The 72089-nt window shown below is 43.1% G+C and overlaps 2 protein-coding genes across 2 annotated transcripts; both read left to right on the top strand.

Annotated features, from left to right (window-relative positions):
- The first annotated feature begins 2136 nt into the window (after nucleotides 1–2136).
- On the top strand, nucleotides 2137–22138 carry Bub3 (mitotic checkpoint protein Bub3). The gene is made up of 8 exons (XM_080280075.1): nucleotides 2137–2201; nucleotides 4109–4310; nucleotides 12371–12474; nucleotides 14137–14254; nucleotides 15656–15814; nucleotides 19682–19827; nucleotides 20639–20778; nucleotides 21812–22138. The coding sequence occupies exons 2-8, from the start codon at nucleotides 4113–4115 to the stop codon at nucleotides 21925–21927; spliced, it is 981 nt and encodes a 326-aa protein (XP_080136201.1). The 5' UTR covers nucleotides 2137–2201; nucleotides 4109–4112; the 3' UTR covers nucleotides 21928–22138.
- An 8713-nt stretch (nucleotides 22139–30851) lies between these two features.
- Nucleotides 30852–56259, top strand: Fntb (Farnesyl transferase beta subunit). The gene is made up of 9 exons (XM_080280119.1): nucleotides 30852–30945; nucleotides 39222–39365; nucleotides 43517–43755; nucleotides 44903–45073; nucleotides 46020–46149; nucleotides 47567–47699; nucleotides 49318–49429; nucleotides 52926–53040; nucleotides 55987–56259. The coding sequence occupies exons 1-9, from the start codon at nucleotides 30853–30855 to the stop codon at nucleotides 56257–56259; spliced, it is 1410 nt and encodes a 469-aa protein (XP_080136245.1). The 5' UTR covers nucleotide 30852.
- The last annotated feature ends 15830 nt before the right edge of the window (nucleotides 56260–72089 follow it).

Here is a 72089-nt window from a genome sequence, read left to right as displayed (position 1 = left end):
AAATGCATATCAGGAAAGGAGAAAATAGACATAAATGATTACTTAACATATGGAGAAGCATCAGCAAGAGGACACTGCAAAAAATTGCAGAAGAAGAGAGGTGATAAAGACGTAAGGAAATTCAGTTTCCCAAACAGAGCAATTGATCAATGGAGTGCACTACCGAATGAAATAGTGTGTGCCAAAACAATTCACAAATTTAAGGATATGTACGATAAATATGGTTTAAAGACACGGGACAGTACGAGCTTGACTCATTCCTGTAAAGATACAATTAGGTAAGTACACACACACACACACACATTTACTTGTACTTAGCCCCAAGGGGAGAAGGGACAGACCCTCACAACTGCGCATTGCAATCTGTGACATCCGCAGCAGGGCCCGACAAACCCATCCCCTTACCTGCACCTGACCTGATCACTAGACCAAATACGGGAAAATATCCCGTCGGGGCCGCGTCACCATTTATTCATTCACTCCTATCACAGCTACTCTTCCATGTTCAATAGACATCCCTCTCGCATCCAGCGCTTTCATCACACTGTCCATCCATCCTGTTCGTGGTCTTCCTCTCAGCCTTACACCTCTCACATCAGATCCATTCTTTTTCACCAGTCGTTCTTCATCCATTCTCTCCATAAGCCCAAACTATCCCAACACCCTCTGTTCAACTCGTTCAGCCATCTCTCGTATAACACCAGATCTTCGCACTTCATTTTCTCACTTGATCCATACGCGCCACTCCACACATACTCCTCAGACACCTCATCTCCATTACAGTCAAACTTTTCCTCTCTGCTACACCCATATTCCATGTTTCAGCCCCATATAATGCAGTGGGTATCACTACACCCTCATACAGCCGTTTCTTTACGTCCATTCTGAGTGAACGACATCTAAACACTTTTCATTCCTCCCAGCACCTTTCCTACTTCATTCTTTCTAAACTGCACCTCTGCATCTATTCTTCCATCCACAGCAACATGTTACCCTAAATACTTAACACTCTACCTCCTCAACTAACTCACCATTCAGAACTACATTCATCCTCCTACCATCTACCAACCTCGCACACTTCAACACTTTACTCTTATTCTCATTTACTCTCCATTTCTTCCTTTCACACACCATTCCAAACTCCTCTACCAACTGTCTCCCGTCACTTCTCCGGATCAGCCACCAGTGCAGTAACAAGAAAACAATGGAATATTATAAAAGCAGTCACGCATGACATCTATATCGATATTAAACGAGGTTGAGGTCCCATATACTAAATAAACCGTTAAGAGGTGGTATGAGGCTCTTACCTTTTAGGCTACACCTTATTTTACTGATGAAGATAAAAGCAGAGGACGTACCACGAATCCCTATGTCAGTTTCAATAGTCTGGTCCTTTGCTGTTTATATTATCAATCAATCAATCATTTCCTGTGGCACCCCACGGGATGCATAGGGCCTCGATGAACTCTCTCCACCAATATTTGTCTCTTGCCTTCTCCTTCAGGTCCCACCAACACTCCTCTCCTGCTTCTTTTTTCATTGTCCTCAACCAGGTTTCCTTCGGCCTACCTCTACCTCTTCTTCCTCTAGCAGTCCACTCCGGCACATCCTGTATTAAACTGCCTTCTTTTCTGTATATGTGCCCCAACCACTTCCAGCGAGACAGTCTCACATATTCATTAACTGGTTCCACTCTCGTAATATCCCTTACTCTTTCATTTGTAACTCTGTCTTGCCACTTTACCCCAAGAATCATTCTCAGTATTTTATTCTCAAATTATCTTAATACTTCTGGTATCAGTATAATCTATATCGGTATCATGTACTAGCCCCAGGTTAACTTCAAACGTAAGCCCCAGTTTCTGCCGGCTGAAGCTGCTTTTGTCTGTCAATCCACCATCCACCTGTCGGGGGATAGGAAGGGTCCGGGGATTATGTTGAAAGCTCAGAACAGTAGAACCGCCTACTTATATCAGTGCCACCGCATGAAGGGGTCTTTCTCCAGCACTGCATCAGTAACACGCAAGAGGATATATAATTAGGCTGGATATTCTGTTAACTAATCTAGCGCATTTTTAACACGAATGTAGCAATATTTGTGAATACATTGCAACCCTGACATCAACAGCACCACACAAACACAGCTGACCGCCAAACCGCACGGCCTAGTTTTATCACATTTCCACATTTATTGTACCGTAAGTAGATAAATGAGAGCCAGCCCATGTATTATAATTAGCCGCCTAGATTCCCTGCCTTCATGGGAATATCAAAACTATCACCTAGCCTCGATACGTACTTCATGGCGGGATCAAAATTTTATCGAACTGTTGTTGGATGCTGGCCAAAATCAAAGTGGTCAGTTTAAATGTTTATATACAGTTTATTATATCCCACAAAGGACAGGAAGCCATTAATTTCTCTTTGTAGCATCACCCATATTTCAGGTTTTTACAGAAATTATGCAGATTGTTAGTGGCGAGGCAGTAGACCATTTATTTAGGTTCTATTTAGTTTATTTTCTATGTAGCTTGTACGTAGGAGACGCAAGAGTAGTAAAAAATAAATATTGGTTAGCATTACCCTTAAATATAGTCCAAAGTTGAGTATTTTGAGTGCAGAAATAAAAAAAATACAACCCTTGGCCTTTTGATATCAGGTTATGTGTTACAGCAGCAGTTCTGTATGTGCATTATCTTTTAGTAACCGTTCTGTTGCAAAGTGGAATAATTTCTCTTGGAATATTGTTTGTTTAATTGAGAATGACGTCTTAGGGCAGTCAAATGGTGGGTGACAGAGTGACTTGGAGGCGTTTTGTCTGCGGCCACCGTTTGCGGGATTAGGGCGTCGGGCTATAGATAGAGACGTCTTAGGGTGCGGCCACACTTGCTCGAAACATGATCAACGAGATGAAATGAAACACTGGGTTAGAGGTCTTGTAGTATTTGAATCTGAATGTCTGATGGACCCCTGAGCCTCGTTTCCTCATGACAGTCACATGTTCGGGGGCAAGTGTGTCTGGCCTGTGACACGACTGCTGTACTACCCCATTGTAAAACCTGTTAGTTAGAGGAGTAATTTATAATGGGATCTATTATCATTTCAACCGCTAACAGAATTACAATTTTTTTTATCCCTTTTTATCGGTATTTTAGACAATTCTTCCAGTAAGACACTTTACTTCCATGACATTTTCATTGCAAATTATTTTTATTTTACTCCTGAAGGTTAGGTTAGGTTAAGTTAGGTTAGGTTAAGTTAGGTTGTCAGGTTAGGTTAAGTTAGGTTGTTAGGTTAGGTTAAGTTAGGTTAGGTTAAGTTAAGTTAGGTTGTTAGGTTAGGTTAAGTTAGGTTGTTAGGTTAGGTTAGGTTAAGTTAGGTTAGGTTAGGTTAGGTTGTTAGGTTAGGTTAGGTTAGGTTAAGTTAGGTTAGGTTAAGTTAAGTTAGGTTGTTAGGTTAGGTTAGGTTAGGTTGTTAGGTTAGGTTAGGTTAGGTTAAGTTAGGTTAGGTTAGGTTAGGTTGTTAGGTTAGGTTAGGTTAGGTTAAGTTAGGTTCAAGAGTAAAATAAAAATAATTTGCGACAAAGATGCCATAGAAGAAAAGCGTCTGAGGATTGTCTAAAACACCGGAAAAAGGTTCAAACTCTTGTAATTCTGTCAGGGGTTGAAATGATAATTTTGCCTTTGTAATGATTTTGACAGTGAAGCACCTCAATTGAAATGGAGGTCAGTGTTGAAAAATCTATCTATCTACAGCCAAATGCCTTAATCCTGTAAGGGGTGGCCACAAACAAATCACCTCCATGTCGCCCTGTCTCCTGCTGTTTTGGTGCTGTCCCCCTGTCTTGCACCACCCTGTTTCATATACCTCTTCACTCCATCCCTCAGTCTCATCTTTGGTCTCCCCCTCCCTCTACACACAAACACTCTCGTCTCAAAATGAATAGATCTTGAATTTGGCTCCCTGTTATCTTTTGTTTTTTTCTTGGAGGGAACAATGATGCATGCTTCTGGCCTTTGGTTCCTTCTTCCTTGCATTAAAGAGAGAGAGAGAGAAAAAAAAAGTCACCATGATGATAAAGGTTAACGTATTGCATCGTTTTCAGAAAGATGAGTGAGTCACGGATGGAATACCGGCTGAAGAACACGCCGAGTGACTGCATACAGAGTGTCAAGTTTGGGCCGTCCTCGTCACAGTTCCTGCTGGTGGCGTCGTGGGATAAGAGCGTGCGGCTGTTTGATGTTGTTAATAATAATATGAGGCTCCAGTATCAGCACACCGGCCCTGTGCTGGACTGCTGTTTTCAGGTATAGTACACTGGCTATGGTGGGGGTACAGCTAAGAGTATACTGTATATGTTTAGCAACTTTCCATCTTGTGCAGTGTCTGTGATAAGTGGGTGCGTAAGAGATGTAGTGGTATTAGAGGTAGACTGTGAGATAATGCTGATTTCATGTGTGTGGTGTGTCGGGGAGAGCAGGTGGAGATTGTCAAGTGTGAAAGGACTGAACTTGCTGGTGAATCTCTTGAGTATGTGGATGAGTTTTGTTATTTAGGAGACATGATATGTGCTGGAGGTGGGGCTGGAGCAGCTCTGTGGCTAGAGTGAGGAGTGGTTGGAAGAAGTTCAGGGAGCTGTTCCCTCTCCTGACACAAGAGCTCTCCTTTGATGCAAAGAGAGCTTTGTATGCAGCATGTGTTAGGAGTATAATGCTGTGTGGTAGTGAGACCTGGGCAGTAAAGGAAGGTGATATTCTCAGGCTCAGATATGCAGAAATGATAGTGATTAAGTGGAAGTGTAGTGCGTCCTTGAATGCGAGGCCTGGGGGGGCCAGGGTTACGGTGTAAGAGTTGAGGGGAAGGCTGGGACTGGAGTGTATTGGTGCTGTGATGAGGAGGGGTAGATTGAGATGGTTTGGGAGGAAGGATGGGACTGGAGTGTATTGGTGTTGTGATGAGGAGGGGTAGATTGAGATGGTTTGGGAGGAAGGATGGGACTGGAGTGTATTGGTGTTGTGATGAGGAGGGGTAGATTGAGATGGTTTGGGAGGAAGGATGGGACTGGAGTGTATTGGTGTTGTGATGAGGAGGGGTAGATTGAGATGGTTTGGGAGGAAGGATGGGACTGGAGTGTATTGGTGCTGTGATGAGGAGGGGTAGATTGAGATGGTTTGGGAGGAAGGATGGGACTGGAGTGTATTGGTGTTGTGATGAGGAGGGGTAGATTGAGATGGTTTGGGAGGAAGGATGGGACTGGAGTGTATTGGTGTTGTGATGAGGAGGGGTAGATTGAGATGGTTTGGGAGGAAGGATGGGACTGGAGTGTATTGGTGCTGTGATGAGGAGGGGTAGATTGAGATGGTTTGGGAGGAAGGATGGGACTGGAGTGTATTGGTGTTGTGATGAGGAGGGGTAGATTGAGATGGTTTGGGCATGAGGAGATGATGGAGGATGGCTGTTGGATATGGAAGGTGAGAAATGTGAGCATCTGGGGTAGGGTGGTCAGGGGCAGATTGAAAAAGACCTGGGACAAGGTCATAGAGTGTGACCTCAGGGATAAGGTACTGTGTGGGGAGACTGTTAGAGATGAGCAGCATGGAGAGGCGGCATTAGGTGACCAAGGCCGATGCATGCACGTTTGTTGAAGCCTTAATAAATATGATAAATGAAATGGTATACAGTAAACACAGTAGCCAGGAAAATCTATCTATCTATTACCAGATGCCTTAATCCCGTAAGGGGTGGCCACAGACAAATCGCCTCCATGTCGCCCTGTCCCCTGCCATTTCACTGCCCTGCTCCCAGCTCACACACCCCCTCTCTCATATACCTCTCTACTCCATCCCTCCATCTCATTCTTGGCCTCCCCCTTCTTCTACCCACCTCGTCCTCACTCACATACACTCCCCTCGTCAGTTTTCACTCTCCATCCTCTCCACATGTCCAGGAAAATATCTATCTATCTCTTTATTGCCAGACGCCTCAATCCTGTTTGGGGTGGCCACAAACAAATCGCCTCCAAGTCGCCCTGTCCCCCGCCATTTCACTGCCCTGCTCCCAACTCACACCCCCCTCTCATATACCTCTCCACCCCATCCCTCCATCTCACCCTCGGCCTCCCCCTCCCTCTTACCCCCTCCACCTCATTCACATACACTCTCTTTGTCAGTCTTTCACCCTCCATCCTCTCCACATGGCCAAACCACCTCAGTGTGTTCCTCATAACACTTCCTATCACATCCACATCCACACCACAATGCTCCTTTATATCCTTATTCGTCAGCCTGTCTCTCCATGTGACTCCACAGGCTCCTCTTAAATAACTCATTTCCACTGCTCTCACTCTTGACTTGTGTCCTTCCAACAACGTCCAAGCTTCACTTCCGTACGTTAGAGTTGGTATCACAATGCAGTACTGTCATGTAGTAACTTTTTCACTTCCATGCTCACTTCCCCGTTTCTTATCACTGCATTCAAGGAACCAGCAACCTTTCTTCCCTGCTGTACCCTTTCAAGCACTTCACCCTCCAAACCTCCATCCTTACTCATCACACTACCCAAGTACTTAAACGTACTCACATTTTCCAATTCCTTACCATCCAACCTCGCTGTACATTCACTGACTTCACCTCTCTCAAAGACCATCACTTTACTCTTCCCTACATTCACCTTTAGATTCCGTTTCTTACTCACTCTCCCAAACTCATCCACCAAGCCTTGCAGCTCCCCTTCGTCTTCACTCAACAACACAGTATCATCTGCAAACAGCAGTACAGGGAGTTTCCAAACACTATCCTCTCTCACCCGGGCCACTCCAACATCCACCACCCAACCTTGTACCTCTTTTATATATGTAAGTGTTCCCCAGGAGGTCAGCTTCAGCCTGCAGTCCACTGGGTTCCTCTCGAGATAAGCTTGGTACCACTATAACAGCAGCAGAGACATACCATACTGTTTTTTCTCTAAGTTGGCCCAGATTTTCATCCTTTTGCAGGTTACTTTACATAGTTATGTGGCAGAAAGAGGATATTCTGCCACTCTACATGCTTTCCCTGGCATTTCTTTGTGACTAGCAACATAATCTTGTGTCATTATATTCTTACAGCTTGGTTTAAGATGGAGAGATGGGAATTTTAGACCAAGTTAGAGTATAATTAGTGTGGGAATCCATTGGCATTTGCTGGCCAGCCTATGCCACACCCCTCGATGCACTGTAACCCTTCATCTGCTGAATTTCAGGCTGAACATATCCAATCTTACGTTGCCCCATGAGGAGTGTAGGAGCCCGGGGCTAGGCAAGTTGGTCTTGACATTTAAGGTGAGAGTGACCAGCCTCACTCATCCCTGAGTGGCATTACATGAGCAATAAACCCCAACCACACCTTGGATATAAACCCGCACAAGCTCAATCCGATTGGTTCGCCTTAATTACGCACTAAACCACCAGGTGCCAAAATTTGGTTATATGGTTACCACCCAGCATAGTAAATGGTTTCCTGGTGTACAGGAAACCATTTGGCTTGTCACTCAGTGTTGAGTCACCCACAGGCAGAAGGAAGAGGAAAGAATGAAAGAAAGAAAGACAGAAGAGGACGGAAGAAAAGAAGGATGGAGGAGAGGAAAGGGCAGACACCTGAGAGCAGCACTGCATCAAATGAGTGGATGGTGAGCGCCCCTGCCTACCACTGATAACCATTTATTATTTTTAACAATTAACTACCTCAAGTAACCATTTCTATTGTTAGTGATGCACCAGGGAGTTTTATTTGGGATAATATCAGACATTTGTGTGTGCTTTGGCCATGTGAAGAGGACGGAGAGGGAGAGACTAACGAGAAGAGTGTATGTGGGTAAAGTGGAAGGAGGGAGAGGGAGACCGAGGATGAGTTGGAGGGGATGGAAAGCAAGAGACTAATGAGAAGAGTGTATGTGAGTGATGTGGAGGGGGGGAGAGGGAAGGAGAGACCGACGATGAGATGGAGTGGAGATGTATATGAGAGAGGGGGATGAGTTGGGGGGAGGGCATCGAAATGACAGGGACAGGGTGACATGGAGGTGATTTGTTTGTGGCCTCCCCATGCAAAATTAAGACATCTGGCAATAGGTAGACAGAGTTTGAGTTTCTTTACCTAGAGTGTGACCTCAGGGACAAAAGACTGAATAAAGAGGCTGCCAGAGATCAAGCAGTCAAGGTTAGTGGTGAGTGTGTTGCTGTTGTAAGGCTTCCCATGGCCCTTGTTTGATGGTTTCCTCACTTTATATGGACAGCTTTGCCTGCATGAGAGAGAGAGAGAGGAGGAAGGTAGAAAAGATGAGAGAGAAATAGAGAAGGAAGAGAGAGAGAGAGTTTGGCTATGTTGTTGTCAAAGAGAGAGAGAGAGGGAAGGGAGGAGGGAGAAGAAAGAAAAAGTAAGAGAGAAATAGAGGAGGAAGAGAGAGAGAGTGTGGTTATGTTGTCATATGAGAGAGAGAGAGAAATAGGGGAGGGAAAGAGAGGGAAGGGAGGAGAAGATAGAAAAAGTGAATGAGAAATTGAGAGAAAAGAGAGAGAGAGAGAGATTAGTTATAGCATTGTCATTGAGAGAGAGAGAGAGAGAGAGGAGGAAGATAGAAAAAGGTGAGAGATATAGAGAAAGAGAGAGAGAGACTGGTCATATCATCATATAAGAGAGAGAGAGAGAAATAGGAGAGGGAAGGGAGGAGGAGGAAGAAAGAAAAAGTAAGAGAGAAGTAGGAAAGGAAGAGAGAGAGAGAGATTGCTTTTTTCATTGTCATATAAATCAATAAACTTTCCCAAACCAGATCCATTTTATTTTTACCCATTTTAAATGAGTTTGGAAATTTAGTAACGCCTCGGTTTTTAGTGATTTAGTTTGTGTATTGTACCTGCCATGATATCTTCTGTCTATCTATTGCCAGACTCCTTAACCCTTTAACCGCGGGTGTCATTCCAGAATGACGTTGCAAAAACTGGACCAAACCGCGGGTGTCATTCTCGAATGTTTGTGAATATTTTGAATACCCCGCGTTTTTTCCGTGCGCCAATTGTTTCAAGGGAGAGTAGCTATTAAGTTCTTTCACTCCAGCCGACCCCCACCTCCCTCTTCCCCCCCCTGGGGCCCCACCTCCCACCCCCTGGGCCCCCCACCCCACCCCTGACCAAGCGCGCATCAGTATCTGTCCAGCTGTGTGAGTGACAACACATGTTGATGTGGCAGTGAAGTGCAGGCAATTACAGTGCCTTTACCTGTCTCAGTGAACACAGAGTGGGTGTTTATCGTATGTGCAGTGTTCATATATGTTTATAGTATTATTATCAGAATGTGATTGGCATTTGGTAATGGTGTGTGAGCGAAAAATAGTGATTACAACACCGCTGATGTGGCAGTGAAGTGCAGGCAATTACAGTGCCTTTTACCTGCCTCAGTGAACACAGAGTGGGTGTTTATCGTATGTGCAGTGTTCATATATGTTTATAGTATTATTATCAGAATGAGGTTGGCATTTGGTAATGGTGTGTGAGCGAAAAATAGTGATTACAACACCGCTGATGTGGCAGTGATTTGCAGGTAATTACAGTGCCTTTTACCTGCCTCAGTGAACACAGAGTGGGTGTTTATCGTATGTGCAGTGTTCATATATGTTTATAGTATTATTATCAGAATGAGGTTGGCATTTGGTAATGGTGTATGAGCGAAGGTAATGATGTGTGAGCGAAAAATAGTGATTTTACACCCCTCACTTCTAACGGCACTGCCCGTCCTGTGAAAGTCAACAAAGTCATGAAACCTACATCAATGGAAAGCTGAAGGTTAGTACTTTCTAATGGTACCTTATTTTTTTCTCTAGCTTTATTCTGTGCAGAGTTATTAAGGTTTAAAGGTTTGTTTACATTTGGCTGAAACCCCCGCGGGAGAGGACAGTCAGACCAAAACAATACCCGCGGTTAAAGGGTTAATGCCATATGGGGTGGCCACAGACAAATTGCCTCCATGTTGCCCTGTCCCTTGCCATTTCACAGCCCTGCTCCCAGCTCACACACCCCTCTCTCATATGTACCTCTCCACTCCAACCCTCCATCTTCTTGTGTATTATCTTTTTGTATGTTATTGATGCAAATTGATGTGGATACTGAAGTGTTAGAAATAACATCATCATTGTCATCATCATCGTCATCAGTCATCTATCATCATCATCATTATTCATCATCATTCATCAGTGGATGTTGGAATGGCCCCAATGAGAGAGGATAGTGTTTGGAAACTCCCTGTACTGTTGTTTGCAGATGATACTGTGTTGTTGAATGAAGACGAAGGGGAGCTGCAAGGCTTGGTAGTTGAGTTTGGGAGAGTGTGTAAGAAACGGAATCTAAAGGTGAATGTAGGGAAGAGTAAAGTGATGGTCTTTGAGAGAGGTGAAGTCAGAGAATGTACAGCGAGGTTGGAGGATGAGGAAATGGAAAATGTGAGTACGTTTAAGTACTTGGGTAGTGTGATGAGTAAGGATGGAAGTTTGGAGGGTGAAGTGCTTGAAAGGGTACAGCAGGGAAGAAAGGTTGCTGGTTCTTTGAAAGCAGTGGTAAGAAACAGGGAAGTGAGCATGGAAGTGAAAAAGTTACTACATGACAGTATTGTGATACCAACTCTAACGTACGGAAGTGAAGCTTGGACCTTGTTGGAAGGACACAAGTCAAGAGTGAGAGCAGTGGAAATGAGTTGAGAGGAGCCTGTGGAGTCACATGGAGAGACAGGCTGACAAATGATGATGTGAAGGAGCATTGTGGTGTGAATGTGGATGTGATGGGAAACGTTAGGAGAAACACATTGCGGTGGTTTGGCCACGTAGAGAGGATGGAGAGTGAAAGACTGATGAGGAGAATGTATATGAGTGAGGTGGAGTTGCAGCACAAACAAATTGCCACTGCCATTAGGGGTGGCCACAAACAAATCACCTCCATGTCACCCTGTCCCCTGTCATTTCACTGTCCTTCCTCCAGCTCACACCCCTCCCTCTGTCACATACCTCTCCATTGCATCCCTCCACCTAATCTTCGGCCTCCTCCTCCCTCTCCCCGCTCCCTACCAGCCTATAACATTACATAATCTGTCACCAACCCTCAACAGGATGGCCTTCCACACGAAATTTGATATTTTGAAAGTTCACATGTTTTATTTATTTATTTATTTATTTTTGTTTGTGATTGTAGGGTTCTTTTTAGTTTGGTTTCAGTTTGTTATTGTATTATCTTTGTAGAGTCTTAACCTAGTTCATTTTAGGTAGTGGAGACCATCATCCACTCACTTGATATAGTGCTCCCTACTTCTTCCTTCACCTTTATCATTCTTTTTCAGTGTCTGTCCTCCTCTCTTCCTATTTCTCCCATCTCTCTTGTCACTTTTTATTACTTTTCTTTCCATTTCAGGTGGCTTTACACTGAGTGACAAGCCTAATGGTTTCCTGTAAGCTAGGAAACTATTTACAACGCTGGGTGGTAACCATATAACCAACCCATACGTGTTCCCTACGTGTCAACAAGTGGGTTGGCGGAGGGTTAGTGCCCCTCCCCGTAAAACAACTAACTCAAATGGCCACCCCTAATGGGATTATGATGTCTGGCTGTACCATACCCCACCGAACGTTGGCCAAACCTCGGTTTAATGATGGGTTTTGATTTTTTAAAGCAATTTTGATTATATTTTAGACTAAAATTGTGTGTTTAGGTTGATTTATAAACAGTTTTTAGGCTTGGATTAATGTGTTTTAGTCATAGGTGGGGTGAACATTGTTATTTTGGGGTACAGTTTACTATGCTTGATTTTTTCCAGACATATTTGACCACTTTCAGATTTCATTTGTTGGTTTTAGTGAGTTACTTACAGGTGTTAGGCATAGGTTAGCCTCTATTACAGCTGTTAGGTCATTTAGATTGGCTTTACACTTGTTTTTGGACTCATTTGGGTGGGTTTAGGACTTGGTTGGGGGGGGGGGAACTCAAGGCTCAGAAACACATCCGTATACTTTACATGTTAAATCTACCCTGATATATGATACCCTGCCTAACGATGGGTTTTTACCTAACCAATTGCATCGTTATACCGGGGTATGCCTGTATCTTGCCGCCATGTGGGGTGTTAATCATCATCATCATCATCCAGACCTCCTTTCCCACTCAAGGGCAGGGTGAGGAGTAGTAATGTCCAGTCAGCCCGAATTTGCCCAGTCCAATGGGCAACGCTTCCATTCACTCATCATTCAAGCCCCTGGAATCCTGGCAATATCGGATACTTCAAAAACTTTCACCACAATCTGTAGCTTTACATAAACACATATGGGGTGTATACATTAAAGAAAAGAATTCCCTCAACAGGATGCCGTACACGCCTACAGTGGTGGGCTAGACGGCCAGCTGAAGACCTTCGACCTCAACACCAACACAGAGACAGTGGTTGGCTCCCACGAAGCTCCCATAAGGTCAGTTTGGATCTCATAGGCTTTAGTGATAGAGTTTTAAGCTCGCTGAAAATTTCATTAGGAGAAACACGTTGAGATGGTTTGGCCATGTGGAGAGGATGGAGAGTGAGAGAATGATGAAGAGAGTGTATGTGAGTGAGGTGGAGGGGGGAGAGGGAGGGGGAGGCCAAGGATGAGATGGAGGGATGGAGTGGAGAGGTATATGTGAGAGGGGGGGTGTAAGCTGGGGGCAGGGCAGTGAAATGGTTGGGGACAGGGTGACATGGAGGCAGTTTGTTTGTGGCCACCCCTTATGTGATTATGGCGTCAGGCAATAAATATATCGATTGATGAAAATTGCTGACAAACTGTGTATTGAAGATGCATTGATACCTATAATACTGATATGCCAATTCCTCCCAGTTTTCTCTATCACATGGAAATAGGTTATATTTGCACAGTCTAAGACACAACTATCTTGCCAAAGTTTGACGAATATACAGCGGAAAAACTGAACCATTTGAAACATTCACTGGTAGAGATGGGGTTTTCATTGTACAGTATTTTGCCAGGTGTATATTTTCTTTAGAGAGAACTGGGAAGATAGCTAAGTTGTGCTTTAGATTGTACATCCTTCTGTCTATCTACTTATCTATCTATTGCCAGACGCCTTAATCCCATAACAGTTGGCCATACACAAATCCCCTCCATGTTGCCGTCCCCCGCCATTTCACTACCCTGGTTGCAGTTCACACCCGCCTCTCTCATATACCTCTCCACTCCTTCCCTTCATCTCATCCTTGGCCTCCCCCTCCTTGACATATGAAAAAGGCTTACATGTACACTAACCAAAAAGTATCCAGACACTGCAAGCACCGTACATTTTTAAATATATGGCCAAAGAATCTAAAAACAGGAAGGATGGGACTGGAGTGTACTGATGTTGGGTGAGGAGAGGCAGATTGAGATGGTACGAACATTTGGAGAGGATGGGGGATGACAGTTGGGTGCAGAAAGTGAGAAGTGTGAATGTTGGGGGTAGGGTTGTGAGAAGCAGACCAAACAAGCCCTGGGAAGAGGTCATAGAGTGTGACCTCAAGGATAAGGGACTGAATAGGGAGGCTGCCAGAGATCAAGCAGCATGGAGAACTGCCGTTAGGTGACCAAGGTGGATGTAAGCATGTTGGAACCTTTATAAACAAAATGAGTCAGTCTGTCAGTGAATGGTTACTCCAGTGTACAGCAGCACGGTGGCCTCAGGTACTGACTTCATTACATCACTACAATCAGGCATCCAAACCACTGAAATTATAAGCTACATTCTGCCCATTGACACAGCCATCCTGTCTTGGTGTTGGGACAGTTTGTGGTGAGTGTACACTGCTTAATTTTTTAGTCCTGTATTATACACTGGGCTGGGATGTGTATTATTGTTATTAGAGTTGCAGCACACGACTCTGAGGTTGTCATTATCATACCCAGGCAACTTACCTGTCAACTGTGCTTCCGATTTCGTATCATATACACGAATCATATTATTATACACAAACATATTATACACAATTCACATGCATATCATATTATGCACGAAATCAAAAGTACAATTGATGGATAGGTTGATAGGTTGACAACCTCGGAGTCGTTCGCTGCGACTGTAGTATTGTATCATTGTTTGTTTTTCAGGTGTGTCGAGTTCTGTCCAGAGGTGAATGTGGTGATCACAGGGTCGTGGGACTCCAATATTAAGTTGTGGGACCCTCGAGGCAACAGAGAAGCAGGCACATTCCAGCAGCCAAACAAAGTACGTCTGATTACCTAAACCAGCTTAAATATAGTGGGCCCTTGTTTTATGGGAGTTTTATGGGTGGGTGGGGGTGGATAGGGCCCTCGTCTTTTAGGTCAATTGTGAGTACAGTATTATAGTCGCAGCGCACAACTCTGAGGTTGTCAATATCGAGCCCTGGCAATCTACCATTGAAAAGTGCTTCCAATTTCATATCATACACAAAATCATATTATTATGCACGAATAGATTACACACGAATTTTATTATACTTGAATGTATTATACACGAAACACGTCTCATACACGAAATCAGACACACTTTTGAATGGTAGGTTGCCAGGACACGGTAATAACGACCTCAGAGTCACGCTTTGTGGCTATAGGAGTCTTAAATACCTCCATTGGTCATTTAACTGCTAGGGATGAATGTTGGCCTGATAATACATCTCTCGTACTTATCTCTTTCCTGTTAATATCAAGTGCCAGAGACAGACGTTAGCCAAATATTACACCTCTTGTACTTATCATTTTCCTCCTCTGGCTAATATTCTTAAACTGAGAGAGGCATGATATATTTCCCAGGCTATACACACCTCTTGCACTTTCCTCCACTGGCTAATATTCGTAAACTTAGAGGCTTGATATATTTCCCAGGCTATAGATTCAAAAGTTCACCAAATATTTCACGTCTTCTTGCTTTCCTTTGTTGTGAGAGGCTAGTGTGTTTGTCAGGTCATTGATGATTCTCTGATATAATGCATTAGGGGCCAAAATTTGCCTAGTGTTGCACCTTTTTGGCTTGTCATTTACCTCTCCTGGCTAAAATTCCGCAGATGAGGGATGTTTGATATGTTTTTGTGCCGATAGATAGACTCCTTGATGTGTAACAGACATGCCCAAGTCCAAAGCAGATGCAGTGGACATAAATACCATAAATACAGATAGACTTTAAGAAAAACAACAAGACAGTGAACAGTGACTTCAGAAACACAGCAATATGGCCTTTGAAGCGTGGCATTCTTTTCAGAATAGTTTGTACTAGTTTCATAATTCTTTTTTGTCTATCTATGGCCAGATGCCTTAATCCCATAAGGGGTGGCCACAAACAAATTGCCTCCATGTCTCCCTGTCCCCTGCCATTTCACTGCCCTGCTCCCACCTCACACCTCCCTCTCTCATATACCTCTCCACTCCATCCCTCCATCTCATTCTTGGCCTCCACCTCACTCACATACACTCTCTTTGTCAGTCTCTTACTCCATCCTCTCCACATGGCCAAACCACCTCAGTGTGTTTCATACTTGTTAGTGGGGAAAAAAATGGTAGTGTTCTTACCTGCATCTCTAGAGCCATGAAAAGTTGGTCACCATATTCTTGTATAAATAAATCTGTTGAACGAATAAATCTCATTCCATAGGTGTATACGATGGGTTTAAGCGGAGAGAAGGTGGTAGTTGGCACGTCGAATCGTAAGGTGATGGTGTGGGACCTACGCAACATGGGGTTCGCACAGCAGCGCCGAGAGTCATCACTAAAGTACCAGACACGATGCATACAGTGCTTCCCTAACAAACAGGTGAGTGAGAGAGAGAGAGAGAGAGAGAGAGAGAGGAAGGGGGAGGGGGGAGAGAGAGATTAGGTGCCAAGCCATCACTAAAGTACTCGACACAATGCATACACTGCTTCCTGACAAACGTACGTGTGTGTGTGTGTGTGTGTGTGTGTGTGTATAAACAATGCCAGAAGCTTCAGTCAGGAACAAAAAAAATCCATATTTAAGAAAAATTGAAGTAAAGAAAGCTACAATCAAGTTATGTTTATTTTGAGATGCCTGGACACACTGCATTTAAAAAACTGGAGGTCATAGACATAGGGAAATACAGAGTGAGGAAGATAGGGTCCAGAGATGACCATTTGAGTAAAAGATGGAAGAAGAGCATAAGACAGTATGGATCAGTTGGGTCAAGGATTGTGTGGGTAAAGTTGAAAGTTGGAATACAAATGTGGGGGATTGTGTGTGTGTATGCGCCAACGCAAGATCGTGCTAGAAGAGTGAGAGAAGAGTTCTGGACAAATGTGGAAGTGTGCATGGAAAAGTTTGGAAGGAATGAGAGAGTGTTTTTGATTGGTGATATGAATGGTAAAGTTGGTAATGTGAAGGTGGATGGAATAGTTGGTGAGTGGGGTGTGCCTGCTGAGATAGATGAGAATGGGAGTGCGTTAGTGGACATTTGTGCTGGGAGGGGGTTGGTGATAGCCAATACCCTCTTCAGGCATAAAATGATCCACAGGTATACATGGCGAGTGATGAGAAGGGTGGGTGGTGAACTGAGTGAAAGGAAGGCAATGATTGATTATGTGTGTGTGGATGAAAGGATGCGAAGATGTGTAAAGGATGCAAGAGTGTATAGAGGTTGGGGGAGTGGACTTTCTGACCACTACTTGGTGGTGGCCAGAATCAATGTCCAATTAGAATGGAGGAATAGAAGAAGGGAAAGACGAGAGGAAGGAGTAGTTGCAAGGAGAGTGGAAAGGTTACAAAAGGATGAGAAAAAAGGCAGAGTATAAGAGAGAAGTGGAGGAACGATTGGGCAAATATGAAATGGAGCAGATGGGAGACATGGAAGGTGTGTGTAGGATATTTACAGAAGAAATATGTGCAGCATGTGATGTGGTGTGTGGAAGGAAGAGAGAAGACGGAGGGGGTGCAAGGAACAGCGTGGTGGACAGAAGAGGTGAAACAGGCTGTGGCACAAAAGAAGAAAGCATACAATGAATGGTTGAGAAATAGGGGCGTGGAAGAAGTTGAGAGGCGGAGAGAGAGTTATATGTGGAAAGGAAGAGAGAGGTGAAGATATTAGTAAGAGAGAGTAAGAAGAGAGTGGATGAGGAATTTGGAAGGAATTTGAGTGTAAAGTGGAGGGACTGTAAGAAAATGTTCTGGAGAGAAGTGAAAAGAGTAAGACAGGGTGGAAATGAAGTTAGCAGGGGAGTGAAAGATAAAAATGGTAGATTACTAGTGGAGAAGGGAGAAAAAGTGAGCAGATGGAGAGAACACTTTAAGGAATTGTTGAACGTAGAGGATGGAAGTAATGCGAGTATAAGTGGCTGGGGAATGGCTGGGAGAAGGAGGGAGGTGAGAAGACAGGAAGAAATTAGTAGGATAGAAGTTGTGGAAGCAATGAAGAAAGTTAAATCGGGGGAAAGCCCCAGGAATTGATGGAGTGTGTGGTGAAATGCTGAAGCATGGGGGAGAGATAGTAGTAGAATGGATGTGGAAGATGTGCAGATTGGCCTGGGAGGAAGGTAGAGTCCCGGAGGATTGGAAGTCAGGTATAATTATTCCCTTGTACAAAGGAAAAGGGGAAAAAGAAGTGTGTGGTAACCATAGGGGCATTTGTCTTCTTAGTATAATAGGAAAAGTGTATGGTAGGATACTTATAGACAGAGTAAGAGAAAGAACAGAGAAATTAGTTGGAGAAGAACAGGGAGGCTTTAGGAAGGGAAGAGGTTGTGTAGATCAGATATTCATTCTTAGATCTTTAGTGGAAAAGTTTCTAGAGAAGGGAAAGAAGTTGTATGCGGCTTTCATGGATTTGGAGAAAGCATATGACAGGGTGGATAGACAAGGATTGTGGAAAGTGTTAAGAATATATGGAGTAGATGGGAAGTTGTTGAATGCTGTGAAGAGTATGTACGATGGTGCGAAGGCTGCAGTGCGTGTGGATGGTGAACTAAGTGAATTTTTCTCTTTGAAAGTTGGTTTGAAACAGGGATGTGTCATGTCTCCATGGTTGTTCAATCTGTACATGGATGGGGTAATAAAAGAGGTACAAGGTAGGGTAGTGGATGTTGGAGTGGCCCTGGTGAGAGAGGATAGTGTTTGGAAACTCCCTGTACTGTTGTTTGCAGATGATACTGTGTTGTTGAGTGAAGACGAAGGGGAGCTGCAAGGCTTGGTGGATGAGTTTGAGAGAGTGTGTAAAAAAACGGAACCTAAAGGTGAATGTAGGGAAGAGTAAAGTGATGGTCTTTGAGAGAGGTGAAGTTAGTGAATGTACAGGGAGGTTGGATGGTGAGGAATTGGAAAATGTGAGTACGTTTAAGTATTTGGGTAGTGTGATGAGTAAGGATGGAGGTTTGGAGGGTGAAGTGCTTGAAAGGGTACAGCAGGGAAGAAAGGTTGCTGGTTCCTTGAAAGCAGTGATAGGAAACAGGGAAGTGAGCATGGAAGTAAAAAAGTTACTACATGACAGTATTGTGATACCAACTCTAACGTACGGAAGTGAAGCTTGGACATTGTTGGAAGGACACAAGTCAAGAGTGAGAGCAGTGGAAATGAGTTATTTAAGAGGAGCCTGTGGAGTCACGTGGAGAGACAGGCTGACGAATGAGGATATAAAGGAACGTTGTGGTGTGGATGTGGATGTGATAGGAAGTGTTGTGAGGAACACACTGAGGTGGTTTGGCCATGTGGAGAGGATGGAGGGTGAAAGACTGACAAAGAGAGTGTATGTGAGTGAGGTGGAGGGTGGAAGAGGGAGGGGGAGACCGAGGATGAGATGGAGGGATGGGGTGGAGAGGTATATGAGAGAGGGGGGTGTGAGTTGGGAGCAGGGCAGTGAAATGGCGGGGGACAGGGCGACTTGGAGGCGATTTGTTTGTGGCCACCCCAAACGGGATTGAGGCGTCAGGCAATAGATAGATAGATAGATAGAAGAAGGAAAAGTATCCATTAATTCTTGCATTGGAGGGCCAGACAGAATAAGGTTGGGTGTGTTGCTAGATGGGTGCTGCCTGTCCCCTGTAAATACATTCATTTATTTGGGAATAGGCCAGGATGTCTGTTAAAATCTTTCAGTCTATTGCCAAACATCTTAGTCCTGTATGGGGTGGTCACAAACAAATTACATCCATGTTGCCCTGTCCCCTGCCATTTCACTGCCCTGCTCCCGTTTCACACCCCCTTCCCTCATATACCTCTCCACTCCATCCCTCCATCTCATCTTCAGCCTCTCCCTCCTTCTTCCCCCTCCACCTTGATCGCATACACTCTCCTCGTTAGTCTCTCACTCCCCATCCTCTCCACATGGCCAGACCACCTCAGTGCATTTCACCTAACTCTTTGTATCATGATGTTTACTATGTTGAATTTCCATGCACACATAATTTGGCCATGTGGAGAGGATGGAGAGTGAGAGACTGATGAGGAGAGAGTATGTGAGTGAGGTGGAGGGGGGGAGAGGGAGGGGGAGGCCAAGGATGAGATGGAGGGAAGGAGTGGAGAGGTATATGAGAAGGGGGGGGGGTGAGCTGGGAGCAGGGCAGTGAAATGACAGGGGACGGGGTGACATGGAGGTGATTTGTTTGTGGCCACCCTTTACGGGATTATGGCATCTGGCAATAGATAGATAGACATAATTAACGACTTGTAACTCCTCAGGGTTATGTAGTGTCTAGTATTGAGGGCCGCGTTGCAGTGGAGTATTTGGATCCGAGCCCAGAGGTACAGAAGAAGAAATATGCCTTCAAATGCCACAGACTCAAGGAGGACGGCATTGAAAAGATCTTCCCTGTCAATGCTATCAGGTGAGGGACAGTTTTGTTTTGCACTCTCGGCATCAGTAATTCTGTCATCCCTCTTATTTTTCTCACCAAGGCCTTTGAAAATCCATGTAATGATTGCACACTTTGTCATCATCATCATCATCCGAACCTTTCCTACCCTAGTGCAAGGTGAGGAGTAGCAATGTCCAGACAGTCCAAATTTACCTAGTCCAATGGGCCACACTTCTATTCACATCATCGTTCAAGCCCCCGGAATCCTGGCTCTATCGGAAACGCCAAAAACATTCGCCACATTCTGTACCTTACTTTGTACATCATTGTAATAAACGCACAGGAACCAACACTAATCTGACATTAAATAAAGCCATTAATATTGTCCAACATTGGTGACGCTGATCTATCTATCTGTCTATCTATAGCCAGGCCCATATATCCGTAAGTGATGGCCAATTGTCTCTGAGTTAGTTGTTTTACAGCGAGGGGCACAAACCCTGATCCGAGGCCAAACAAAATTAGTGTCAGTTGCTGTTGACTCAATCGGATACGTTTATGTGAAGCTACAAAATGTGGTGAATGTTTTTGGCGTATCCGATAGAGCCAGAATTCCAGGGGCTTGAACGATGAGTGAATGGAAGCGTGGCCCATTGGATTGGGCAAGTTTGGGCTGTTTGGACATTGCTGCTCCTCACCTTGCCCTAGGGTGGGAAAGGAGGTCCGAACAATGATGATGATGCTATGAACTCAACTCTGGTCTACTCAATCCATTGAAAGAGAAGCAGAAAAGGTGATGGGATTTTTGCCGCTGATTGTACATTTCCGTCCTTTCTTGCAGCTTCCATAACGGGTACAACACATTCGCAACAGGAGGGTCCGATGGCTACGTAAACATCTGGGACGGGTTTAACAAGAAGCGTTTGTGTCAGTTCCATCGCTACCCCACATCCATCTCCTCGCTATGCTTCAGTAATGACGGTAAGCACACAGAGAAATGCAGTGGTGTTTGTGTGTGTGTGTGTGTGTGTTTGGTCTTTGGGTTGTTGTATTTCTGTGTACTGGTATATTCATTATATGGAACACTCGGCTTTGACATAAAAGTACAGTAAAACCTCGATATAACTGACTTCAGTAGACCGGAATTTGCTTTTATCGGACTCAAGGAGCTACCGGACTAAATACCTATGTATCAGAAAAAGTCTAATAAAGCCAGAAGCAGTCCAGACTGCCTGACCACTTCATCTGTGTTCACCACAATAAGGTAAATAAAAGACATGTTTATCAGTGTACAATACAGTATTATTATATATATTATACCATTTGATTATTGTAGTGAATGTATAATACAGTACAGTACTGCAGTGGTAGTCAAAACAGTTTATAAACAATTGGTGCGATCCAGACTAATGTCTGATTTATCGCAAAAAGTCCGGGTTAGCGGGGGGAAGTCTGGATGTCGCTTTTATCGGAATTTCATGTTTTTCAAAATGGCTTGGGTCCCAATTAGTCCGTTATAGTGAGGTCTTACTGTACGTGAGTGCTGTGGAGAGGGAGACTGAGGATGAGATAGAGGGATAGGGTGGAGAGATGCATGAGGGAGGGGGATGCAAGTTGGAGAGAGGGCAGTGTGATGGAGGAGGGCAGGATGACATGAACGTGATTTGTTTGTGGCCACCCTTTGTAGGATTAAGACGATTGGTGATAGATAAATTGGGAAGACATACAGCTCTTACTTACCTGGCACTGTAGATATGTTCCTGTGGTCCAAAGTAAGTGGAAGGGTTAAGGATCAGGCAAGGATGATAGTTTTATGAGTAATTGATTTAAGTTGAAAGTGACAGGCAAAGTTATACATTCAGCTCTTTGACCAGTTGGTGGACAAGGGTGCTGCTGAGTGCTTTGTTGTGGTGTGGTGGTGGTAGCAGTAGTAGTAGTGGTGGTGGTGGTGGTGGTGGCGGTGGTGGTGAAAATAATGATAATAATAATAATGATTTTCATTAATTTTTTGCAGGTAACATTCTAGCCATCGCGTGTTCCTACATGTACGAACAGGAGCAGATCGACCCCATGCCAGAGGACTGCATTTTTATCCGCCGCGTTACAGATCAGGAGACCAAGCCTAAATAAACACCATCGGCACATCGGCAAAACAAACACCATTGTCACATCGGCAAAACAAACACCATCCTTCCATCGGCAACAGAAAGTGGACCAGTTGTATATATAACTTTGCATTGTTTGGCAGTCGACAGGCAAGTGGCATTTTAACTTGCCTCTCCTTCCTCCTCCTCCTCCTTTTTCTTGGTCTTCTTTTCCTCCTCCTCCTCCTCTGCCTCCTCCTCACAGGTTGCATTTTAACTTGTCTTTCTCAGTCTTCTTCTTTCTCTTCTTCCTCCTCCTTTTTCTTGTTCTTCTTCTATTCCTCCTCCTCCTCCTCCTCACAGGTTGCATTTTAACGTGTCTCAGCCTTTCTTTTCATCTTCTTCCTCCTCCTTTTTCTTGTTCTCCTCCTCTCTCTCTCTCTCTCTCTCTCTCTCTCTCTCTCTCTCTCTCTCTCTCTCTCTCTCAGATCTACATCAAATTCCTGAAAAGTGTCAATAGATCCCATGAATCAACATATTTTCTCGACTCTTTCTTCCCCAGTTTGATATCCTTGTCGTATTAGGCTTCTGGCATCTGTACCTTTATCCCTTCACCTGAGGATCTCTCTCTCTCTCTCTCTCTCTCTCTCTCTCTCTCTCTCTTACTCTTTTATGTTATATCTTTCTATCTCCACACGACTATTTACCTTGAGATAGACTTGGGGTGGGTTGGGAAAGTGATAGCACCTATCCCACACATACCCACACCTGTTACAATTTCTCGACTCTCCCCACTGTTTTCGATCTGTTTATAGCCAGGCGCCTTAATCCCATAAGGGGTGGCCATTTGTCCTTGAGTTTGTTGTTTTACGGGGAGGGACACTAACCCTCCGCCAGCCCACTTGTTGACACGTAGGGAACCCCGGGTCAACTAAAATGCCTCATTGTCAAAAAGGAAAAATAATGGGGGATAGACTATGAAATTTTGGACACACTGCATCTTCGAAGTTCCATATATAATTTTTTTTATGCTAGTCCATGGAGGGATCTGGAGTTGCCATAGATAAAAACACATTAATTGGCTCGTTCTTTTGTATCACCTGTAAAGACTCCAACAGGCTTGCATGTGTCGACCTTGGTCACCTGATGGCGGCTGTTTATGCTGCTTGATCTCTGGCAGCCTCCCTATTCGTTCCCTTATCCCTGAGGAGATATTTTCCGGTCTGGCTCTTGCCTGTCACAGCCCACCCATTTTAGTCCATCATCCCTGTTTATCCCTGATCATTTTCGGTCAGCCTTTCGCAACCTACAAATTTCATCCCCTTATCCTAATTCGTCGCAGATCATTTTCAGTCTGCCTGCCTCACCCTACCCACATCAGTCCCATATCACATAGTAGATCTTTTTCGGTCTGCCACTCACCTCCTGCAGCCTACCCATTTCAATTCCTTATGCCCGTTCGCCCTAGACCTTTTTCAGTCTGTCTCTCACAACCTACCTTGTTCATCCCAGATCTTTTTCAGTCTGCCTCTCAGCCTTCCCTGTTCTTCCCAGATCTTTTTCAGTCTGCCTCACCCAGTCAACCCTTTTTGTCTCAGATCTTTTTCAGTCTGCCTCTCAACCAACCCTGTTCATCCCAGATCTTTTTCAGTCTGCCTCTCTCAGCCTTCCCCCTTCTTCTCAGATTTTTTCAGTCTGCCTTTCTCAATCTACCCTGTTCATCCCAGAGCGTTCTCCGTCTGCCTCTTGTCTATCGCAACACAACCCCCAATTCATGCACCATTTTCCGTTTGTCATGTTTGAAGTTCCTCCCCAAAGCTTAAATCATCGAGAGGTTGAAAAAATGGCATGAAAACTATGGCATCAGGTTGAAGGAGTTAAAGTACTTTGGAACTAACAGGATTTGAATTGATATGAATTTTGTATCATATTGTATTACTGTATGTATAGATTATTTTTTTTCCCGTTTCAATTCTGGTTAACCCCTCGGCTGTACAGCATTCCAGAAATGCTGATTGGTAGACTGCATCGCATATTCCGGAAGAGCCGCGTGAAATAGCATAAACTTTTGGGTCATTTTTCGTGCCAACTTCACACTTATGCATGATGGGTGGGTCGCGAATCGTCACTGTGGAGTGTAAACTTTGACGAAAATGTTGTCATGTTTGGTTTGGTACAAGTGAGTCAAAACACACGATGAAAACACGATTTTTTTAACCGGTTTTTCCTGCACCACAGACATAGGAAATGTTTAGGGCCACTGCAGCCTGGGGGTTAATGCCACAGTTAGGTTTTAGTTTTATGAAATGTACAGCATGAGAGAGGTACTGTACTACTGCACTCCTCACCCTGCCCTAGGTGGGAAGGGAGGTCCAGATGATGATGAAATATACACTGTAATTTTTTAGTTCTTTAAATGTACACAATAATTTTTGAGTTGTGCAAAGCTGTACAGTAATTTTTGAGTCATGCAAAGCTACACAGTGATTTTTGAGTCATGCAAAGCTACACAGTGATTTTTGAGTTATGCAAAGCTCTACAGTAATTTTATTTACATACAGAAATGCCAAGCCATCCTAGAGTAACATTAATTCCTTCTTTCAATCCGAGTGATGTCCCCAGTAGTTTGTTCGTGTTATTTTCTTCAACTTTGGAGAGGTCTTTTATGGAAGGGAATTCTTATGTCAAGGAAGCTCCCTAACACCTCTTCCTTAGCAGTTTATTTTTATATATGGCTGGTTAATATTGTGTTGCCATCCATTCATCCATCATCCAATCCTGCGTTGCCCATGAGGAACGTAGGAGCCCGGGGCTAGGCAAGTTGGTCCTGACATGTATGATGCACCTTACATAAAGTGAAGCGGTATTAGGAGAATTTACATAACACAGAGGACAGTATGATGCAGGTCAACTCTGGAACTGTCTCCCTTTGTATTTCGTGCTTCCTATGATCTCCAGTCTTGCAAACGCAGTGTGTCCAGGCATCTTGAAATGAACGGATCTTGAATTTGGCTTTCCTTTGTATTGTTTTTGTTTGTTTTTTTTGGAAGGAACGGTTTGCGGGCTTCTGTCTTTTGGTTCCTTCTTCCTTGCACTAAAAAAAATAAATAAATAAAATAAATCACTAAGGAAAAGGTGTTAGGGAGCACTAGACATCTCTCACCCACATCCACGTGTATCCAGTCCAGGTCACTCGTCATGCAGAATTCTTGGGTCTGCATTCTTGAAGGTAAAAGAAGCTACCTAACACCTTTTTCTTAGTGATTCATTTTGTTTATTACATCTTACTGTCCTCTCGATGTTATATAAATTCTTCTAACCACCTCACTCATATATGATTTTGCTTATATCATCTTACTGTCCTATTCTGTGTGACCTAAATCCCTCTAACATTGCCATACTCTGCATAAGTAACACACAGGCCCAGAATATTCAGCACACACACACACACACACACACACACACACACACACAGAGCAAGCATCCCATCAACACACCATCCACATGCTATGATTTTTGCAACATGGTAAACAGTCATTTTCCCTATGCACATCCTTACAACACAGTGAAGACACCTCCTCCATGTGCACATCTTTGCAGCACCCGTCATGCTTAAAATACAAACAAAGACTAAAAATAGATGTGAGAAAATTCAACTTTCTAGTCAGGCCAATAGATCAGTGGAATATGTTGTTGGAAGAAGTGGTAGGTGGTGCTGATCATCATCTACTCACTTGATGTAGTGCCGCCTGCTTCTTCCTTTATCTCTATCATCATTCTTTTTCTGTGTCTACCCTCCTGTCTTCCTGTTTCTCACCATCATCCACTCACTTGATGTAGTGCCACTTACTTCTTCCTTTACCTTTATCATTCATTTTCTGTGTCTGCCCTCCTCTCTTCCAATTTTGCCCATCTTTCCTGTCACTTTTTATTATTTTTTGTCCTATTCAGGTGGCTTTACATTAAGTATTAAGCGTAATGGTTTCTTGTAAGCCAGGAAACCATTTATACCCAACCCATACGTGTTCCCTACGTGTCAACAAGTGGGTTGGTGGAGGGTTAGTGCCCCTCCCCATAAAATAACTAACTCAGAGACAAACAACCACCCTTTACGGGATTATGACATCTGGCTATAGATAGATAGATTGGATACTAACTAGCCATACCTAAAAATAATTCACTGAGGAAGAGGTGTTAGGGAGTTTCCATGACCAACAAGAATACCAGCCCACACCAGCAAGCATTTGGTGTGGATGCAACCTAACCCTCAGGATTTGGAAGTGTGTCAAGTAAAATAAAATACTGCAGCAACCAGAGCAACATGGAGGTGATCTGTTTATGGCCACCCCTTATGGGATTGAGGCATCTGGCAATAGATAGAGAGCAATCAGAGTTCATTTAAAAGAACAGCAGCCATATTCAAATTGTTAAGGAACCTCTCTCCAGCTTAATATAAGAGATATGTTCCATTAGAGACATGTAGAAGGTAGAGCTGCATATTCTTAGTCATCTTTAGTGTAAGGTAGGTGTCTTGTACTAGTGTCTTAGGCAGGCTTGGTGTAGCAGCTCAAGGTAGGCAGTAGAATGGTAGGTGATGACAAGTAGATGAAAAATTTTGTGTGAGAATATTTGCCAATTATCGTAGCAGGAAAACATAGCCATTACAACGAATTTAACTTTTTATATATATTTTTTCTGGGTAAATAGCTGAAAAATTGTGTGTATGGGATTATTTGCTAATTATTGTAACAGGAAGATACAGCCATTACAACGAATTTAACTTTTTATATATATTTTTTCTGGGTAAATAGCTGAAAAATTTTGTGTATGAGATTATTTGCTTATTATCATAGCTGGAAGACATAGCAATTGTAGCAAATTTAACTTTTAAAAAACTGGATAGATAGCTGAAAATTTTGTGTACGAGATTATGTGCTAATTTTTTTAGCAGGAAAACAGCCATTGTATGAATTTAACAGTTTCTTTAAAGTGGGTAAGGGAGGCCATGTTTAGAGTGTGTATTTATCTGCTGTAATGTAGGAAGAAATTATAACCACTGTAACGAATGGACCATTTATCGTTGAACGGGTTAAGGGAGATTATTTTCATTCCCCTGAAGGTATAGGAGTTTAATTACTGAAGCCAGTGTGACAAATTTAACATAGTTTTTGTTAGACTGGGTAAGAGAGATTGTTTTTATTCCTCTGGGTGTGATGAGAGGTCCATTTAACATTTTTCTTTTTACACTGGGTAGGGGTGATGATTTTTATTCCTCTGGGTGTGATGAGAGGTCCTGCACAATGTGAAAATGATGCAATAGTTGCCAGAATGATACCTAATGACAGGCGTAGGAGTGGAGGTGTGTCGAGGACCGTACAGCATTGGGGTAATTATTATTGTGCTCATATTCCAGCCAACTGTTTGTTTGAATAAGCTGTTTATAAGTCAGGGGTTAGAGAACATTTTTAAGATGTGGAATTATATCTTGAGTGTCTTTCTTGAGCTGAATAAAATAAGCTGGAATTAGGCTTGTCGTACATGTGACTTTATTCAGCGTTTGAGAGACTGGCCTGTATTCATGTCAGGTGAGGAAGCTCCCTAACACCTTTTCCTAAGTGATTTATCTCTCAGACTACTCATTAATATCCCCTGGTTTGCTTCTTATATCTTTTCAGTATTGACATAGATTGCATGAATGACACACAAGAATATAGTGATGGAGCAGAATCAGAAATAAATCGTTAAGGAAGAGGTGTCAGTAAGCTACCTAACTGTACGAGAATATTGCTGTTTGACTCATACTCTTGTCGGTTAAGGAATCTCCCTAACACCTCTTCCTTAGAGATTTGTTTATAGATATGGTTGGCACAGATCCATTTGTATTCATGCAGAATATGGTGATATTGGAAGGATTTGTGGAACACAGAAGGGGATAGTAAGGTGTAATAAAAAAAATAAAGTAAATCGCTTAGGAAAAGATGTTCGGGAGCGTCCTCAGCCAGCAAGAACAGCGGCTTTTGAACTCTAGGGACTATGTACAGCTTATATTATCCCCTGAATTATGCGGGGACTCTTACTGTTTATACTGAAAGATGGGGTTAACAGAGCCCCAAGGTGAAGTACAGCACACATGTACAGAGAGAGAAATAACAATCTTCCCACTTCTGTCCAAAGAAAATTTACAACTGATGAAAGAAAATGAAAACCTAATCTCTACCAGTGTACTTTCTGTTGTGTATTTGTTCAGAGTTTGAGAAGGTACTTATTTCTCTCTCTCTACTGTGTCCGTCTACGGTCTCGTGATTTGTACGAACATCTCGGTTTTTGTTACCAGTGTCTGTCCTACGTTATTTTCTGTTTCTTGTAATCTCTTTCATGCTTCATTGTGCCAGAGGTCATCCACACCTTTCCCACCCCAAGGTAGGGTGAGGTAGGGTCCAGAGACCCAGAAAAATAATTGATAGAAGAGATACTAATCAGAGTTTACACAATTGAATGAGGCACACACTTATTCACTCACCATTCAAACCCCCGAAATTCTGGCTTCATCTTAGTTATTAGATATAAGAAGCAGTCAAAATATGTCACACCCTCCGTGTGAGACTTGAGGTATGTAATATATGGACTACTGTGTATTTGTCACATGTTTTTCCTCATTGAGTTATTCAGTAGTGTAAGGTTGTATGCCTGTGGAGAGCTTGTCAGTACCTGAAGCATCATTTGTCTGTGTCCTGCTTGGATGAACTGCTCATATTTTATTATGTACTCTATTTTTCCAATCCAGAAATGATCTGAACTAAAGTAACCTCCCTCAGGCACCCTTTCATAAAAAAATAAAATAAAAATAAATAGTTTAAAAATAAAGATAATATGGGATATTTTAAAAATTATTTTAGCCACCTGGGGGGGTACAGGTAACTGTGTTAACCTGGATGATGTGGTGGCCTTTTATACATTGGTAGTGGGTGAAGAAACCCACCTCAGGCTCTTAAGCCTAAGTTATGGAAATGAGCACTTCAGCCAAGTGTCTCATGACATCTGTCCCTTTAACTTATCATATGGTATCTTCAGTCAGGGAAACTATATGGTATCTTGTAGCCAGGGAAACCATGTACTACATTGGATGGGAAACATGAACCAGTGAATGCGTGAACGTCATGTAGGGTTAGGTGCTCCTACTCTGTACAGACTACAGTGTAAGGGTTTTCATCTGAAGGATGTTGATTATTGCTCACATAATGCTGCCTCGGTGAGCCATTGGTCACTTGCCATAAATATCTGGACTAACCCTAACCCCAGGTCCATATGCTCCTGGTGGGGGTAATAAAGGATTGGATGTTAGATGATATTTTAGTATGAAATTATTACTGCTTTGTTACATTTGACATTTATCCATTAATTTGCTTTACCACTGAGAACTAAATTATCTAGGAAAATCAGTTAGGTAAAGGGCAGTTAGGATTTTAATAAATGGGTGGCCAAACCTAATTGTGGGGTGGCTCAAGAAGAGTTGTCTGAGGGAGTCTGAGGGTCTTCCTATAGAAATTTGGATGGGCAGCCTCATTACAGGGGTGGCTATACTATCATTTCAGCCACCAGTCAGACTGCCACTGATTATGGTATTAAATGTTAGTGACATGTCCATTCAGTGCTTTGTGTTTGTATCCCAGTATTTTTTGTATTATTATTATTATTATTATTATTATTTTTTACCAGTACATTATGCTGTAGGAAAGCTTGGACTTAGAGTGTACGTGAAGACAAAGGTTGCTACCAGTGTAAATAATAAATTGTAAAGCCTCATCATGTCTCATTTCGTGACATGCCTTTTTGTAAGTCCACTGTTAGTTTAAGAAAAATTATCCATTTTTACATGTGATCTGGTGGTTTAATGGCCAGAAAGAATGCCTGCTTTGGCATTGATGCCAGAGATGTGACTGGTAACTCAAGATATGAAAAGAACCTAAGAAAGCTCCCAATAAGACCCTATGTGTGGGAACCTCTGGGTATCATTTGGTGGGGGGAGGGGGAGGGCTTGGAAGATCATGCAGTTGTTCTGGAGGATCTAGAGGTGTAAGAATAGTTCATTTCAAATGAGTTTTTCAATAAATCAGTTACTGAATGACCAGTGCTTCTAATCTAGGCCGGTCCCTTGGCCCCTTAGGGGGGGCCAAGGGATCAGCCTACATTAGAAGGACTGAAAAAGAGGTCGCTGGAGAACACAAATTAGAGCGAATTCTTTCAGTGTTAGTTAATGCCTGGAATTCCCTTCCTGAGGAGATAGTCACTGCCCCAACTATTGGTGCTGAAAATTTCAAGTATAGATTAGATCAGTGGTATTCCAGAAACTAAAATATAGGTTATAAAAATGAGTATTTATGATAAAAGTTTTGTGATTGACATTTTATAACAAAATAATGTACACAACTTATAATCCTTGGTTATATATACAGTAAGTAAAATTTCTTGTGAATTTGTAACTTGATTGATGTATCATTGAAAGATATCTTTGTTGAAACCGCATTCAAGATTGATCGATAGATGGGAGTCCTAAAAGAAACGCAAGCCTCTTAGCCTCCCATGTATTTGAACTAGGTAAGCTTGAACTACAGTAGGTAATCTTGGGATGGACCTGACAAGTTTCCCAAAGCCAAAATTCAAACATCCCGCTGTCGCCTACAAATACGTTGAGTAAATATTTTTATCAAATTTTACCTTCCTTACACTACTGCATATTTCCATATCATCGTCAGCAGTATTAGTCTTGTTATGAATCACGAATATTTTTGAAAACATTTATACATTACATCGGTATGAGGAGCTACGCCTGTTATGATTGGCTGTGTGGCGTAGGGCGGCGTGTGATTGGTGGGGATTTTACTGGAGTAGTGGACTAGTGGAGTGCCTCAGCTGGGAAGGGTTGTGCTGCTGCTGCCCGTGGAGTCTAGGGTGGATTATATGTGCCTGAGTGATGGCGGACATGGAGTTGTGGTGCAGTCATGTGAGGGGCAACAAAGAGAAGTTCCCTGATGAAGGCGTTAACACAGTGTCCTCGGAGGAACAGGTGTGTGGCTGGATGCAGGTTAATGAGATAAACGAACCCATAATACCGGGTTCCAAAAAATAATAACGAGAATTAAGTGAGTCAATTCGTTGCACAGTTCTAGGTCAACTTTCTTCTGTGACGTTTCTTCCGTAAATTAGAAGTAAGCGAGATATTGTGAGGTCTTCAGTGTGGTGTTAAGGCTTCGTAAGCTTTAAACCAAGTCTAGCTTTTATATTACTCTTAGCAGTTAAAGCGCCTTACCAGATCATTTCGTAATCTGGTTGTAATACTTTTCTGATTATTTCTGGGGTGGTAAATAAACATTGCCTGTCAAATCTGATTCTCTGTTGTTTTTAACTGTTCATTAGTGCCCCTCCCCGTAAAACAACTAACTCAAAGTCAAATGGCCACCCCTTGCGGGATTATGGTGTCTGGCAATAGGTAGATAGATCTGTGGCAGGTCTTGTGTGATTCATGAGCGTAATGGTGCAAGGGACTGTCCTAACTTAACTAAACCTAAAGTAATCTGGCTTAACTGTACCTAATAATTTAACCTGATGTGGTGGTCACCATCATCCACTCACCTGATGTAATGCTGCCTATTTCTACCTTAGCCTTTATCATTCTTCTTCTGTGCCTGCCCTTCTCTCTTCCTATTTCTCCCATCTTTCCTGTCACTTCTTATTGCTGGCTTTACATTGAGTGACAAGTCAAATGGTTTCCTGTAAGCCAAGAAACTATTTACAACGCTGGGTGGTAACCATATAACCAAACCATACGTGCTCCTTACGTGTCAACAAGTGGGTTGGCGGAGGATTAGTGCCCCTCCCTGTGAAACAAATAACTTAAAGTCAATGGCCACCCCTTACGGGATTATGGCGTCTGGCAATAGATAGATAGATATATAGATAGACTAATGTGCTATAAGCTTCATTTGGGAATTGGGAAACAAAATCCATCCTGAGTATGTTGAGTAAGTTTCTTCCATTATGCTGGAAACAAACAGTCGTAGGTACAGCTTAATGAATGTGATCATGATGATGGGGGAATTTTTTCAGCAGGAAAAGGTACCGTAATTTAGCACCCTGAAAACAGCCAGAAAAATACAGAAAACAAACTGAAGGAATATGAATGGATTTGGTAAAGCCTTTCTGCTGCTTTAAGTAAAGCGTACATATACCCTTTTTCTTCTCAGTGGTGTAAATAAAAAGAAACAAAGGAATTTCAGGCATTAATCTGCCCAAACCCCACTTAACTTAACCTAGATCCTTGTCACACGAGCCTAGCCCAGACCATTTCCGATCTTACCGTAGTTGTTGGTGGAGTCCATATTGCCTGACTTCACATTTGAAAACATGCAACAGACCCACATTCAGGCCTCTGATGTGTGATTGGCTGAATCAGACCATAATACACCAGCAAAAACAAAAGCAGACTGCCCATGACTGGAATGCACCACCAAGAAACAAAAACACGTCACTTTTCTATCTGTCTATTGCCAGTCGCCTTAATCCCGTAAGGGGTGGCCACAAACAAATCACCTCCGTGTTGCCCTGTCCCCTGCCATTTCACTGCGCTGGTCCCAGCTGACACCCCTTTCTCTCATATATCTCTCGACTCCATCCTGCCATCTCATCCTTGGTCTCCTCCTCCCGCTCCCCCCGTCCACCTCACTCACATACACTCTCCTCATTAGTCTCTCTCTCCATCCTCTCCACATGGCCAAACCACCTCGGCATATTTCTCCTAACTCTTTCTATCACATCCACGTTGCTTTTTAATGGATGAAGTGTAACAAACCACCAACACAGGTGCACATTAACAACCCCATAATATCATGTTTATTTTTAAGTTGCATAGTAAACATCATGGAAGAAAGTTGACCTGTACTCAGTTTTTTTTATCGAGGTAAAGATGCACTTGACAGATTGGTGGTTATTGGCTGAATTCAACATTACTTCATAATCTAGCATTGTTAACTGACAACAAATATCTGAGGGGGAAATTTGAGTTAGTAAATGTTATTTGGACATGTTGCATTCAGCCAGTCATCATCAACCTGTCAAGTGCATCTTCGCCTCAGTTAAAAAAAAAGGAGTATAGAACTGTGGAATGGCTTGAATCACCTTGTTATATCTTTAGAATCTGGTGTTATGGTTTGGTAAATATTTTTCAATTTTTTTTTTTTTTTCCCCTAAGTCAGCACTGGGGTCATTCCATGCAAGTGTCAACCTTTAGTGTCAGTCTCAGAATTGATCAAAAATATATAAATCATATATAATTTTAAATCTTAAACATTGAATTTTATGAGTCTGGACAAAAAAAAGTTTATAAACCATCTTCTGAGAGCAAGGCATGAGAAGTGTTATACCATGTCAGTGAAGAAAAATTCCCGCTGAAATTAGTGACCTGAGTATGTATTTGTTTTGAATGCTGTCATTGGTTTTTATTGAAAGAGCATCTGTTTGAGTTGTAACTGCCACTACAGCTGTTTACATATACCGGTACTGGTACTGTGCTTTTGCAGTCAGACTGTGGCATGACCTTGAAGTGGAAGTACTTTAGGAGTAATGTGTGTGACGTTTTTTTAACATTTTTCCCATACGCAGCTTACGAATTGGAGAAAACTGCCATAACTATATATATATTATTAATAGGCATGCTAATATCTTACTAATGTAGCCCTGTGATGTCTTGTAAGAGACTCTGGTAGGCCATATGTTCTGTCACACACATTATGTGCAGAGCATGAGGAACATAACCGGAAAGAGACATAATGTTTCTCACGTGCAGCTTTAAACTAGAAATCACTACAGTTATACTTAATTCAGGGAGAGATGGGTGGGTATGGTGCAGGGCTGGGTGGGTTGATGTCATGGATGACATTGTAGGGTGAGGAAGGTGGGTGGCATTCGTGGGTGGGAAGGGTGGGTGACCATGGTTGGTGGGCAAGATGGGTTGTCGGAATGTGTAATTCACCGGGTCGATCAGGATCGCTTGATGGTCGTGATCGTCAGCTTTTACCCTCCCGGAAGGGAGCTGAGAGCTCATATAGTCCGATCTAGGGGCAAGGCTGTGACCTTCACACACCCACACACCCGTCCCCTTGCTCAAGGGGGACAGTAACCACCCACTTCGTCAGTGAAACTTTTCGCAACCTGAGCGAGGCGCGAACTCCCGTCTACCAGATGGCAAGCGAGAACGTTACCACTGCACCAGCTGGGTGTGTGTTGACACGGTGGGTCGCTTGGGTGCCTGAGAAGATTGTCTGGCTGGGATGCTCTATGGGTGGTTGGGTGGGTGGGTGGATTTAGGGTGGGTTGGTGAGTGGGTAGATGAGTTGGGTGGCATTATTAGATGAGCTTGATGGGTGGCATTTGTGGGTGGGCAGGGAGGATGGCTGAGATCGGTGTGCTTGGTGGGTGGCACAGGTGGCTGGGAAGGGTGAGTGTTGGCTGGGTTGATTGAACAGGTGGATATGTGGATGGGTGGATATGTGAGTCCCCACATAACAAGGCAGGAGTGGGACTTTTAGGGCTAGTAGTCATATAACTTGTCACTGTTATTTTGATTTTAGTATATTGCTTAAAAGGCAAATAAATTTTTGTAATCAAATACTATACAATGGGGTTATGTCACTGAAATCTACTAAAGCCTCAATGTAATTAGTTCTCACTGTGCTGAAGGTGGATGTATACTCGTAATAATACACATAATAGTAAAATGAACTATACTAATATTACATGCGGCAAGACGTGAAAGAGAGCAAAGCTTCAGATCTCTGATCCATCCGCCTAACAAACCGGTGGTTTTGTGGGGGTAAGGAGGGGGAGTTGGGGGTTGGATGTGTGATTAACCTGTCCTCTGGTGGCAGACTACCCTGTCCCCTTATTAGTGTTCATTGCTGTACTGATTCATTATACAACCAAAAAGTTGTCTAAACATTATGAACTGTAGTCACTGAGTCAGTGCCTGAAGAGGGCACAATCAAAGTTAATTACCTTAGAAAGAGGGGCGTCAGCAGAATCGTTTGATTACTTGCAAAACACAAATTCTACCAAAATAATTTAATGGTATATGACACCAAAGTTAAGACTAAAGAAAGTGCTCTTATGGTTAAGACCCAATAGACCTAGTTTGTGTAAAATTGATGTGGTTCTGTAAGTAATAGCTTGATTGTTATGTATTTGTACAGTTTATAAATCCTGGGGAAGCATTCAGCTTTTTAAAAATAGGTACCGATATTCAGTTCTCCAGCTGTTTAAACCTACAGTAAAACCTCGATAATAACAGATGTCAGTAGACCGGAATTTGCTTTTATTGGAATTGAGGAGCTACTGGACTAAATTCTTACATATCAGAAAAAGTCTGATAAAGCCAGAAGCAGTCCGGACTGCCTGACCACTTCAGCTGTGTTCACCACAATAAGGTAAATAAAAGACATGTTTATCAGTGTACAGTACAGTATTATTATATATATTATACCATTTGATTATTGTAGTGAATGTATAATATAGTACAGGTACAGTACAGTACTGCAGTGGTAGTGAAAACTGTTTATAAAGCCTTGGTGCGATCCATACTAATGTCTGATATATCGGAAAAAGTCCGGGTTAGCGGGGGGAAGTTCGGCTGTCACTTTATTGGAATTTCGCTTTTTTCAGAATAGCTTGGGGTCCCAATTAATCTGTCATAGTGAGGTTTTACTGTAGTTATACATTTCTACTGCTTTTTAAACAGTTGTGTATTTCTGTAGCTGTTAAAACCTATCTATGCATTTCTGCAGCATTTTAAATGTATTTCTCTGATAATTAGTAAATTTATGCAATACTGGTACATGTTGTGTGTTGCAGGAGTGAGAACTCTCATATTTTTTTCACCAGTGTTTTGAACATGTGTACAGTACTGCGAGAGACATTTGGCAAAAATTATATCGAGTAAAATGAACTGTTACGGTAAGATGGTTTGGACATACTGTGAGGAAGGGCGAGGGTGACTGGCTGAGGAGGGTGACAGTTATGAAGGAAGAGGGATTGAGAGGAAGGGCGAGGGTGACTGGCAGGGGAGGGTGATGGTTATGAAGGAAGAGGGATTGAGAGGAAGGGAGAGGGTGATGGTTATGAAGGAAGAGGGATTGGGAGGAAGGGTGAGGGTGACTGGCAGGGGAGGGTGATGGTTATGAAGGTAGACGGACTGAGAGGAAGGGTGAGGGGGACTGACAGAGGAGGGTCACGGTTATGAAGGTAGAGGGAAGGATACCCAGATGCAGACTTGAGGTGAGGTCCTGCATGGAGACCTTCAGGATAGGGGTGAGAGAAGGAAAATGGTTCTAAATTGTGACGCATGGTGAACTGCCTTTGAATGAAAAGACCAACGGTATATATGTAGGCGTGGTCTGTGGTCTCAGATACACTCGACCCTCCATATCCCGTACCCCAATTTCCCGAATTTCGAATTTCATGGACATGGGCTGAGGCCGGGCAATATTATCGAGTGCCTAACGTATGTCCTTACAAGTCCGGGATTCTCACAAAAGTCCGGCCATTATTCCCTCATATAAAACTATAAGCAGTCTGCCGCACAACAGAGTACAATTTTAGCAAGGTTTACACTTGATAAAGGCCATTTGTAACACACACAAAAAGATATTTTCATACATGAAAAGCATCATGGCCACCATCCTGCTTCACCCCACCGGTTCCTTCCAACGCATGGCATTATTTATATTTATGTCTCTAACCTGTCTTTTTTATCCAAGATTATTGAGCAGGCCATACTCGACCAACTCTTACCACTACTGGAACACAACAGAGTTGTTCCTGTTGTTCAGTCAGCATACAGAAAATACCATTCAACTGAAACTGCACTAACAAGGATTCAGAGCGACTTGGTGGCAAACACTTGTAGTGGGATGTCCTCTTTCCTAGTTCTTTTGGATCTGTCTGCAGCTTTTGATACAGTAGATCATAAACTATTGTTGGATGATCTGTATTTTTATGGCGTTCGTGATAGTGCCCTTTTGCTCCTTAAGTCGTATCTGTCGGACAGATCTTAGAGAGTGGTTGTTGATTACGCTAGCTCTGATTCTGCTCCTCTTCTATTTGGAGTCCCTCATGGATCAGTTTTGGGTCCAACTCTATTTACTATCTACACAAGTAGTTTATCGTCTCTACTTGATGCTCATGATGTGTCCTATCATTTTTATGCTGATGACACCCAGCTCTATGTTAAGATGTCAGATATCAACGATACTAAGATAAAGTTTGAATCTCTAATATCTGATATTAAGATTTGGATGGCTAAGAGGAAACTTAAGCTGAATGATGGTAAAACTGAGATCATCATCATCAGAGGAAACAGAAGGGGTGATGACACTGACAATGCCCTGGCTTTGAACATTGGCGTGTCACAGCTGCATCCAGTCAGTTCTGTTCGAAATTTGGGTGTTTATTTTAATTCTAAGTTAAATTACAAAGAACACATTAATCAGGTTGTAAGAGGGTGTAACTTTCATATCAGAAATCTGTACTCTGTGAGAAGATTCCTGAATTGACAGTGCCTCTTAACATTGGTCCATGCAGTGGTCTTGTCTCGTGTTGATTATTGTAATTCACTGTGGGTTGGTCTTCCAAATAATATACTAACAAAAGTTCGGTCTGTGTTGAACAGGGCGGCACGGCTTATCTTTGGTCTCCCCCCGAGAACCTCAACTACCCCATTTCTGATTGAGTTGCATTGGTTACCAGTAAAGGCTAGAATTGAATTTAAACTGTGTCTTATTACATTCAAGGTTCTTAAGTTTGGTGAACCGAAGTATCTTGCTGAATTGTTAAAACTCCCATCGACACGTCCGGGTGTGATGTTACGCAGTGAAGATGATTCCTTGCGTCTTGATGAGCCAGGAGCCATTCACCAGTCATCTTTCTCTGATCGTTCTTTTGCGTATAGAGCCCCTAGATTATATAACAGATTGCCATTGTCCATAAGACAACTCTCTACTGTTGAATCCTTTAAGAGACAGCTGAAAGCCTTTCTTTTTTCAAAATGCTATGACCTGGAGAGAGGTACTATGACCGATGATTATAGGGTTTAATTATTGCCACTTTCATGTATATATGATGTAGCTTGTATTATATACAAGAAATGTCACAATTCTTGTAATTGTAAAAATAATGTATGTGTGTCGAGCGCTAGTGAATTCCCAAAAGGAAGAACTGGCGCTTTTGAGAAACAAAAGGCCAGATTATTATTATTATTATTATTTTAGTATGTACTGCATGTATATTTCTGTTATTGTGTCAGTGTTATTATTTTATGTACAGTACTATGTGTGTTAGTTATGTTGGTATAGGTAGCCTGCATTCCAGAATGTTCTAGATTATGGAAATAATTGCTGGACAATCTTGGAGAATTCAGACAAAGTATGGTAAAAGTATGGGGAATGGGGAATGGTATGTGGGGCCGGACTTTTGTGATTCCTGGACTTTTGGGGTTCCCGGACTGGTCTTCCCCCCCTTATAGTCCGGGAAATGGAGGGTCGAGTGTAATGAAATGTAACGTAATGTAATATAGAAATGTCTGTAAAAAGTTACTACATGACAGTATTGTGATACCAACTCTAACGTACAGAAGTGAAGCTTGGACGTTGTTGGAAGGACACAAGTCAAGAGTCAGAGCCGTGGAAATGAGTTATTTAAGAGGAGCCTGTGGAGTCACATGGAGAGACAGGCTGACGAATGAGGTTATAAAGGAGCGTTGTGGTGTTGATGTGGATGTGATAGGAAGCGTTATGAGGAACACACTGAGGTGGTTTGGCCATGTGGAGAGGATGGAGGGTCAAAGACTGACGAAGAGAGTGTATGTGAGTGAGGTGGGGGGGGAAAGAGGGAGGGGGAGGCCGAGGATGAGGTGGAGAGATGGGGTGGAGAGGTATATGAGAGAGGGGGGCGTGAGTTGGGAGCAGGGGAGTGAAATGGCGGGGGACAGGGCGACTTGGAAGCGATTTGTTTGTGGCCACCCCAAACAGGATTGAGGCGTCTGGCAATAGATAGATAGATAGATCTAATCCTGTGTTGCCCCTTGAGGAGCATAGCAGCCCGGGGCTAGGCAAGTTGGTCCTGACATTTAAGATGAGAGTGACCAGCCTCACTCATCCCTGAGTGGCATTATGTGAGCAGTAAACCCCAACCACCCCTTGGATATAAACCTGCACCAATGCAGTCCAATTGGAGCGCCTTAATTACCCACTAAACCACCAGGCGTCATGTAATAATTCTTCCCGTTTAATTTTTCAGATCCGAGTTGAGACTAGTGTTGGTGCGGTGTACAACTGTTTCCTGAACCTGAGCGACAAGGAGCGGCAGGAACCACGGCTGCACCGAGAGAAACACATCACCTATCTGAAGAAAGGCCTAACGTCACTGCCAGAGGGGTTTGTGGTGAGTTGTGTTGTCTTTGTCATATTCCACATGTACACACTAACTTCTATCTTATTTATTTATTTATTTATTTTTTTTAACCCCTACACCGCGGGCTTGTTTACCAATAACTTGTGTGTGCCGCGGGGTTATTTGGGCTCCGACAGACTCTCAAAAAATATTTGCCAAAAATCAGTTATTAGTCCTAGAATAATAAAATTATATATGCTTATGGCACATACCTTCAGCTTTCTCCTGGAATGATTGTTGAGCCTTCGTCGGTTACCGTAGGACTTGTGGAGACCTCTGAAGTAGGGTAACGAAGTCTCCACTTTACACTTCCCGACAACCCGTAATATGATTACCACAGCCAGATACAAACACTATAAACACTATTCTACAATTTTCAAGTAGTTTGGGATCCATACTAAAAAAAAAAACACTGTGAAAGCAATGGAAATTACGAGCGCGCGTCTGATCGTCGCACTGGCACTAGTTCGCTCTTGGTAGTCTGTCATTTATTATTCATAAAACCCCTCACACTTTATATTTCTATTACTATATAACACTTATATATATCTACAGTCTTTATCCATAAGTTTCCTGCAGTAGTATTAGTTTATTGTCACTGTAGGGATTCAATTTCTTTCAGTAAAATACGTAGCATTCACTTTCTCGTCCTGTATACTGGCATTGAGAGTGAATGTCACTTTCATCTTCACTCTCATAACTCATAGCATTCAGACATGCTAGAGTGAAACTTTCACTTTCATTACTCCTAGGGTATATACTCGTATTCTTATAATACTACTCATTTACATTTCTATTTACGTTCTTTATTTTATTTACGTTATTTACATTTCTATTTTATTTACACTGTGTTGTGCACTGTCACTTGAAATAACTTATAAAACTATTTTCCATTGTTCACGTATATTTACATTCATTACTTTCACTTGCTGTTTACACATTATTTACACATTATTTACAATTCCACTTGCACTGTTTTACTCAATAGAAAGATCGTAGTCACTCTTTTATCAATTGTCAGCCCTTTACCTCTTTCCACACGAGGTTTAGTAGGGGGTAAAGGTCACAGGGCCATTTGCATGGGGGTGAAAAAAGGCCTTGAAGTCAGCAAGAAGAAACATACGTACTCTCGCTTCGGAAGTTGAGAGAGAACTGAGTGATAACGGAGGACCACCAGCGTAGAGGCCTGCTAGGGGTTATTCAGAGTTACCAATATTACTTCTTGAAACAGCTAAGTTTAGCACTGATATGATTGGCAGGAAATCTAGACAATACATTATAAATTTGGTAGTTCCAGGTGAATGTAAATATCACTTAGGCTTCTCCCTTCCCTCCTTACATGTATATTTATTACGAAAATAGATTATAGGGCATATTTCAAGGGGAAAAAAACAGCGAAAATTAGCGAACGAGTGCACGTGAGGTGTTGTCAGGTGATAATTAGCCAATTCCAGGTGTATGGCACTCTCACTTACCTTATTTCTTTCTTGTATATATTATTTGGTATAAGAATAGGACATAGGGCTTATTTCAATGGATGAAATCAGTGAAAAATTCCAGGGAAGATTTACTTAGCGTAGCACGGCCGGGCAGGCGAGAGGATAGGGTAATGGTGGGGGGGTTGGGAGGGGAGTCAAGAACGGGGAGAAATGGCTAAATTGTCAACAATGGATGGGAGTACAGATGAGATTAGGAGTGCTGACTAGTGTTGGACATTGGCAGTACCGATAGATGATACAAGCCCCCACTTGGAAGCCCGGGTGAATTCAAAATAACACAGAATCACAAAAGCGACGCCCCGCGGTATGATCCCTTGCTCCCAAGCGTCACGAAAGTGACGCCCCGCAGTTAAGGGGTTAATGCAAGGAAGAAGGAACCAAAGGCCAGGAGCCCACAACCAGTTCCTTCCAAGAATAATCAAAAATCAAAAGAGGGCCAAATTCAAGATCCTTTCAACAGCATTGCCGACACCATGCCAGTCCTGAATGAAATAATCCACGTGTGTGTTTGGTATGGGTGGTGGGTATCAGTGCCGTGGAGTTGACGTGTGATGACTTGTGGCACATTGAGCAACTTCTGGGTCTGTGGGATAGATCGTCAGTACCTACAGTAGAATATTATTGATGCGTATCTAAATTGCTCTCTCTCTCTCTCTCTCTCTCTCTTTAATTCAGAGAATAAGGAACCAAAGGCCAGGAGCCCTCAAGATTGTTCCCACTAAGAAAACACAAAAACAAGATAACAATGAGCCAAATTCAAGATCTGTTCATGTTGAGATGCCTGGACACACTGCATTTGAAAGACTGGAGGTCATAGGCAGTAGGAAATACAGACAGAGACAGTTCCAGAGTTGACCTGTTACATACATGAAGGACTGGGTGCAACAGTTAATTTACCCCCTACCTACCTACCTACTTACACTGGAGCTCATAGGCAGGAGGAAATACAGACGGAGGGAGACAGTTCCAGAGTTGACCTGTTTTATACATGAAGGACTGGGAGTAATGGTTAACTCTTGCCTTGATGTAACTTCTCTTTCTTCTTAACATATTGTTGAAGATGATTTCCATTTATCTTGTCTTATAAAATATCCATGGCAGCTTTTGTATGGCTTGAATTTGGCTCTGTTTTGTATTGTTTTTGTTTTTTCTTGGAAGGAACTCTTTTGTGGGCTCAGCCTTTGGTTCCTTCTTCCTCGCATTAAAAATAGATAAATGTGGTAGTACTTCTGTTGTGGTGAGTAGTGGGGGAGAATTCCTGCATTGCTTGGTCTCATTATTAACTCATGGAGGTGATTTGTTTGTGGCTGCCCATTATGAGATTGAGGCATCTGGCAATAGATAGATAGATAGATCATTACCTCTTAGAATTTTGTTTCCATAGTTACAGGAGAAACACACTGAGGTGGTTTGGCCATGTGGAGAGGATGGAGAGCGAAAGACTGACAAGGAGAGTGTATGTGAGTGAGGTAGAGGGGGGAGAGAGAGGGGGAGGCCAAGGATGAGATGGAGGGATGGAGTGGAGAGGTACACGAAAGAGGGGGGTGTGAGCTGGGAGCAGGGCCGTGAAATGGTAGGGGGACAGGATGATATGGAGGCGATTTGTTTGTGGCCACCCCTTATGGGATTGAGGCATCTGGCAATAGATAGATAGATAGATCATAAACTCTTGGAATTTAGTTACCATAGTTACAGCCAGCTGAACAATAAACAATCGTGAAAGGAATAATACGTTTGTTGCTGTTTCCTTTCCTCTGTATGTTTTACTCTCCCTTTCCTGTGTACATTTTTACTCTCCCTTTCCTGTGTACATTTTACTCTCCCTTTCCTGTGTACATTTTACTCTCCCTTTCCTGTGTACATTTTACTCTCCCTTTCCTGTGTACATTTTACTCTCCCTTTCCTGTGTACATTTTACTCTCCCTTTCCTGTGTACATTTTACTCTCCCTTTCCTGTGTACATTTTACTCTCCCTTTCCTGTGTACATTTTACTCTCCCTTTCCTGTGTACATTTTACTCTCCCTTTCCTGTGTACATTTTACTCTCCCTTTCCCCTGCGTTTTACTCTTCTTTTCCTCTGTACATTTTACTCCCTTTCCTGTGTACCTTTTACTCTTCCATTCCTAAGTACGTTTTATTCTCCCTTTCCTGTATGTTTTACCTTCCCTTTCCTGTATGTTTTACCCTCCCTTTCCTGTATGTTTTACCCTCCCTTTCCTCTGTATGTTTTACCCTCCCTTTCCTGTATGTTTTACCCTCCCTTTCCTGTATGTTTTACCCTCCCTTTCCTCTGTATGTTTTACCCTCCCTTTCCTGTATGTTTTACCCTCCCTTTCCTGTATGTTTTACCCTCCCTTTCCTCTTTGTTTTACTCTTCCTGTCCTCTTTGTTTTACTCTCCCTTTCCCCTTTGTTTTACTCTCCCTTTCCCCTTTGTTTTACTCTCCCTTTCCCCTTTGTTTTACTCTCCCTTTCCCCTTTGTTTTACTCTCCCCTTCCCCTTTGTTTTACTCTCCCTTCCCCTTTGTTTTACTCTCCCTTTCCCCTTTGTTTTACTCTCCCTTTCCTCTTTGTTTTACCCTCTCTTTCCTCTGTACGTTTTACCCTCCGTTTCCTCTGTATGTTTTTTTCTCTCCCTTGCAGAGTTTGGACGCCAGTAGACCGTGGCTGGTGTACTGGTGTGTGCATGCCTTGGAGCTGCTAGGGGAACAACTCAGCGAGGAGGAGTCGGCCAAAATTGTGGACTTCCTCAGCCACTGTCAGAACCCCGGGGGTGGGTTTGGAGGGGGCCCAGGGCAGTACTCACACCTGGCCCCCACCTACGCCGCCGTCAATGCACTCGTCATTATTGGCACCAACCAGGCCCTGCAGATTATTAACAGGTGTGTGTGTTTTTCTTTTGTGTATTTGTGGATGGATGGATGGGTGGAGAGAGAGAGAGACAGAGAGAGACAGACAATCAGAGGGAGAGAGAGAGGGGGGGAGATGGACATACAGAAGATGGTGCATTTGGTGGGCTGGTGGTATAACCCTCCATTCAGTGAAAAGGAAAGTAGTTGAGGAATGTTTGTATACCCATGTAGTTTAGTTGCCTATAGATGATTAATTTCCATCTGAGGGACGTGGCTGGAGAATGAGAGACTGATGAGAAGAGTGTATGTGAGTGAGGTGGAGGGGAGGAGAGAGAGGGGGAGGCCAAGGGTGAGAAGGAGGGATGGAGTGGAGAGGTATATGAGAGAGGGGGATGTGAACTGGGAGCAGGGCAGTGAAATGGCGGGGGACAGGGCAACACAGAGGCGATTTGTTTGTGGCCAGTCCTTACAGGATTAAGGCGTCTGGCAATGGATAGATATGGACCTGGATCAATCATACAACATAAATACTTAGTCATAGTCGTGTGAAATTTGGTAAGTCTTTGTTATGAGGTAGGAATGAGTCTCCCTGGTTACTAGCTAAATTCATCCTTCAATCTGATTACATTTGACCACCAACTGAGCTGAAAGAGGTTAGAAATATTTGCCAAATGAGATTAAACAGACTATAGTTATATCAATGCCGTTACGTGGAGGCACCCAACTGCAGTGTCTCGTCTTTACCATAGCCACTAATTCTCAGACAAGACCACAGTATCCTCTTGTATGTGACTGATGTAAACTATCTATTTATTGCCAGATGCCTTGATCCTGTAAGGGGTGGCCACAAACAAATTGCCTCCATGTCACCCTGTCCCCTGCCATTTCATTGCCCTGCTCCCAGCTCACACCCCCCTCTCTTATATACCTCTCCACTCCATCCCTTCATCCTCAGTCTCTCCCTCCCTCTCCCCCCTCCACGTCACTCACATACACTCTCCTCATTAGTCCTTCACTCTTCATCTCCTCCATTCCATCCCTCCATTTCATCCTTGGTCTCTCCCTCCTTTCCCCCCCTCCACGTCACTCACATACACTCTCCTCGTTAGTCTCGCTGTCCATCCTCTCCACATGGCCAAAAACACATGTTGTTATAACATCTCTTTGTGGTGTACAGAGAGAAGCTTCAAGAGTTCCTGTGGTCAATGAGAACGGATGAGGGCAGCTTCCGGATGCACGAGGGCGGCGAGATTGACATCCGAGGGGTTTACTGTGCTGTGTCTGTGGCAAGGCTGACCAACATTGCAACGGAGGCACTCTTTGCAAATACCCCACACTGGATTATGAGGTGCGTATGGAACTAATTCATTTGTTTCGGAGTACGGCTACGAGAGGCAGACCAAAAGTGACCCAGGGCAAGGTCATAGAATGTGATCGCATGGATAAGGGACAAAACAGGGAGGCTGCCAGAGATTGAGCAGCATAGAGAGCTGCCATTAGGTGACCAAGACTAATGCATGGAAGTTTGTCATAGCCTGTACAAACAAAACAAAATGAAATGAAATGATCTATCACACTTACGGTACTGTATTGTGTCATGTGTAAGTCATTTCCTTAACAAGTGGTATCCATTTGTTGCAGCCATAAGTTATTTCCCTTCTTGCTCCTGTAACCTGCACATCTTCTATGGTGCCCGTGTGTACTGAGTGGAGTACAGTATATGTGGTGTCCATCCGGAAATTAAGCCTCCACAATATTGCCTGCGCCTCACTGTGGCAAGGTACTGTCACCCACAAGGGAACATTGCTTCAGTGCATGGCATGGCACTGCAGGGACAGTTGCTTGTCTGCAGTTGATGGGTCTGGTTGACAAGACCGACAGGGGTTGATCAGCAGCAACCTATCAGCCAGTCTGATGACTGAAATGTCACTAGGAAGAAAACAGGTACCAAACCCATGTTATACAGTCTGCTGTACAGACTTCAAGTCACTTCCACTCACTGTCAGTTCCTTAGTCTCATTAATTTCCATACCTTGCTTCTGCACACACTCATTACCATATTTAACTACTTTACCTTATTATTGACCTACCACACCTCCTCACGCCCTCAGACTCCCTCTGATATACCCTTTCCACTGCTATTAACACCCATTCTCTCCACATAACCATGCCATCTTAGCACACTGTCTTCAGCCCTGGTGTCCACAGACTTCCCTACTCGACATCTTTCACAAATCATACTATTCCGTACCATAATTTAGCCTAGCCTCTAACAGCGACCCATTCCATTCCAGGTGCCAGTCGTACGAGGGAGGGTTCAGCGGTACGCCTGGTATGGAGGCGCATGGAGGCTATACCTTCTGTGGTTTGGCTGCTCTTACATTGCTAAACTCACACCATTTATGTCACACGCCTGCCTTACTGGTGCGTATGAACTTAGGTGTATTTATTATTAGCACATTCCAGATTAGAATCTTGTTTGTATTTTTAGTTTGGCCATGTGGAAAGGATGGAGAGCGAGAGACTAACAAGGAGAGTGTATGCAAATGAGAGGGAGGGGGAGGCTGAGGATGAGATGGAGGGATGGAGTGGTGGGGTGTATGAGAGAGCGGGGTGTGAGCTGGGAGCAGGGCAGTGAAATGTTGGGGGACAGGGTGACATGGAGGCGATTTGTTTGTGGCCACCCCTTACGAGATTGGGGAGTCTGGCAGTATATAGATAGATCCCTGGATGAGTTGGTAATTGTGTTTGTTATATTATGGGGACAGGGTGTGGGCTCTTGCACCAGGAAACGCTGTACCTAATGATAAATCCGAGTGCCACCCTCCCATGTTGAAAGTGCAGTAAACTCTTAATCATCCGTCGTTGCAAAACCCGGCCCAGCACAACATCCGGTGCTGTTGGCTCAACCCTTAAACCAATATCTGGAGGAATTATTGAACATCCCGCACTGAAATGGGAAGCAGCTGGTGGTTCTACACAAGATCTGTCTGTAAGGTGTATCAACTGGCTCATAAACAGTAGCCACCTGATGCTGTATTACTGTACTGTATTGGTATTGTATTGTATTTTATGCTTAGTTTTCATCTTTTACTCATGGGAAAGTTTTTAGGATAGTAACACAGTATCCAGCTCAACATTGAATGTTGAGCCAATGGGGGGTACTGTGCAATAACCAGCATTTTGCTTTATTCAGCATAAGAGTTGGCTGAATGATGCCAGGTCATTGAGTTTACTGTATTAGCAGCAACTCACAGATAATTCACTAGGAGAGAAAACAGACTTCCAGGAAGCTGTGTAGAAGCCCACGTAGTCAGGTAAACAAGTGGAGTGTTCTTAATGGCCTGCACTAAGCCAGGACAGAATGATGTGGCACTACATCAAGTAATGACTGGTAGGTAATGGTGACCATTATCCACTCACTTGATGTAGTGCCACAAATGTCTTCCTTCACCTTTATCAGTCTTTTTCTGTGTCTGTCCTCCTTTCTTCCTGTTTCTCCCATCTTTCCTGTCACTTTTTATTACTCTTCTTTGCTTTTCAGGTGGCTTTACATTGAGTGACAAGCCTAATGGTTTCCTGTAAGCCAGGAAACCATTTATGACGCTGGGTGGTAACAATATAACCAACCCATACGTGTTCTTCACATGTCAACAAGTGGGTTGGCGGAGGATTAGTGCCCCTCCCCGTAAAACAACTAACTCAAAAGACAAATGGCCACCCCTAATGGGATTATGGCATCTGGCAATAGATAGATAGATAGTAATTAATTTGTCAAGGTATGTTTCAGTTGTTACATGAGTCATAAATGTACTATAATGCCGTGCCTACACACACACAGAAATGGGCAAGTCAGAGACAAATGCGTTACGAGGGAGGGTTCCAAGGCCGCACCAACAAACTGGTGGATGGATGCTACTCCTTCTGGCAGGGCGGCCTCTTCCCCATCCTTCACACACTGCTGGCTCAGGAAGGTAAGTGTATCAAGTCTTCAAACACTATAGTCGCGGTGCACGACTCTGAGGTTGTTATTATCGTACCCTGGCAACCTAACATTCAAAAGTGCGTTAGATTTCGTGTAAAGTGAGACTTTTGTGATTCATGTATAATATGTTCATGTATAATAATATTCTTGTATGATATATTCATGCATAATAATATAATTCGTGTATACAGTAATATGATACAAAATCGGACGCACTTTTGAAAGGTAGGTTGCCAGAGTCGTGCACTGCATCTATAAAATGGGAGAGGTTAGTACTTAAGTAATAGATGTGTCTGTGTCAGTGGTGCTACTGATAGAAAACCTTGTGGTATGATGAATTAAGATGCTGCAACCAAATATCGCCCATGAGGGTTTACGTCCAAGGGCTGGTTTGTTTTGTACCATGTTATTAAACCCAAGGATAGGTTAGGTTAATGCATAAATAATACTGTAGTTACAGTAGGTGTGTCTGTGTCAGTGAGTGGTGCAAGCTATCTATCTATATATTGCCAGATGCCTTAGTCTCTTATATGGGGTGGCCACAAACAAATCACCTCCACGTCACCCTGTCCCCCACCATTTCACTGCTCTGCTCCCAGTTCTCACACCCCTCTCTCATATACCTCTCCACTCCATCCCTCCATCTCATCCTTGGCCTTCCCCTCCCTTGAGTGTTGCTACTGATGGAAAACCTGGTGAGTTTAAATGCTCCAACCAAATGTGGCCCCTTAGGGTTTACATCCAAGGGCTGGTTTGTTTTTATTTCTCACCTAATGCCTCTCAGGGAAGACAAACTGGTCATCCTCATCTTAAATGTCTGGACCAGTAGCCTAGCCAAGGGTTCCTGCACTCCTATCAGGGAAAAAAAAAGTTTGGACGATAAATAGACAGATTGATGCTACTGTTGTGCATGTGAGTGAGGTGGATGGGGGGAGTGGGAGGGGGAGGCCAAGGATGAGATGGAGGGATGGGGTGGAGAGGTATATGAGAGAGGGGGGTGTGAGCTGGGAGCAGGGCTGTGAAATGGCAGGGGACAGGATGACATGGAGGCGATTTGTTTGTGGCCACCCCTTATGGGATTAAGGCATCTAGCAATAGATAGATAGATAGATGATTTGTAAGAGACACTGTGACCCTTTTGTTTGGATTGTTCTGTGTTTGTGTTTCTTTGTATGTGGATCTTAGCACACCCAATCCCTGAGTTGATATCTAAGGGTTGGGATAGTGATGGTGATGACTGATGGTAATGATGCTTGTAGGGGAGAGTGATAATAACACAGTAGTAATAGTAATAGTAACAGTGGTGGTGGTGTTGCTAGTAGTAGTAGTAATAGTGGTAGTAGTAGTAGTAGTAGTAGTAGTAATAGTAGTGGTGGTAGTAGTAGTAGTAGTGGTGGTGGTGGTGGTGGTGGTGGTGGTAGTAGTAGTAGTAGTAGTAGTGGTGGTGGTAGTAGTAGTAGTAGTAGTAGTAGTAGTAGTAGTAGCAGTGGTGGTGGTGGTGGTAGTAGTAGTAATAGTAGTGGTAGTTGTAGTGGTGAAGGTGGTGGTAGTAGTAGTAGTATGGTAGTAGTAGTAATAGTAATAGTAAAAATTGCAATACATTACAGATGCAGTAAACCTGAGTGGGGAGCGTTGGATGTTTGGTCAAGAGGCATTACAGGAATACCTCTTGCTGTGCTGTCAACACTCCCGTGGCGGCCTTATTGACAAGCCCAGCAAGTAAGTCACAGCTGGTAGTATTTTATGTACTTATACCACCTTCCTTATGTACTTATTCCACCTTCCTTATGTACTTATTCCACCTGCCTTATGTACTTATTCCACCTTCTTATGTACTTATTCCACCTTCTTTATGTACTTATTCCACCTTCCTTATGTACTTATTCCACCTTCCTTATGTACTTATTCCACCTTATGTACTTATTCCACCTTCCTTATGTACTTATTCCACCTTATGTACTTATTCCACCTGCCTTATGTACTTATTCCACCTTCTTATGTACTTATTCCACCTTCTTTATGTACTTATTCCACCTTCCTTATGTACTTATTCCACCTTCCTTATGTACTTATTCCACCTTATGTACTTATTCCACCTTCCTTATGTACTTATTCCACCTTATGTACTTATTCCACCTGCCTTATGTACTTATTCCACCTTCTTATGTACTTATTCCACCTTCTTTATGTACTTATTCCACCTTCCTTATGTACTTATTCCACCTTCCTTATGTACTTATTCCACCTTATGTACTTATTCCACCTTCCTTATGTACTTATTCCACCTTCCTTATGTACTTATTCCACCTTATGTACTTATTCCACCTTCTTTATGTACTTATTCCACCTTATGTACTTATTCCACCTTATGTACTTATTCCACCTTATGTACTTATTCCACCTTCTTTATGTACTTATTCCACCTTCCTTATGTACTTATTCCACCTTCCTTATGTACTTGTTCCACCTTCTTTATGTACTTATTCCACCTTCTTTATGTACTTATTCCACCTTCCTTATGTACTTATTCCACCTTATGTACTTATTCCACCTTATGTACTTATTCCACCTTATGTACTTATTCCACCTTCTTTATGTACTTATTCCACCTTATGTACTTATTCCACCTTCTTTATGTACTTATTCCACCTTATGTACTTATTCCACCTTCTTTATGTACTTATTCCACCTTCTTTATGTACTTATTCCACCTTATGTACTTATTCCACCTTCCTTATGTACTTATTCCACCTTCCTTATGTACTTATTCCACCTTATGTACTTATTCCACCTGCCTTATGTACTTATTCCACCTTCTTATGTACTTATTCCACCTTCCTTATGTACTTATTCCACCTGCCTTATGTACTTATTCCACCTTATGTACTTATTCCACCTTCCTTATGTACTTATTCCAGCTTATGTACTTATTCCACCTGCCTTATGTACTTATTCCACCTTATGTACTTATTCCACCTTCCTTATGTACTTATTCCACCTTATGTACTTATTCCACCTGCCTTATGTACTTATTCCACCTTCTTATGTACTTATTCCACCTTCCTTATGTACTTATTCCACCTTCCTTATGTACTTATTCCACCTTCCTTATGTACTTATTCCACCTTATGTACTTATTCCACCTTCCTTATGTACGTATTCCACCTTCCATACCGTCATTGTACGTCACTCTGAGGAAGCTTTTTAGTGTGAAGATAAGATGTGGAGAGGATGGAGAGTGAGAGACTGATGAGGAGAGTGTATGTGAGTGAGGTGGAGGGAGAGAGAGAGGGAGAGGCCAAGGATGAGATGGAGGGTTGGAGTGGAGAGGTATATGAGAGAGGGGGGTGTGTCCTGGGAGCAGGGCAGTGAAATGGCAGGGGACAGGGTGACATGGAGGTGATTTGTTTGTGGCCACCCCTCATGGCAATAAGGCATCTGGCAATAGATAGATAGTTAGATACAAAGGTTCAGTAGATGCCATTACACCTTTGTCTGCAGTGCTTATCTCCAAAACTTAGGCCTTCAAGCCTGTCGCATATTATTCACCCTCTGTTACTGGATGCAAGGGTTTGGAGATAGAGGGAGCCTTCTTGCTTTACTATCCTTATCCTTCAGCATGTAGAATTAGGTTACCACATTTAGCTCCTCAAAATGCTGCTATTACCTACAGCCTAAGAGTGGATGGCCAGCTGAGTCAAGTGGCACCAGCTGTACACATGAGGCATCAATCCCTGGTGTTATCAGTGCAGTAGCTTTGTTCGTGTGGTTCAGTGGCTGTGTGTGGGAGAAAACAGCTTGACCACTCATTGTTTACTATTTATTTCCAGTGTTTGTGTCTGAGATTTTACATAATATATTGTGTCTTGGTGTTGTATTAAAGGCGTTGTTTATTTATGTTGTCAAAGGACTTGTTTTTATGTGTGGTTGAAGGCTTTGTTTATTTCTGTAGCTGCTGACTTGGTTCATGAAGGTCTGTCTGTCTGTCTCTCTCTCCCTGTCTGTCTTTCTGTCAATCTGTCTGTCTGTCTATCTCTCTGTCTGTCTGTCTGTCTGTCTCTCTCTCTCTCTCTCTCTCTCACGTCCACTCCAGTAGTAACTGTTTGGTGTTAAAATCAAGAATGAGTCAACATGGAGAGGTGGATGGCAGTGGAGTGTGTGGGTTGGAATCCACAAGAGTCCTATGGAAGGATTTTGTGGATAGTGTTCCTTTACCCTCTGCCTTCCAGGAATTTGGAGTGTGTTGAAAGGATTAATATTGATGTCTGGGGTGTAGTTTGAGTGGCAGGTGTTTATGGTTTAAGTGGCAGGTGTTTATGGTTTGAGTGGCAGGTGTTTATGGTTTAAGTGGCAGGTGTTTATGGTTTGAGTGGAAGGTGTTTATGGTTTGAGTGGCAGGTGTTTATGGTTTGAGTGGCAGGTGTTTATGGTTTGAGTGGCAGGTGTTTATGGTTTAAGTGGCAGGTGTTTATGTTTAAGTGGCAGGTGTTTATGGTTTGAGTGGCAGGTGTTTATGGTTTAAGTGGCAGGTGTTTATGGTTTAAGTGGCAGGTGTTTATGGTTTAAGTGGCAGGTGTTTATGGTTTGAGTGGCAGGTGTTTATGGTTTGAGTGGCAGGTGTTTATGGTTTAAGTGGCAGGTGTTTATGGTTTAAGTGGCAGGTGTTTATGGTTTAAGTGGCAGGTGTTTATGGTTTAAGTGGCAGGTGTTCATAGTTTGGGTGGGAGGTTTTCCTGGTGTGAGTGTTAAGTTTTCCTGGTGTGATGTGAATGTTTTTGGCGTATCAGATAGAGTCAGGATTCCGGGGGCTTGAATGGTGAGTGAAGGGAAGCATGGCCCATTGGATTGGGCAGATTTGGGCTGTCTGGACATTGCTACTCCTCACCCTGCCCTAGGGTGGGAAAGGAGGTCCGGATGATGATGATGATGATGACGATGATGATGATGATGATGGCTGCCAGTAACATGTAATAATGATCTATCTATCTATCTATCTATCTATGGCCCAACGCCCTAATCCCACAAAGGGTGGCCGCAGACAAAACGCCTCCAAGTCGCTCTGTCACCCACCATTTGACTGCCCTCCCCCCGACTCACTCCCCCCCTCCCTCATATACCTTTCAACTCCACCCTACCACCTCATCCTCGGTCTCCCCCTCCCACTCCCTCCATGTCACCTACCAATAATAATCCCCGTGTGTGTATTTTCTTCCAGGGGTCCAGACTTTTACCACACTTGCTATACCCTGAGTGGCATGTCAGTCGCTCAACACTTTACCTCCACCGCACGCCACAAAACACTCATCGTTGGACCAAAGGAGAATGAAGTGGTGAGAATACAGTTTTATGTTTAGAGATTTTTTGTATGTGGCATGTGGTGGGGGTGTAATGCTGTATGGTAGTGTGGTATGGGTGTATTGTTGTATGGTAGTGTTAGGAGTGTAATGCTGTATGGTAGTGGTAGGAGTGTAATGCTGTATGGTAGTGTGTTAAGAGTGTAATGCTGTATGGTAGTGTTAGGAGTGTAATGCTGTATGGTAGTGTTAAGAGTGTAATGCTGTATGGTAGTGTGTTAAGAGTGTAATGCTGTATGGTAGTGTTAAGAGTGTAATGCTGTATGGTAGTGTGTTAAGAGTGTAATGCTGTATGGTAGTGTTAGGAGTGTAATGCTGTATGGTAGTGTTAAGAGTGTAATGCTGTATGGTAGTGTTAGGAGTGTAATGCTGTATGGTAGTGTTAGGAGTGTAATGCTGTATGGTAGTGTTAGGAGTGTAATGCTGTATGGTAGTGTTAAGAGTGTAATGCTGTATGGTAGTGTGTTAGGAGTGTAATGCTGTATGGTAGTGTTAGGAGTGTAATGCTGTATGGTAGTGTTAAGAGTGTAATGCTGTATGGTAGTGTGTTAAGAGTGTAATGCTGTATGGTAGTGTTAGGAGTGTAATGCTGTATGGTAGTGTGTTGGGAGTGTAATGCTGTATGGTAGTGTGGTAGGGGTGTGATGCTGTATGGTAGTGTGGTAGGAGTGTAATGCTGTATGGTAGTGTGGTAGGAGTGTAATGCTGTATGGTAGTGTGGTAGGAGTGTAATGCTGTATGGTAGTGTGGTAGGAGTGTAATGCTGTATGGTAGTGTGGTAGGAGTGTAATGCTGTATGGTAGTGTGTTAGGAGTGTAATGCTGTATGGTAGTGTGTTAGGAGTGTAATGCTGTATGGTAGTGTTAAGAGTGTAATGCTGTATGGTAGTGTTAGGAGTGTAATGCTGTATGGTAGTGTTAGGAGTGTAATGCTGTATGGTAGTGTGTTAGGAGTGTAATGCTGTATGGTAGTGTTAAGAGTGTAATGCTGTATGGTAGTGTTAGGAGTGTAATGCTGTATGGTAGTGTTAGGAGTGTAATGCTGTATGGTAGTGTGTTAAGAGTGTAATGCTGTATGGTAGTGTTAGGAGTGTAATGCTGTATGGTAGTGTTAGGAGTGTAATGCTGTATGGTAGTGTGTTGGGAGTGTAATTCTGTATGGTAGTGTGGTAGGGGTGTGATGCTGTATGGTAGTGTTAGGAGTGTAATGCTGTATGGTAGTGTGGTATGGGTGTAATGTTGTATGGTAGCGAGACCTGGGCAGTTAAGGAAGAGGATATTTGCTGGCCCAAACGTACAGAAATGACAATGATTAGGTAGATATGCAATGTGTCCCTGAGTGCAAGGGCTGGGGGGTCTTGGTTTATGATTGAAGAGTTGGGAGGAAGGATGGGACTGCTGTGTATTGGTGTTGTGATGAGGAAGGGTAGATTGAGATGGTGTTGTGATGAAGAGGGGTAGATTGAGATGGTGTTATGATGAGGAGGGGTAGATTGAGATGGTGTTATGATGAGGAGGGGTAGATTGAGATGGTTTGGGCATGTTGAGAGGATGGAGGATGACAATTGGGTGTGGAAAGTGAGAAGTGATCACTGGGGGTGGGGTTGCAAGAGGCAGACCAAAAAAAGTCCTTGGACGAGGCCATAGAGTGTGACCCTGGGGCTAAGGGACTGAATAGGGAGGCTGCCAGAAATTAAGCAGTGTGGAGAGCAGAGTGTGACCTCAGGGATAAAGGACTGAAGAGGTAGGCTGCCAGAGATTGAGCAGAGTTTGACCTCAGGAATAGGGAGGCTGTCAGAGATCGAGCAGCATGGAGAGCCCCCATTAGGTGACCAAGGCTGTTGCAGCAAGCATGTTGAAGTCTTTATAAACCATGCAATATGAGTTGTATCTGTACAGTGCACCCTCACACAGTGCAAGTTTATAGGCTGCAGAAACCCTCGCATTCTATGATTTCACAGTGTGTGAACCAAAGAGCTTAGGGAAAATATGGTATATGGTGGACGGCCCTCCCAGGGCATGGTGTTGTGGTCCCCTTCCAGCCTGCTCTGCCCTGCTAATACTCTGTCTAATAGTACTTCTACTTGGACCAACAAATAAAACAACAAATAGAACACCATGTACCTCCAGTGTGATCCTCTCGCTCTTAGAATTCTTTGGTGGGGCCATGATGAACGGGTGGGCACTGCTACAATGCTGAAACACACCATGGGATGTGAGGTACAACATGCGTTCTCGCGGCAATATGGAGGAGAAGTGTCTGTTTACCCAGGAAAGTCGGTAGATGGCATGCAGATAGCTGGCCAGCTGCCCGCCATTTTAAATCTGGCTGGTTGCCAGCCACCTGGCTTTCTGTAACTGACTCGCATTGTCCAGGTCAACACTCATAAAAATGGCGGGAAGTCCATTTTTGCTGTGGAATCATACAGTGGATTCACATGTTGGCAATTCGATTCACAGATTTTGCATTTGATAAAAATAATCATTTTCTGGGTTGACCTCGCATTGTAGGTGATTTGCTCTGCGTGAGTTTGCATTGTGTGGGGATGCACTGTAATTTGCTGTGTACCTCTTCAGTCTACATACTGTATTTGGTCCTGTTTACCACCTGTCATTTCTCACTGTTTTGTATCTTCCTTCTTTGGATGTTGTCTGTCAAGGAGTGTGTGTGTGTGTGTGTGTGTGTGTGTGTGTGTGTGTGTGTGTGCAGTGGTGCATTTATATGTAACAATATGAAACACTGCTGGATGGCATTGCATCAGATTGAAAATAATAAATAAGGACAATTAGAGGAATAAGTATTAAATTCTGGGTACTAAGGGCCCAAGATCAGGGTCAAAAGGAAGGGATGGTTCTGCGTTGACGGAGGTATGTGCTCCATGAGTGCTCTTGCAGTTTGTAATTTTGCCTCGCCTTCCAACAGGTTCCGATTCACGCCCTGTACAATGTGGGTGTGGAAGCGGCTGTGATGGGCACACAATACTTCAACAGCCTGCCCGTACCCTCATATAAACCCTCCCATGGCCATACAGAACCCACAGAAGCATCTCACAGTGCAGCCACAGGGGGGCCTAACTGTGCTGCTGCGCCTCAGAGCCAAGCCAGTGACGCATCCCACACCCACAGCACACCAGCACCCACCGAGGACACCACAACAGAGGCTGACAGCACATCCACATCTCAGGTCCAAACATAAAGCTGTGAATGCAGAGGTTTGGCCAGAGGGGGTAGCAGGACATTGGCCACCCCTGCCTAATGACCACCTCAAATTTCCAGGGAACACTTTGAGACCCACCTGAGGAGTTCTCGGGCCATTTCGTAATTTGTCTTGGCCGCCTTGTTTTTTAACCATGCCCCGGTGTGAATGACAGAGTGCTACGAACTTACAAGTGTTTTTTATACCACACTCAGCTCTGGGGTGCGTTCTGAGCTGAGTAAAATAAACTGTTGATTGCCTGAATGAGAGTGAAAAGACATTGTTGTGCTGAGGTTGTAAATAGTGCTTGTTTGTAACCCCTCCTCACAAGACATACCCCTTGAGTTAAAGGAAGTTATCAGGTATTAGTGAGAATTAAACAGACATTGTGGTGATGGAAAAGCAAATGTAGGTTGTTTCATGAGACGGTTTCTGGAGTAGAAGTAAGACATTGGACTGAAGATGCTGACAGGCCTTGCTTCAGACCCAGGCACGGAGAGAGAGGCACCCCAAGCTGAACAGAAAGGCCTCCCACTAGCAGGAATAAAACTGAAAAAATAACCGTACCGGTGGAGTGTTACTGAGTGTGTTCCGAAGGCCTGAAGGAACAAAATTATGTGGCAGTTTCAAGAAGTCATCTGAAGGTAACATACAAGTGTAGAATTGTTGTGCTTTTTTAAATCATAGTAAACTGATTCTAATACTCATGGGTTTTGCATCAGAAATTGTATATACTGTACATTTCCTGGATTGTGCATTGGCAGTCAAGCTACTTTTGCTGTACTTGTCATCCTGCAGTTTGTCTCTTCAGCCCCACAACTCCTCCCTCATCGTTAAGTCCTACACATTTTGTTAAGTCCCACCATCTTCCTCCTTTCCCTTTTCCTTAAGTCCTACCTTCTTCCTCTGAAGCCCCTCCCTCTTCCTCTTAACCCCTACACGCCCGGTGTCTGTTCGAACCGATGCAAAAGGGGTAGACAAAGGCCGCTGGGTGTTGTTTGAAACCACTATTGTTTTTGCGCCACAGCTTGAAGTGGCCACCATTTGATCTCATTACCTAAGGGTAGAGAGAGACTCCCGCCACCAGACACACAGGTAACTCGGTCTTCTGTGACTTTGCCAGGTGTAGAACAATGTTTTCTGAAAGCTCCTTGTCCAGTTACATTCCCGCTTCACGCTGACCCTTTGCCTCATCCATCCCTGCTAAGCCTCTGGAAAGGGCTCAGTGATAGCACCATAGGGTGTGCCTTGGATGCCACTGTGTCTGGTTTATCAAGTAGTGAAGTTATCACACTGAGAGCAAACCCAAAGTCGGGGCTATGTTCACACTTATGAATGCATCCTGGTTCAAGCGCCAAAATTTAATTATCTTCTTCGTGTCCTTACTCATCGACACAACCACCTGCAGACCTGGGGATACTTTCACTTGCAAGAAGAAGAGTTGTTGAGTAATGTGGTCATTAATTTGTTTCCCTAACTGCTGTAGTTTCCAAGATATTAAGGTTTGACAACAGGCTATTTGGGGAAACATGCCCTTACTAAGAGAACAGCTGCACCAAAATATACCTGGCATCTAGGGATTAAGCCAGACCCTTTTCTTTTCCTACCCTCGAGTGTATGGCCTTGTCCTCTCTTGGTGATGGACGAGGGGATGGTTAAAAGACAAGCTGCCTTATGATGGGTATAATCAAATCAGCTTTGCACCAGAGATTTTCAGTTTTTTGTGGCGTGTGGGTTGTCTGATTGAGTATATTGAAAATCTGTCTGTCTGTCTGTCTATAGCCAGATTCCTTAATCAAGTAAGGGGTGGCCACAAACAAATCGCCTCCATCTCACCCTGTTCCCTGCCATTGCACTGGCCTCCTCCCAACTTACACCCCCTCTCTCATATACCTCTCCACTCCATCTCTTCATCTTATCCTTAGTCTCCCCCTCCACCCCACTCGCATACACTCTCCTCATTAGTCTTTCACTCTCCATTCTCACCACATGGCCAAACCACCTCAGTGTATTTCTACTAAGGTTTTCTATCACATCCACATCCACACTTCAGTGCTTCTTCACCTCCTGATTTGTCACTCTGTTTCCCTGTGTACAGTATATCTATCTGTCTCTCTATAGCCAGATGCCATAATCCTGTAATGGGTGGCCGTTTGGCTTTGAGTTAGTTATTTTACGGGGAGGGGCACTCACCGTCCACCAACCCACTTGTTGACATGTAGGGAACATGTATGGGTTGGTTATATGGTTACCACCCAACATTGTAAATGGTTTCCTGACTTACAGGAAACCATTAGGCTTGTCACTCAGTGTAAAGCCACCTGAAAAGGAAAGAAGAGTAATAAAAAGTGACAGGAAAGAAGGGAGAAATTGGAAGATGTCACAGGGTTTTTAACATGTATGTAATATTAAAGAATATTATTCAATAATGCTTAGAGCAGGACAATGAATTGTCTTGTGAAAATCAAGCAATGATTACTTTATTCCGGCTTACTTCTCCGATTCTCTAAGGACGAGAATTTATAAACTTTCTCTAAGTACACAGCAGAGACTAATTATTCACACGTGCTGTTTATTAGTACTGTTGGCCTCTGGAGAAAGTGACTCCACCCCCGACAGTCAATAACTAATGCTATTAATGATAAACAAGTTCTTGCGGATGCAATTAACTCCTAGATGGCGCAACGGATTTGAGTTAATAAAAAAGACTGGCCTAAGCACCAGTTATGAATAATACAAAGCGTTTATGCAAGCTAGGAGCTGCAACTAGAATAAGCTTATGGAGAAATAAAACACGAGTTTACATTACATTAAGCTCAAGAAAAAGAACTGTTAAATTTATTGATTACAAAGAAATAAATTTATGTTACATTTCAAAATGAATTCAAAATAAGGAGATCGCACTCACTCGCTCACTCAGAAGCTAACTCTTAAACCTAGGAAAAACGAAAAGAAATACTGGTCAGAAAAGTGGACTAAGCGGATGACTGGGCGTCGTTACTGAGGAAGGACACTGCACACGCTGAGCCTCTCGCCAATCACCCTAAGTGGGAATACGGCGGCGGCGGGAACTAGGCGTCGTTGCTGAGGAAGGACGCTGCCACACACACTACCTGTTTCCACGGCGCGCAAATCTTGACAGATTCAAATTGTGGGAGAGAGGTGAGTGTCGTGGCCGCACTTGCTAACAGCTAGAATGAGCGAAACACGCCCATAACAAAGCACTCAGCGGAGGTGCTAAAGTCGCGCACAAAGACGATCACTTATGACACAGTAAAAAATTGTTCTGGAAACACTCCCGATCGGGTGAATACGTGGCGGTTGACTGAGTGATAAATACTGGGATTCCACTAGAATTCGCGGTTTCCCACCAAAGTTTAATGTCACGAGCTTATTTAAATATAAAATCGCGCCGACTCATGACAGAAGAGAGGAGGGCAGATACAGAAAAAGAATGATAAAGGTGAAGGAAGAAGTAGGAAGCACTACATCAAGTGAGTGGATGATGGTTGCCACCACCTACCACTTAAAGTATGGTACAGTAATCCCTGCAAGATCCGACATAATAGGGCCAAAGGCATGTCCGGGACTTGGGGAGAATGCCCCCTGGACAGGTACTTATGGACCATAACCCAACCTAACTTTGAAAACCATCTAAATAACTCCCTACGGGACATGCATGGCACCTGTTAAGACCCTGTTCACACAAATAAGGGACAGAAAGCATGAAATATATGAAAAGAAACCAGAGAATGAGGAATCGGAAGTGAGTATGGAAAACATTTAGCTGTGTATAGGGTACTTACGACATGTCCGTGGCCGTCACAAAGATTAATTCACCTCCTCTAAGGCTCTGAGAGTGGTGAAGGTGCACTTGAAGCATGTACAAGTAATCCAGTGTTGTGCTGCACTTAATCATTTGCACTGTGAATTATAATTGTTTAACACTGCACATTCTGTTCTTACTTGCTCCATGCCAGTTGCAACAGGCCAATGTTGCACTCTGCACTTAATCCTTTGCACTCTGAATTCAAATTTCTTAGTACTGCACGACACTGTAAATTCCCATATGGTCTGGTGGTGAGGTATTGCAGTTTATTCACTGTTTATTCACAAAAATGAGCACTTGGGACAGCCATTGTGACGAGCATGCAGTCACGATGGTAGTTAGGTGGGAACGGGAGGGGAGGAAGCAGGGGGCTACTTTACTACATGCAAAAGCACATCTGTTTGGCACTGTGTGCCAAGTTCAAAGTACGGTTGAAAATGTCCTTTTTTTTAATTATTATTATTTTTTTTTACCTTTTTTGGCCATTTTTGGTTTCCGAAGGCCTGAGCCCAAAATGTCCAGGACTTGGGGTGTCTGGGACCTGGGCGTCCGGGTCTTACAGGGATTACTTTAGTTATTAAGTGGCAATTTGGTGAACAGAAATTTATGTCTCTCTGAAAACATGTTCATAAGAAAAATGTGGTGATGAAGAAGTTAATACTGATGCAGAGAAATGAAAGTACATTGTTGTTGATTAATGAGTTACTTGTGAGCAAGCTGTGGAATTACATGGAGAGACAGACTGACAAACTAGGAAGTGAAGGAGCGTTGTGGTGTGGATGTGGATGTGATAGAAAGCATTAGGAGAAACACACTGAGGTGGTTTGGCCAAGTGGAGAGGATGGAGAGTGAGAGTAACCAGGAGAGTGTTTGTGAGTGAGGAGAGAGGGAGGGAGGGAGAGGGAGGAGGAAGTCGAGGATGAGCTGTAGGCATGGAGTGAAGAGGATTGAGAGTAAGAGACCAACTAGGAGAGTGTATGTGAGTGAGGTCGAGGGGGAGACCATGGATGAGTTGATGGGATGGTGAGGATGGAGAGTAAGAGACTAACTAGGAGAGTGTATGTGAGTGAGGGGGAGAGGGGGAGACGGAGGATGAGATAGAGGGATGGAGTAGAGAGGTATATGAGAGAGAGGGGGGTGTAAGCTGGGGGGAGGGCAGTGAATGGCAGGAGACAGGGCAGCATGGAGGCGATTTGTTTGTGGCCACCTCTTACAGGATTAAGGCGTCTGGCTATAGATAGATAGATAGATAGATATAAAGGTAGTAATTTTTCCTATGTGAAGTAGAACATCCTTTGCTCCTGATGGAGTGATACGGGATTGGATGATGTCTGGATGGATGGAAGACGAGTGGTTATATTCTAAGTGACTAGAGATGTCCTTAACACCTTTTCCTTAACAATTTATTTTTCACATTACACTTAAATATCCTCCTGTAACTGGAAGAAAGACTGACTAAGAGGGTGGAGGGAGGGGGAGATGAGGAGGTGGAGGGATGGAGATGAGAGGTATATGAGGGAGGGGGGAGTGAGTTGCGGGGAGGGCAGTCAAAGGGTGGGTGACAGAGCGACTTGGAGGCGCTTTGTCTGCAGCCACCCTTTGCGTGATTAGGGCGTCAGGCTATAGATAGATAGATAGATAGAACTGCAGACTGTGTTGATATTAAAATGATATAATGAAGAAGTAGGATGGCAGAGGACAGGGTGATGGAGGCTGTTGTGTTGTGGCCACCCTGTATGGAATTAAGTTGTGTGGCAATTAATAGATACAACATTAAGGTGTAATAGATAGAATAAGTAGCCAAGGGAGTGACCCATAGTATTTACAGATTTTATAATGTCAGATGTATGTGAGTGATGTGGAGAGGGGGAGAGGGAGGAGGAGGCTAAGAATGAGATGGAGGAATGGAGTGGAGAGGTATATGAGAGAGGGGGGTGTGAGCTGGGAGCAGGGCAGTGAAATGGCGGGGGACAGGGTGACATGGAGGTGATTTGTTTGTGGCCACGCCTTACGGGATTAAGTCGTCTGGCAATAGGTTGATAAATAGATATTGTTAGATGCTGCTGTGTGTGTGTCAGGCTTGGAATAACTGGTAATTACACTTGTTTTGCAAAGCACGTATGTGATTGGTTTTGGTAAATGCTGATTGAAGGATTGTTATTAGTAGGGCAGTAAGGATTTTAATTATGGCTGAACCTCATTAACCCTCTTGAGCTGTTTGATGCAATTTGTGTCTGGATGCATGCTGGCTCCCCCCCCCTCCTCCCTCACACACCCCACCCCACCCACTCCTCACTTGAATCACACAAGTCACCTCCCCCAACCTACCCCCACACACACAAAAATAAATGGCTATCTTGTTGGATGTATAATGAAAAAAATGATAATAAATAAACAGCCCCATGTAAATAAAATAAATCATTCATCTTCATCATCCAGTCCTAATAAAATAAATAAATAAATAAAAAAAATAAATAGCCCCACATGGATGCTGGTTGTGTTGAGAGGGTAAAAGTGGGTGACATTGAGGGAGGCAGCTGGGATTTTGTTAATGGAGCCTGAATTTTGATTGCTTATTATTTTTTTTGTGATACTAATGCTTGGGAAGTTCCACTCACTTGATGTAGTGCTGCCTACTGCTTCCTTAGCCTTTATCATTCTTTTTCTGTGCCTGCCCTCCTCTCTTCCTATTTCTCCCATCTTTCCTGTCACTTCTTATTGCTTTCCTTTCCTTTTCAGATGGCTTTACATTGAAAGACAAGCCAAATGGTTTCCTGTAAGCCAAGAAACCATTTACTACGCTGAGTGGTAACCATATAACCAAACCATACGTGCTCTCTACGTGTCAACAAGTGGGTTGGTGGAGGGTTAGTGCCCCTCCCTGTAAAACAACTAACTCAAAGTCAAATGGCCACCCCTTACGGGATTATGGCGTCTGGCAATAGATAGATAGATAGATTATTTTTTTGTGATACTGGTGCTTGGGAAGTGTTATATTAATATCTAGATTAATTTAAATATAGTGTTAAACAGCAAAGGAAACAGCCCAGGAAACAATCATTAGTGGCAAATGATTCTATCTGTCTATCTATCTATCTATCTATCTGTTGCAAGACGCCTTAATCCCATAAAGGATGGCCACAAACAGATCGCCTCCATGTTGCCCTGTCCTCCACCATTTCACTGCCCTGCTCCCAGCTCACATCCCCCCTCTTTCATATACCACTCCACTCCATCTCTCCATCTCATCCTTGGCCTCCCCCTCCCTCTCCCCCCCTCCACCTCCCTCACATACACTCTCCTCATCAGTCTCTCACTCTCCATCCTCTCCACTTGAGTAAACAGACATAGATAAGTGGCAGAATGAGTGTCTTGCCATTTAACTTACTCATGAAGAGGGAAGAATGTTGGCTGGTTGAGTCACCCTTCTGTCTCTATTCATGGTGACGTGCACAATGGCGTGACTGGCCTTCTTGCTGTACCAGAATTATGGGTTGGTGTAATTGTCCTAAAGCTATAATTATCCTGTAACCCACCATAATTACGTGATGTGCAGGATAGGCCAAATTCTCAGGTGCATTGTAAGGGTGGTGGTGGTGATGGGTGATGGTGGTGGTGGTTGGTGGTGGTGGTGATGGATGATGGTGGAGGTGGTGGTGGTGGTGGTGGTGGTGGTGATTGGCTCTGATTTTGCCTATGGTTCGTCTATTTTATGAAGAGCGTTTGGGCGTTGTCCCTCTTGGGAATTTCCTAGTCCGCCTCTCTGCCAAACGGGTACACCTCTCTGTCTCATGGCAGCTATTTACTACTTCTAAATGAAGTTTATTTACAGTATATATATATTTAATTCTTTAATAAGGCTATATAGTGTTGTAAATGCCTCTTTTTTTTTTTTCTTTTTCTTTTAATAACAATTACTTTTATAAATATCACAACACTTGGCAACGTTGCTTTCCAACGTTGCCACGCTTGTAAGGGTAGAGTGACCGTGTTAATCCAGGTCATTTCCACTCTGGCCGCCACCTGAGATGGATGCTCTTACTCCTGCTACTCGCTCTGGTGTGCTCCACAGTAGAGAAAAAGAACATATTTACAACGTAAATAAGTATTTTTTAGAAGAGAAGGCAAACAGAGGACCTATAATTGACCCCTCAAAAGCTGATTTAAACCACAAATAAACATCACACTTTAAGGAGAAAATCAGTCATAAAAAAAATAATGTTAGAGAGACAGACAAACAGACAGACAGACAGAAACAGAGAGTAGGGGGAAAGGTCATGGAGAAAGGAAATGAATGAGCACAACAAGACAGACAGTCAGTCAGTCTGGAGGCTTTTCCTCAAATTCTAAAAATTCATAAAAGTGTATAGACTTTTTATAGAAATAAATCTATAAAAAATGCAATTTCTATATGCAGAGAGAGAGAGAGGAGAGAGTGGTGTGCTGGGAGGGAGAGTTGTCATTAGCGCCTTGTTTCTAATCCGATTAAGTTGTCCAGTACAAAGTATGGCATCACAGTGGGACGGGGACTCCCCAAGAGGAACAGCGCCCAAATGCTCTTCATAAAATAGATGGACCATAGTATGTTTGTATCGTGAATGAAATAGGGACTTGGAACTTTAAGCTGGCAGTTGGATACCATGTGTAGGATGTCTGGTGGGTGCTTTTGTCAGTAATGCAGTTGCCTCACCTTGCAGTTTTGTATGGGGCTCTAGTGTCATTCATTCATTCATCATCTAATCCTGTGTTGCCCCATGAGGAGTGTAGGAGTCTGGGGCAAGGCAAGTTGATCCTAGTGTTATTCATTCATTCATTCATTCATCTATCCTCTAATCCTGTGTTGCCCCATGAGGAGTGTAGGAGTCTGGGGCTAGGCAAGTTGATCCTGGTGTTATTCATTCATTCATTCATCCTCTAATCTTGTGTTGTTGCATGAGGAGTGTAGGAACCTGGGGCAAGGCAAGTTGGTCCTAGTGTTATTCATTCATTCATTCATTCATTCATCTAATCCTGTGTTGCCCCATGAGGAGTGTGGGAGTCTGGGGCAAGGCAAGTTGGTGCTAGTATCAGTCCAAACCAAAATAGGATGATTTAGTAGCACATGCTTTGAACAGGCACTTATGCTCTCTTATGCTACGTTCTTGGCATCAGCTCCGTATTTTAAATTGTGGTGGATATTCTTGTGGCAGTTTTAACCCCTTTTTAATGTGACAGCGTTCGAATTGACTCAGATATGTTTATGTGAAGGTACAGAATGTGGTAAATGTTTTTGGCATATCAGATAGAGCCAGGATTTCAGGGTCTTGAACGATGGGTGAATGGAAGCGTGCCCCATCAGATTGACTCTATCGGATACGTTTATGTGAAGCTACAGAATGTGGTGAATGTTTTTGGTGTATCAGATAGAGCCAGGATTTCAGGGGCTTGAACGATGGGTGAATGGAAGTGTGGCCCAATTGGATTGACTCTATCGGATACGTTTATGTGAAGCTACAGAATGTGGTGAAATATTTTTGGCGTATCAGATAGAGCCAGGATTCCAGGGGCTTGCATGATGAGTGAATGGAAGCGTGGCCCATTGAATCAGGCAGACTTAGGCTGTCTGGACATTGCTACTCCCCACCCTAACCTAAGGTGGGAAAGGAGGTCCGGATGATGATGATGATGATGATGATGATTATTATTAAAGTTTTATTATCCGTTCTCCCCTTTGGGGCTAAGATGCAAATGAATGTGTTTGAATGGATGAGTAAATGGAGAGTGAGTCGTCCTGTCTCGGCTACCTCCCTTTCCTTGGGGGAAGCAGCCTAGGTATATAGATAGATAGATTATTATTATTATTATTATTACCATTATTATTATTATTACCATTTTTTTTTTTTTTCAGTGGGTATTTGCCGAATTAGGAGAAATTCCGAAATACTGGATGCCGAATTAAATGAGGTTTTTGCTGTATATATCTTTCTTACCATACCAATAAGGGTGTTCAGTCCTCTATCAGTTATTTTCATCTCTAAGCTGTAGTGATGTATGTGTGGCCAAACCTGTGTACGTTTTGTGAGTGATGTAAGTGTTGGCCGGGCTGTGTACCTTGGTGTCTGGTCATGATTATCTGCTGTGAAATTGGGTCCTGTGTGTGTATGTGTGTGTGTGTGTGTGTGTGTGTGTGTGTGTGTGTGTGCGCGCGCGCTCATGCATGTAGGCTATTGTGCAAACTCGACATGCAATTTGTGGTCAGTTTGTAGCAGTTACTTGAGCAGTGGAGAAAGAATTGACTTTTTTTTTTATGCAAGGAAGAAGGAACCAAAGGCCAGGAGCCCATAAACCGTTCCTTCCAAGAAAAAAACAAAAACAATACAAAGGAGAGCCAAATTCAAGATGTGTTCATTTTGAGATGCCAGGACACACTGCGTTTGAAAGACTGGAGATCATAGGAAGTAGGAAATACAGACAGAGGGAGACAGTTCCAAAGTTGGCCTGTTGCATAAATGAAGGACTGGGAGTAACGGTTAACTCTTGCTGTAAAGCCAGATTATTGCCTTCTATACAGACTCTTCTATGTTGGGTGGAATTGGACATACTTGTAGGTAGGCAGTTGTGGCTTTTAGGTTTGTGTCCGTGTCGGTTAAAGCCCCTAACACCTGCTCCTTACTGATTTATTAAGGAAACTCCCCAACACCTTTTCCTCACTGATTTATCAAGAAAACACCCTAACACCTCCTCCTTACTGATTTATTATGGAAGCTCCCTAACACCTTTTCCTTACTGATTTGTTAAAGAAGCTTCCTAACACCTCTTCCTCACTGATTTATCAAGAAAACACCCTAACACCTCCTCCTTACTGATTTATCATGGAAACTCCCTAACACCTCTTCCTTTGTGATTTATTTTGATTATTACACCTTACTATCCTCTTCCCTACTGACTTATTACAGAAATTCCCTAACACCTCTTCCTTACTGACTTATTACAGAAGCTCCCTAACACCTCTTCCTTACTGATTTGTCAAGAAAACTCCCCAACACCTTTTCCTTACTGATTTATTAAGGAAGCTCCCTAACACCTCTTCCTTACTGATTTATCAAGAAAACTCCCAACACCTTTTCCTTACTGATTTATTAAGGAAGCTCCCTAACACCTCCTCCTTATTGGTTTATTAAGGAAACTCCCTAACACCTTTTCCTTGCTGATTTATTAAGGAAGCTCCCTAACACCTCCTCCTTGCTGATTTATTAAGGAAACTCCGTAACACCTCTTCCTTACTGATTTATTAACACTTCAGTCTGACTACACTTTGCCATCAGCTGAGTCATAGGGGTATTGTATGCTTGTTGGGACAATGTATGTGAGTGAGGTGGAAGGGGGGGGAGGGAGGGGGAGGCCAAGGATGAGATGGAGGGATGGAGTGGAGAGGTATATGAGGGAGGGGAGGGGGGGAGAGGAAGGAGGAGGCCCAGGATGAGATGGAGGGATGGAGTGGAGAGGTATATGAGAGAGGGGGATGTGAGCTGGGAGCAGGGCAGTGAAATTGCAGGGGACATGGCGACATGGAGGCGATTTGTTTGTGGCCACCCCTAACAGGATTAAGGTGTCTGGCAATAGATAGATAGATATATACCAAGGCAGCCCCACCACCCAGTTATATTAGTGCCACCCGGTGAAGGCATCCCTCTGCACTGTACATTAAGGTGCCGAGTGGGTGAGTGTTACGGTGCCCCAGTCAGAGTGATGGTGCTGTGGAGTCCTATATTCTTGTCATGTATGGAACCTGCCTCACATCTTTTCTTAGGTGTGAAATGGGTGATGATGATGATGATACTGTACTTTCCTTCTAACACTTTGCTTTCCTCTTCTGTGTTACTTAAATCCTTCTAGCTCCACCACACACTGCATCAACAATATACAGAATTATATTAGCCAACTGTATCCAAAAATAAATTGGTAAGGAAGAGGTGTTACGGAGCGTCCATAACTGACCAGAACATGAAACAGATATTAGCCATCTGTATCCAAAAATAAATTGGCACAGAAGAGGTGTTACGGAGCATCTGTAACCAACAGGAATATGGATCAGATATATTAGCCAGCTGTATCCAAAAATAAATTGCCAAAGAAGAGGTGTTAGGGAGCGTCTGTAACCGACAAGAACATGAAACAGGTACTAGCCAGCTGTATCCAAAAATAAATTGGTAAGGAAGAGGTGTTAGGGAGCTTCCTTAACTGAAAAGAATGTGAGTGTCAGATATTAGGCAGCTGTATTCAAAAATAAATTGGTAAGGAAGAGGTGTTAGGGAGCTTCCTTAACTGACAAGAATGTGTGTGTCAGATATTAGGCAGCTGTAATAAAAAATAAATTGGTAAGGAAGTGGTGTTAGGGAGCTTTCATAACCGACAAGAACATGAAACAGATACTAGCCAGCTGTATCCAAAAATAAATTGGTAAGGAAGAAGTGTTAGGGAGCTTTCATAACCAACAAGAATATGACTCATTAGCCCTGAGAGGTGACTAGATATTTTTAGTAGTGTAATGCCACCAAGGGTAGTACAGTAGCCTGGATGCCTGCCGTACATCCTTAGAATTCAGAGGTCGTATGCTTGGACACTAAATTGAAGTGTGGAATGCAAAACTCTCTTGAAGGCCACTTATTTAAGATTCGTGGTTATAAGGTATGGTCAGCTATCTATCTGTCTATCTTTTGCCAGATGCCTTAATCCTGTAAGGGGTGGCCACAAACAAATCGCCTCCACATCACCCTGTCCCCCGCCATTTCACTGCCCTGCTCCCAGCTCACACCCCCCTCTTTCAAATACCTCTCCACTCCATCCCTCCATCTCATCCTTGGGTACGGTTAGCCTGCATCCCATATTATAGAACACAGCAACCATACAGGAAAGCCAGATACGTTCCATCAGCACCACATACATCAAAAATTATCAGAAGTTTGGGGTTTGCCTCCCACTTTGAAATTTTACCATTATACGCAGGGCCCTGAAATATGTCCAGATTCACGTGATGTTGATTTTAGTTCACTCCTGCCGCCGCTACACTGTTTTATTCAGTGTACAAAAGGTATCTTGTGCTGGAAGAGTTAATGAAGGCTTCGTCTAACCCTCTAGGTACAAAAATCTATCCTGAACTGAACCAGATTGTTAGGAAATGATGTGAATTATTTGAAAAAGTTGAGGAGATGATGGTGTTAATTAAATGAGAGGATGGAGAGTGAGAGACTGATGAGGAGAATGTATGTAAGTGAGGTGGAGGGGGAGAGAGGGAGAGGGAGGCCAAGGATTAGATGGAAGGATGGAGTGGAGAGGTATATGAGAGAGAGGGGTGTGAGCTGGGAGCAAGGCAGTGAAATGGTGGGGGACAGGGGGACATGGAGGCGATTTGTTTGTGGCCACTGCTTACCGGATTAAGGCGTCTGGCAGTAGATAGATAGATAGAAAGATATCTTGCTGTTCAGTGTGTTAAATGCCCCAGATTACAGCAGCCTAGCCTTGGCCCCCTAGCACATCTTTCTATCTATCTGTCTATCTATCCATAGCCAGACGCCATAATCCCATAAGGGGTGGCCGTTTGTCTTTGCGTTAGTTGTTTTACGGGGAGGGGCACTAACCCTCCACCAACCCACTTGTTGACACGTAGGGAAATACGTATGGGTTGGTTATATGGTTACCACCCAACGTTGTAAATGGTTAAAAGGGTATTACAGAATTAAATGTTACTGTACAGAGAGAGAGACAAGTATTTTCGCAAAGTTTGATCAGTACTTAGTGAAAAAGAAGCGAAGCATTTGAAACACGCATTGATGGAGACTGGGTTATGAGTGCATTTAGTCTGTTTTTAAAATTCTTCAGACGAAACGGGTTTGACTGTACATGGTGTATATAGAACTAGACACTCTCTCTCTCTCTCTCTCTCTCTCTCTCTCTCTCCTCTTCTCCTCTCTTCTCTTCTCTTTTCTCTTGTCTTCTGTTCTCATCTCTCTCTCTCTCTCTCTCTCTCTCTCTCTCTTATAGGGAGAACTGAGTCTCCTTGGTTACTATATGGTCTGTTTTTCACATGATGGAACTGGGATATATTTACAATTTGAAACTAGTACTAAATTGTGGTTGCATAAAAATAAGCAAGCCTTAGATTTGAGATACGAGTCTCCTTGGTTACTAGTCAAATCAGAATACACTAGGCCGTCATTTGAGCTGAACGGGAGTATAGATCTCGTCATGTTAAAGCAAATACTGTACACTGTAATGAAATATATAAATACTGTACATAGGTGAACAGCAGCTTTTGTGTGTGTGTGTACATTTTCACGAAGAATTGTACAGTTGTTAATTACATATCATACAGGATTTTCTTGTGTACAGAAGGACCGAATTATTTTGTATTTTGACTTCTTTGACATTATTTTTAACTCTCAGTACATTTAATAATCTGAAAGTGATAAGAATTACATGAAAAGTTTGTCAGTGAAGATATAATGTACTGTAATTACCGGTAAATATTTTTTTGTGTATATAAAGACCTCACTGTTCTGTATGTTGACTTTTTGCATTATTTTTTGCTATCTTTAATAATCTGGAAGTGATAAGAATTACATGAAAAGTTTGTCAGTGAAGATATAATGTACTGTAATTACCGGTAAATCTTTTAATGTGTAAAGACTTCATTATTTTGTATGTTGCCTTTTTAGATGTTAGTTTTAGCTCTCAATATCTTTAATAATCTGAAAGTGATAAGAATAACATGAAGAGTATGTTATTGAGGATATACTGGGCTGTAATTAACTTTTTTATTGTTTACAGGAAGACCTCTGTTTTGTATGTTGCCTTTCGTGATGTTAGTTTTAGCTCAATATCTTTAATAATCTGGAAGTGATAAAATTAACATGAAGGGTATGTTATTGAGGGTATACTGCACTGTAATTAACTCCTTTATTACAGTGACATGCTTTGTGGATTGTCTTGTTATGTAATATTGATTTTACTCAGCTCTCGGGAGGTGGATGGCCGCGTTCACTATCTCCAGTTTGATGTCTCTGTCTGTCTGTCTCTCTGTCTATCTATTGCCAGACTCCATAATCCCAAAAGGGGTGGCCATTATGTCTCTGTCTATCTGTCTAGGCTGTCTTTATCCATCTGTTTATCTATCTTTCTATTGCCAGACGCCGTAAACCCATAAGGGGTGGCCATATGTCTTTTAGTTAGTTATTTTACGGGGAGGGGCACTAACCCTCCACCAAAGCACATGTTGACACGGCAGCCTTGCTAAATAATATGATCTGATGTACTGTTTTTACTCTAACTTGGCTTAAAATTTACGTCATTCAGCTGCCAGAGATCAAGCAGCGTAGAGAGCCGGCATTAGGTGACCAAGGCTGACGCGTGCAAGAATGTTGGAGCCTTTAATAAACGAAACGAATCGAATCTCACCATCTTGAATGTTGAGTTGTAACAGTAGAGTAACACTAGAATATGATGCTAGTCACGAAGAAGTGCTGTGGGATGGATGTAGAGTAGTACCATATTTTCTGCCATGGAGATAATGAAATAAGCCATCTATGTATTTGTCTATAGCCCGACGCCCTAATCCCGCAAAGGGTGGCCGCAGACAAAATGCCTCCAAGTCGCTCTGTCACTCACCATTTGACTACCCTCCCTCCAACTCACTCCCCCCTCCCTCATATAAAGAATGAAAATGTGAGCCAAGTTAATGTGAAAGAACTAGAGAAGAAAGAATAATATTAAAAGTACATTATTAGACTGAAAGGTTTGAAAATTCAGTTGCTCCAAACTCTCTGTCCTTTCACCTATACTTGGCCCAGATGATTGTCTTTCTGCAGCTTGTGTCATGTAGCACAGCGGCAGAACAAGACACTGCTATGGTTCGCATCCTTTTCATAGCACTTCTTCATGACTAGCATCATATTCTAGTCTTAAACCACCCGTAGAACTTAATATTCAAGATAAGATGGTAGTTTTAGGCCAGGTTAGAGTGAAA

Source organism: Coenobita brevimanus, chromosome 83 (assembly GCF_032717465.1).
Source record: "Coenobita brevimanus isolate Jiangsu-jjx chromosome 83, ASM3271746v2, whole genome shotgun sequence".
In the NCBI taxonomy this organism is placed as follows: domain Eukaryota; kingdom Metazoa; phylum Arthropoda; class Malacostraca; order Decapoda; family Coenobitidae; genus Coenobita; species Coenobita brevimanus.
This window is presented reverse-complemented; position numbering and strand designations above follow the sequence as displayed.

Excerpts from the sequence above, each read along its gene's own strand:
- Bub3 (XM_080280075.1), top strand. The coding sequence starts at position 4,113 with ATGAGTGAGTCACGGATGGAATACCGGCTGAAGAACACGCCGAGTGAC. Across the intron at positions 14,255-15,655 it reads CATTCCAGCAGCCAAACAAA|GTGTATACGATGGGTTTAAG; the intron begins GTACGTCTGATT and ends CTCATTCCATAG. Across the intron at positions 20,779-21,811 it reads GCTATGCTTCAGTAATGACG|GTAACATTCTAGCCATCGCG; the intron begins GTAAGCACACAG and ends AATTTTTTGCAG.
- Fntb (XM_080280119.1), top strand. The coding sequence starts at position 30,853 with ATGGCGGACATGGAGTTGTGGTGCAGTCATGTGAGGGGCAACAAAGAG. Across the intron at positions 46,150-47,566 it reads GTCACACGCCTGCCTTACTG|AAATGGGCAAGTCAGAGACA; the intron begins GTGCGTATGAAC and ends ACACACACACAG. Across the intron at positions 53,041-55,986 it reads GACCAAAGGAGAATGAAGTG|GTTCCGATTCACGCCCTGTA; the intron begins GTGAGAATACAG and ends GCCTTCCAACAG.